The 72,089-nt window shown below is 40.5% G+C and overlaps 3 protein-coding genes, 1 long non-coding RNA gene and 1 pseudogene across 4 annotated transcripts; 4 read left to right on the forward strand and 1 right to left on the reverse strand.

The window, feature by feature from the left end:
* Nucleotides 1-21,356: 21,356 nt before the first annotated feature.
* Nucleotides 21,357-22,403, reverse strand: LOC142661607 (uncharacterized). Its single transcript, XR_012850774.1, has 3 exons — nt 22,283-22,403; nt 21,749-21,881; nt 21,357-21,498 (listed from the first exon to the last, which is right to left on the reverse strand). It is a non-coding gene; the product is annotated as an uncharacterized LOC142661607 (long non-coding RNA).
* A 361-nt stretch (nt 22,404-22,764) lies between these two features.
* Nucleotides 22,765-26,113, forward strand: LOC142662664 (uncharacterized). The gene is made up of 2 exons (XM_075840875.1): nt 22,765-25,662; nt 25,913-26,113. Exons 1-2 carry the CDS (start codon nt 22,765-22,767, stop codon nt 25,967-25,969), a joined length of 2,955 nt encoding a protein of 984 aa, XP_075696990.1. The 3' UTR covers nt 25,970-26,113.
* An 87-nt stretch (nt 26,114-26,200) lies between these two features.
* LOC142661609 (chemerin-like receptor 1) lies at nt 26,201-32,174 on the forward strand (annotated as a pseudogene).
* A 5,808-nt stretch (nt 32,175-37,982) lies between these two features.
* On the forward strand, nt 37,983-39,035 carry LOC142662665 (chemerin-like receptor 1). Its single transcript, XM_075840876.1, has one exon. It carries the CDS (start codon nt 37,983-37,985, stop codon nt 39,033-39,035), a length of 1,053 nt encoding a protein of 350 aa, XP_075696991.1.
* Nucleotides 39,036-43,426: 4,391 nt separating this feature from the next.
* Nucleotides 43,427-44,841, forward strand: LOC142661610 (chemerin-like receptor 1). The gene has a single exon (XM_075839028.1). It carries the CDS (start codon nt 43,495-43,497, stop codon nt 44,506-44,508), a length of 1,014 nt encoding a protein of 337 aa, XP_075695143.1. The 5' UTR covers nt 43,427-43,494; the 3' UTR covers nt 44,509-44,841.
* The last annotated feature ends 27,248 nt before the right edge of the window (nt 44,842-72,089 follow it).

The raw sequence follows: 72,089 nt of genomic DNA on the forward strand, positions 1-72,089 counted from the left end.
TGTATGGGGGCATCTGTGTGGGCATTATACTGTATGGGGCAGCTATGGGGGCATTATGCTGTATGGGGGAGTTTGTTTGGGCATTATACTGTATGGGGCATTATTCTGAAGGGGGGAATTTGTTTAGGCACTATACTGTGTGGGGGCATCTGTGTGGGCATTATATTGTATGGTGGCAGCTGTGGGGGCATCATACTGTGTGGGGCAGCTATTTGGTATTATACTGTGTGGGAGGCACTATGGGGGCATGATACAGTGTGGGCTGGACCGGGTGTGTATGGGCGGGGATTGGGTGGGATTAGAGGCGTGGTTTAAAATTTAAAAAATGACATAGCGCGCTGCATCGGTTGTCCCTCTTTCTGGTACTTGAACGTTGGGAGGTATGGTTATATTTGCCCCTATCTGATTGCGGCAGCCTGTTGAACAACAGTCTGGAACCTATTGCTTTCCAGCTGTCGTAAAACTACAACTCCCAGCATGCCTAGACAACCAAAGTCTATCGAAATGATGGGCTTTGTAGTTTTACAGCAATCACGTCTGTAGGCTGTCAGCAGACAATGCCAATGCTATCCTATGGCGTTTCTATACCCTCGTGTGCCACTATGTAAAAAAAATGGGTGCTGGGAATAATTTGGAATTGAAATGTAAGAATTAGGGAATTGCTTTTTAGCCTTTACTTTTAGGGTAGGAACACACACGGCGTGTTCAGGGCGGATACGCTGCGTCAAGCTGCGCACCCCAGGCAATGCCGCCTGAAAATCCGCTTGCGTTTATTTGGGCGGAATTTCCTCTGCGGAAAGCAGCGGTGGAATAAAAACCAATTCATTCTTCCCCGCTCCCTCTCTTCTGTGCGTGGTTCGGCCTCCTGGGATGACGTTGCAGGCCATGTGACCGTTGATTCGCTGCAGCGGGACTGGAGTAGAAGCAGGGAACTCTGGGTAAGAATAGCTTTTTTTTTTCTCACTTGCAATTTTTGCGGTGGATTTTATACCCACTTTTTTGCGGGTTTAAGCACCCCGATCAATTCAATGGGAAAACCTGCAAAAGAAGAGCAGCGATTCCGCAGCATTAATTGACATATGGCGGCTGAAGTAACCGCACCGCCGGTCAATTTAGGTGCGTTTTTTTCTGCAGCTTTTTTACAGTGTGGGGACGAGATTTGTTGAAATGTCACCCCCGCTGCTGCTACTGTAAAACGGAAAATCCGCAGTGTTTACGCCTGGTGTGTTCCCACCCTTAAGATTCTGGAAACTGCACGGGGCTGAACACAGATTTTTTTTCCTGTCACTGCCCGCACTACATTGTACGCGCCGGACGCTGGTCTTCCATCTCTAGGAGGTGCAGGTCACTCGCTCTGGACTCCCACTGCTTCCCACAAGAAATTGAGAAGTTCATTTTGCATTTTAAGTTGTCACGCAGTCTAGACTGGAGGTAATGAGGATGTTGGTTGAGATTGTTGCATCATTTCTGTATTTGAAGACGTGTCATAATCTGTAGTGAACGGCTTCTTGTTAATGGTCATTCGTCCCCATACATTACCGATGATTGCTGCTTGGGAATGAATCTTAAGAGCGCTGATCGACTTGCTGTGTCGTCGATCGGCTCTCATTTTCACAGCCAGTGTCGGGCCTTCTAAAAAAGGACCTGAAAGGGGTTGTCCTAAGATTAAAAGTTATCAGCTAACCACAGGAGAGGTGATAACAAACTGATCGGTGGGGGTCCGACCGCTGGGACGCCCACCGATCATGAGAACGGGGTTCCCGTTCCTCCAAATGGATGGAGCAGCAGGTCGTGTTTGCATTTATTTTCTATGGCACCTCCGGATATAGCCGAGCGCTGTACTCGGCTAACGCCAGCAATTTGCAGGAACTGAACCCTTGTTCTCAAGATAGAATCCCAGCGGTCGGACCCCCACGATCAGTATGTTATCACCTATCCTGTCGTTAGGTGGTAACATTTCATCTTGGGACAACCCCTTGAATGGCACAAATATTAAAGACCCAACAAGCAATATACGAACACAATAAACCTATTCAACCAAAACTTTTCGGCATCAGACACTTTTTTATTTAACAAAAAACTTCAGAAGGTTTGGGAGACACCTGCCCTCATTTTCACCGCTACTCTCCAGCCCGCCAGCTGACACTCCCATATAGCCATTGATCGCCCCCGTGACTAACTGGGCCCATCTAAATGGGAATTTGCCACACAGCCTATGTTACCCCCCCCTCCCCTGCACTGTCCTCTAGTACCTGCCCTAGGGAAGGGGGGGAGGGGACATAGGGTGTGTGGCAAATTCCCATTTTGATGGCCCCAGGTAGGCTTGGCCATCTAACTTTGTGCCCTGTTCCCTCTCACTCTTCTTCACGCCCTCCTGTTCACTTCTAAATCATCTTAAGATTAATTTTTTTGCACATCCACACTTCAAACCCGACACCGTGTCTCATTGAGTCTCAGAGTCTTTATTTTAGGGGTCCCTGCACGATCAGTAAAGTTACGCAGTAAAATGACATCGCCTTTGTGTGGCTGGAAGATTGAAATCACATCACAAGTTTAATGTTTTCTAATTGGAAAAAAGTTGCAAGCATCCTCATGACCATCACAAAAATGTATGTCAGAAATTTTCAGATAGTCGCATAGGGAAACATTGAAATTGCAACACGATCATGATTTTATCGGGATTTACTACTCCAAAGAAGAGCATTTCAGCTATAGGCATCATCTGCGTCTAATAAAAAAAATGCCTAGTTATTAAATAGTGAGCCCCACGGGGTAAGGAGCCCATATTGTCCTTCACTCTGTGACTTCTTCGCCACTTAACAGCACTCTAGCAATTAGTTCTAACATCCAAAAATTTCGGAACGTTCATGCCTCACAGGCGGAAAAGAAGATGACAGCTGATGAACAGGACGGCATCCAAAGTTGGGTTTCAAGTCGTGCAGCAAAGTCATAGTCGGTTGTAACAGACGTTGAGGAAAGTTGAGCTTGTGCAGTCTGGTAGACAGGAGCTGGCCATGTTTGGTCAAATCAGTTACCAGTCAGAGGTCACAAAGGCACAGCTCAACAAAAGATAAAATCAGGAACAAGCCTATGCTACAGGCGAAATGTAGACACACCGGCAGCTACCAGCAGCTAGTCCCCTAACGATCAACTCACTTTTGGAGGAACTATCAAATGAAAAGGGGATCATCATGACTATCAGCAACCGGACCCCTGACAATCAACTCACTGTTGAAGGAACCACTAAGTGAAAGGGGGTCTTCATGACAATCAGCAGCCGTACCCCTGACGATCAACTCACTGTTGGAGGAACTACTAAATGAAAGAGGGTCTTCATGACTCATAAACCAGATCTTTGACAACCAATTCACTGTTGGAGGAACCACTAAATGAAAGGAGGTCATCATGACAATATGACAGTCAGCAGCCAGACCCCTGACTATCAACTCACTGTTGGAGGAACTACTAAATTAAAAGGGGGTCATCACGACAATCAGCAGCCGAATCCCTTACAATGAGCTCAGTTTTGGAGGAACCACTAAATGAAAAGGGGTCTTCATGACAATCAGTGGCCGGACATCTGACAATCAGCTCACTGTTGGAGGAACCACTAAGGGTAAGTTCACACGGCAGCGTCCGTAACGGCTTAAATTACGGGGCTGTTTTCAGGAGAAAACAGCACCGCAATTTCAGCCGTAATGGCATGTTGAGGCGCTTTTTGCTGCGTCCATTACGGACGTTAAATGGAGCTGGTTTTCCATGGAAAACTACTCCATTTACGTCTGAAGAAGTGACAGGCACTTCTTTGACGCAGGCGTATTTTTTACGCCCCGCCTTTCGACAGTGGGGCGTAAAAAAAATGAGCGTGTGCACAGAACATCGTAAGACCCATTCTAATGAATGGGCAGATGTTTGCCAACGCTATCAAGCCGCATTTTCGGACATCAATCCAGGCGTAAAACGCCCGACCTACGTCTGTAAATAAGCCGTGTGAACATACCCTAAATGAAAGAGGGTCTTCATGACAATCACCAGCTGGACCCCTGATGGTTAAGTAACTATTGCAAAAAAACACTAAATGAAAAGGGGGTCATTACGACTATCAACAGCCGGACCACTGTAAATCCATTCATTTTCAATGGAGCTTCCAAATGAAAGAGGGTCATCATGACTGCCATCAACCAGACCTCTGAAGATCAACCCACCGTTGGAGGAACTATCAAATGAAAAGGGGATCATCATGACTATCAACAACCGGACCCCTGACAATGAACTCACTGTTGAAGGAACCACTAAGTGAAAGGGGGTCTTCATGACAATCAGCAGCCGGACCCCTGACAATCAACTCACTGTTGGAGGAACTACTAAATGAAAGAGGTTCTTCATGACAATCAGCAGCCGGACCCCTGGAATATCCATTCACTTTTTATGACTCATCAACCAGATCTTTGACGACCAATTTACTGTTGGAGGAACCACTAAATGAAAGGAGATCATCATGACAATATGACAGTCAGCAGCCAGACCCCTGGCGATCAACTCACTGTTTGAAGAACTACTAAATTAAAAGGGGGTCATCACGACAATGAGCAGCCGAATCCCTGACAATGAGCTCAGTTTTGGAGGAACCACTAAATGAAAGGTGGTCTTCATGACAATCAGCAGCCGGACGCCTGACAATCAGCTCACTGTTGGAGGAACCACTAAATGAAAGAGGGTCTTCTTGACAATCACCAGCTGGACCCTTGACCATCAACTCACTGTTGGAGGAACCACTAAATGAAAGAGGGTCTTCATGACAATCAGTAGCCGGACCCCTGAGGGTTAAGTAACTATTGCAAAAACCACTAAATTAAAAGGGGGTCATCACGACTATAAACAGCCGGACCACTGTAAATCCATTCACTTTTAATGGAGCTTCCAAATGAAAGAGGGTCTTCATGACTGCCATCAACCAGACCTCTGAAGATAAACCCACTGTTGGAGGAACCACTGAATGAATGGGGGTCATCATGATGGGACAACATATGTAAAAAGACCTGTGAGTGCCCTCATACATTAACACAACCTCCTGTGAGAAGAAATGAAAACATGTGAAGGAGGCACCTACCAAGAACCCAGACAATGTAAAACTCATGACAAACAATAACACTCAACCCCCCAACATAAAAATTTAATATGTAGAGAAATATAACAAAATGGGGATAAAGGAACTAAAATCAGTGCTTCTCTGAGACACGTACCCACATTCTGCCCACTCAAAACCCCAAGTCTGAAGATGTTGAGGAAGTAAAGTGACTCAGGGGATACCCGATATGACTGAGTGAGTCTACAATAGTGCCAGAAAGTCTCTATGTGGTCCTCTAGGCCACCCACATATTGTTCATTTCTCATGCTTGTGCACGGCGCCCTAGGGTCCCTACAGTTCTATAATACGAACCTGTATGGGTCTTTTGGTGAACCTTCTGTCTGCATGGTCTAATTTTGCTGTCAAGTTTAAGACAGTAATAATAAATTTGTACAATGACGACAGCAAAACCTGCTTTGGGTCCTCAGAATGGTTTCCTCTAGTGAACCCTGAGGACCCCAGTCCAAAAACCGCTGGTCATACATTTTCTTCATCTTTTGACCAAGGTCATCACATTTGTAATGGTTCAGCTTAGCACAAATTGCAAATATAAGGTTGCAGTAGTTGAGGGAGGAAACCCTTGGTGTAAACTGTGTTGGTGAAGAAGTTGATCATGCATGTCATATTAGGGGAACACGGAGATCATGCGTGTCGTTGTGTTGAAGAAAAGAGATGTTACTTGAAATGTGATAAGTCCCAGGAGGCTATAATAACTATTCAGTAGAAAACCAAACCAATCGGCCCACGCCTGCACTGAATATAACTCAAATCTTCTTAAATTTTAGGAAACTGCTGCTACAGAGGAAAGTGGGGGTGACATCTGGCCAGACGCCCCTCTGTAGATGAGAAAATAAGAAAAAAAATATTTGGAGCAACCTACAAATACAATATAATACCATGCTATGGTCATCTGCAATGTTTCTGTAGACTCTGTGGCTCTCGACCCCGGCATGGGCAACCCATCTGTTGAGTTGGGTCATCCCGACTATCATTATGATTGGGTCACAGATTAGTGCCACTTGACCACAGCGCCCAATGTGGCACTCAATGGAAAACTACAGAGGCGTCTCAGTTCTCCGGCTTCGATCACCACACTTCAGTATGAAGTTATGTCATTGAGACCTATCCTAACTCTGACCCTTTCAAAGGATGGTTAATCTGAAAGAAATACATCTCAAGTGCTATGAGACAAACCCAAAAACTCACCTCTAAGGAGTACACAGGTAGCAAACCTTCAGCTGTGAGATGTACTAGACCTTATAGGATTTTAGCTTTTAGATGTACATAACAATGTTCCTATTCAATGACAGCAAGCAGAGATCTTAATCATGGTAATTAAAATGCAAAGCATATTAGAAAGGTGCAGAAATGTTCAATATACAATGATGAACGTGCATTTATCACTAGACATAGACCTCGTTGTGAAGCCCCTGGGGGCATATGCACCCACCAATTGGCCCTCTCCCACCCAGCAGAGCAAATGGTTCTCCAATCTAGAAAATTGGGGGTCATAGGTGGGGGTAGATATGTATGAATGCATGGTGTGGATTTATCTTGGTAGGGCATGTCCTAGATTTCCTAACAACAAAAGATCTACCTAGTGACAGACGCTCTTTAGGATCCTCATCTTTCAGCCAGAAAAAAAAGCAGCTACTGTGCGTCTCTCTCTCTCTCTATGGAGGACTCAGGACTTCGGTACGTTACATGGACAGGCCATTGATTATAATGAGAATTGTGTAATGCCTCAGTTTGCCTGTGGGGGAGCTGCAGTTTTATTCAACACTTGCTGGCAGTTTTTTCCCAAGGATTACGACTGATCACTGAAGGTCCCAGCGACAGGTCACGCTATGATCAGCTAAATGTCAAGGAACGATCTAACATAAAAGGTATTATCTAAAGTCGACATCCCCTTTAAGCTTTATTTACATATGACTTGACTATCCTTTTAACCCGTTAACTAGTTAGGATATTCTAGGTACGTCATATCGGGAATTATGACCAATGAAATACCTTGTACTTCAAAATTAGCCAAGAATCAGACCCGATTGTGTGCTCGTGATTGCGCAGCCAGAACCTCCTGATGAAGGTGCAATCCAAGGTTTTTGTTCACTGACCGAAGCCCCTGACCAGAAATAAAAGTGCATTAGGAAACAGCATTAGGAAACAGCATTAGGAAACAGAACACAATGCAGTTCCCTAATATTGCTACAGTATAAGTAGTACAATCATTGTTACAGAAGAAAGAACATGGGGGGAGTTATTCGCAACTTCACTAATGTTATTCTTGACCATGAATAAATTCCTCATTTTTATCAGTAATGCCAAATTAGTTTTCCCATAAAAAATAAATAAAAAAGAGAACATGGATTAAAGGGATTAAGCTGGCATCAATATCAGCCCTGTGCAATATAGATGGGTATTCAACCAATAGTACTCCAGGGTGTGGACATGTAGCCTGTGCAAGGTTTAGGGGTCCTCCTTCATGAAGCGTCAAATCATAGACTTGTTCTTGGAAGATTCTTATGGCAGGCCCAAGCGAATTAACAAACACATTGACATAACACAGTAGGAAGTGGCTGGCTCTAATCATAGAGAGTGGAGCGGCTGTCAAGTGACAGCTGATTTATTTTTTACATTGATCAAAGAGAGTAGGCAAGTCCCTGCAATGAACCAAAAACACTGTATACTAGATATAGACTAACAAACACTAGTTTGGGCGAACCAGATTCCTTGCCCCTTCTCCCAAGCAAATTGTTTCGAAGAAGAAGAAAGAAAATTGTAATAAAAGGAACCTATTAATTACTTACTCCACAGGAGACGCCAGCGCTCACTTTCGCTTCCCTCTGCCGGGTCCCGTGCCCGCTCTTAAAGGGCCAGCGCGCACCTGAGTTAAAGTACAAAATTAGCCCATGAGCACCCTGGACTATAAGAGGGGCCCAGCCCCTTCCTGCCTTGCCTGTGCTTTGTTGTCGTTATCCTATGTTCGTCTATGCAAATGGTCTCCTAAGTGTCTTCCAGTTCCCAGTGCTCCCCGTTCCTGCTACCTGTAACCTGTATCCCGTATTATCCTGGTCTAAAGTGTCGTGTGGTATCGGAGTTGTACTTCACTGAGTCTATGCCTGCTCCGCTACACCAAGCCTGGTGCCTGCCTGCTGCCTAAGTCCCGCCTGAGCCTGTCTGCTACTGTCTGAGAGTTAACACAGGTACACCTATAGAACTCCTCCTGTGTCCTGTTGGCCAGCTGCCATACCGTCAAGGCGGTATGGCCCAGTGGGTCCACGTACCCTACGTGACAAAGTCCATCTAATAGATAACTTCCTTCCTGGTAGAGCACATACGTCTGACTCAAAAGGCTGCTATTAGAGGCTGCTTGTGGTATATATATTTATATTGCCCCCATTGACTACAATAATTAAATCTGTCTGCTACGTGCTCCCTCTAGTGGTGGCCGCAATCAACCAGAATTTACACGCTGGATCTTATGTCTTCCAGAAACTGATTCTTAAAATCCGGCAAGTGTAATACATACCAGTAAGGGACAAGACTTACATAAAGCAGCTCACAGTCACTCTTGAGACATTCTTTGAAAGTTGCCCAATATTCTTCCTCTGTATACTATTTTTTCAAGTGTAAAGTGATATATTGTTAAAATGTCTGATTTTATGTAAATACACAAGACTGCACAGACAAAGAGCCTTTTACATAAGTCTTACGAAACATTATTTTTTCCAGAAATGTAAATTGACCAAAAGTTCCTGTTCTAGATCATTCTATAATTCCCTGTACATGAACTTTCCATTGAGTGTCCATAGGCTCGAAGCATAACTTAGGTTTTCTGTGCCCCACTGTCAAAACTTTACCTATGCCCACCACATGATGACCTGCTGTACCTGTATCCCCCACATGATGATCAGCTGCACCTGTATCCCCCACATGATGATCAGCTGTACCTGTATCCCCCACATGATGATCAGCTGCACCTGTATCCCCCACATGATGATCAGCTGTACCTGTATCCCGCACATGATGATCAGCTGTACCTGTATCCCGCACATGATGATCAGCTGTACCTGTATCCTCCACATGATGATCAGCTGTACCTGTATCCCGCACATGATGATCAGCTGTACCTGTATCCCGCACAAGATGATCAGCTGTACCTGTATCCTCCACATGATGATCAGCTGTACCTGTATCCCGCACATGATGATCAGCTGTACCTGTATCCTCCACATGATGATCAGCTGTACCTGTAACCCCCACATGATTATCAGCTGTACCTGTATCCTCCACATGATAATCACCTGTACTTGTATCCCACACATGATGATCAGCTGTACCTGTATCCTCCACATGATGATCAGCTGTACCTGTGTCCTCCACATGATGATCAGCTGTACCTGTATCCTCCACATGATGATCAGCTGTACTTGTATCCCCCACATGATGATCAGCTGTACCTGTATACCCCACATGATGATCAGCTGTACCTGTATCCCCCACATGATGATCAGCTGTACCTGTATCCTCCACATGATGATCAACTATACCTGTATCCCCCACATGATGATCAGCTGTGCCTGTATCCTCCACATGATGATCAACTATACCTGTATCCCCCACATGATGATCAGCTGTACCTGTATCCTCCACATGATGATCACCTGTACCTGTATCCTCCACATGATGATGAGCTGTACCTGTATCCCCCACATGATGATCAGCTGTACCTGTATCCCCCACATGATGAGCAGATATACCTGTATCCCCCACATGATGAGCAGATATACCTGTATCCCCCACATGATGAGCAGATATACCTGTATCCCCCACATGATGATCAGCTGTACCTGTATCCCCCACATGATGATCAGCTGTGCCTGTATCCTCCACATGATGAGCAGCTGTACCTGTATCCCGCACATGATGATCAGCTGTACCTGTATCCCCCACATGATGATCAGCTGTACCTGTATCCCCCACATGATGATCAGCTGTACCTGTATCCCCCACATGATGATCAGCTGTACCTGTATCCCCCACATGATGAGCAGATATACCTGTATCCCCCACATGATGAGCAGATATACCTGTATCCCCCACATGATGATCAGCTGTACCTGTATCCCCCACATGATGATCAGCTGTGCCTGTATCCTCCACATGATGATCAGCTGTACCTGTATCCCGCACATGATGATCAGCTGTACCTGTATCCCCCACATGATGATCAGCTGTACCTGTATCCCCCACATGATGATCAGCTGTACCTGTATCCCCCACATGATGATCAGCTGTACCTGTATCCCCCACATGATGAGCAGATATACCTGTATCCCCCACATGAGCAGATATACCTGTATCCCCCACATAATGAGCAGATATACCTGTATCCCCCACATGATGATCAGCTGTACCTGTATCCCCCACATGATGATCAGCTGTACCTGTATCCTCCACATGATGATCAGCTGTACCTGTATCCCGCACATGATGATCAGCTGTACCTGTATCCTCCACATGATGATCAGCTGTACCTGTATCCCCCACATGATGATCAGCTGTACCTGTATCCCCCACATGATGATCAGATGTACCTGTATCCCCCACATGATGATCAGCTGTACCTGTATCCCACACATGATGATCAGCTGTACCTGTATCCCCCACATGATGATCAGATGTACCTGTATCCTCCACATGATGATCAGCTGTACCTATATTCTCCACATGATGATCAGCTGAACCTGTATCCCCCACATGATGATCAGCTGTACCTGTATCCTCCACATGATGATCACCTGTACCTGTATCTCCCACATGATGAGCAGATATACCTGTATCCCCCACATGATGATCAACTATACCTGTATCCCCCACATGATGAGCAAATATACCTGTATCCCCCACATGATCAGCTGTACCTGTATCCTCCACATGATGATCAGCTGTATCTGTATACCCCACATGATGATCAGCTGTACCTGTATCCCCCACATGATGATCAGCTGTACCTGTATCCCCCACATGATGATCAGCTGTACCTGTATCCTCCACATGATGATCAGCTGTACCTGTATCCTCCACATGATGATCAGCTGAACCTGTATCCCCCACATGATGAGCAGATATACCCGTATCCCCCACATGATAATCAGCTATACCTGTATTCCCCACATGATGAGCAAATATACCTGTATCCCCCACATGATCAGCTGTACCTGTATCCTCCACATGATGATCAGCTGTATCTGTATCCTCCACATGATGATCAGCTGTACCTGTATCCTCCACATGATGATCAGCTGTACCTGTATCCTCCACATGATGATCAGCTGAACCTGTATCCCCCACATGATGAGCAGATATACCCGTATCCCCCACATGATAATCAGCTATACCTGTATTCCCCACATGATGAGCAAATATACCTGTATCCCCCACATGATCAGCTGTACCTGTATCCTCCACATGATGATCAGCTGTACCTGTATCCCACACATGATGATCACCTGTACCTGTATCCCCCACATGATGATCACCTGTACCTGTATCCCACACATGATGAGCATGATGGAAACGATCTGATGACATTTATTCCAATGTCAACAGTAGTGATTACCGGCAATGCAAATAAGAGTGGTTATATGAACTTTGGCCGCATCTTGCTCTGCTACATCTGTATGGAGAGAGAACTAAGTATCTGGCCTGGTGACTGTAGTCCTGGGAAAGGCTGCACTACTGAGAAGTGTTCGGAGTAGGTGACGGTAGATGACGCCTGAGAGTAGGGTCCTGGTGGGTAGACTACCTGGATCCTAGAGTGACTAGAAGTGTAAGGAAGGAGACCTGGTTTGGATCTGGAGACTGACTAGTAGAAGTGCCTATCGGGTGTGAAATGTAAGGAGTGAACAGTGGTGCCCTGTGGAACATTGCCCTAGAAGGGTGGGATTGAAGCTACGAGGTTGCGTACGTCTCTACGAAAAGAGTCAGAAGGTGTAGAGAGGCGCAGAGCCCGGACAGAGAGGCGACAGACAAAAAGACTGGAAGCTGAGGCGAAGGCGGATAGTGGTGTGGAGTAACACAGCCGGGGATGGTCTCAAAATGATAGACAGAGACCCGTGCAAGGAGAAAGTTTGTTTAAAAAAAATTTCTTTGTTTAACGATTTAGTAACATTTAAGCCACTGCTCGACTTAAAGTTTTGTAACCATAAAGCTCGCCGTGCCTCTTATAGAGAAAGTAACCAAATGCTAGTGTCACTGTAATATCAGTTGTGTATTCGGTCGAGATACTTGTTCAACATTTATTTGGCCTGCGATTTTGTTTCTTTTTAAGCAGGACCACTCAAGTAACCCCACGCTACATGTACAGACTATCATGTGATGATCCCTGGTGTAGCGGGAGCTCAGGGAGTTAAATGCATGGCTGAAGTCTTGGTGTAGAGGAGAAGGATTTGGGTTCCTAGAGCACTGGGCTGACTTTTCATTGGGGTACAAACTGTATTCTGCAGATGATTTGCACCTAAATGGAAGGGGGTCCGCTGTGCTGGGGGAGAGAATTCTAGCTGGGGTGGCGGAGTATTTAAACTAGGGCTGAGGAGGGAGGCCAATGTAGAAAAAAAAGGGGTAGCCAGGTTAGAGAGGGGTCAGACTATATTGGTGGGGGGAGATACAGAATGTGGGGAGAGGACTAGACAACAAGATAAGGAGATCCTTTCGTTACAAAACATCAGTGTAAATAAAAAGGACCGATTAATGTCAAATCACATTTCTGATAATAAAAGTGAAAAACTGACAGGCAAGTTAAAGTGTGTGTTCACAAATGCCAGAAGTCTAGCAAGCAAAATGGGGGAGCTGGAGGCCTTGATACTGGAAGAAAATATAGATATAGTTGGTGTTGCTGAAACATGGCTGGACTCTTCACATGACTGGGCTGTAAATCTACAGGGTTTTACACTTTTTCGTAAAGACAGGACAAATAGGAAAGGTGGTGGTGTATGTCTGTATGTGAGAAGTGATATGAAGGCGAGTGTGAAAGAGACAATAGTGGGTGAAGACTGTGAGGAGGTTGAAACCTTGTGGGTGGAACTAGAAAGGGAGGTAAACACTGAAAAAATTACTTTTGGTGTAATCTATAGACCCCCCAATATAACTGAGGAGATGGAAGGTCAGATATATAAACAGATGGAGCGGGCTGCACAGGCGGGTACTGTAGTGATAATGGGAGATTTTAATTTCCGGGATATTAATTGGTGTCATGGTTCGGCTTCAACTGCAAAGGGGAGACATTTCCTCAACCTGTTGCAGGAAAATTTTATGGGCCAGTTTGTGGAAGACCCGACTAGAGGTGAAGCTCTGTTGGATCTGGTCATTTCTAATAATGCAGATCTTGTTGGGAATGTCAATGTTCGTGAAAACCTCGGTAACAGTGATCACAATATAGTTACATTTTACCTATACTGTAAAAAACAAACGCAGGCTGGGAGGGCAAAAACATTTAATTTTAAGAAAGCCAATTTCCCCAGGATGAGGGCTGCAATTCAGGATATAGACTGGGAAGAACTAATGTCAAATAATGGAACAAATGATAAATGGGAGATTTTCAAATCTACTTTGAGTTATTATAGTGCAAAATTTATTCCTACAGGTAATAAGTATAAACGACTCAAATTAAACCCCACATGGCTTACACCTTCTGTGAAAGGGGCAATACATGACAAAAAAAGGGCATTTAAAAAATACAAATCTGAGGGTACAGCTGTAGCCTTTGTAAAATATAAAGAGCTTAATAAAATCTGTAAAAATGTAATAAAATTAGCAAAAATACAAAATGAAAGGCAGGTGGCCAAGGATAGTAAAACAAATCCTAAAAAATTCTTCAAGCATATAAATGCAAAAAAGCCAAGGTCTGAACATGTAGGACCCCTAGATAATGGTAATGGGGAGTTGATCACAGGGGATCAAGAGAAGGCAGAGTTACTAAATGGGTTCTTTAGCTCTGTATATACAACAGAAGAAAGAGCAGCTGATGTAGCCGGTGCCAGTGCTGTTAATATATCAGTTGATATACTGAATTGGATGAATGTAGAGATGGTCCAAGCTAAATTAAATAAAATAAATGTGCACAAGGCTCCGGGACCAGATGGGTTACACCCTAGAATTCTTAAAGAGCTTAGTTCAGTTATTTCTGTCCCCCTTTTCATAATATTCAGAGAATCTCTAGTGACTGGTATAGTGCCAAGGGACTGGCGCAGGGCAAATGTGGTGCCTATTTTCAAAAAGGGCTCTAGGTCTTCCCCGGGTAATTATAGACCAGTAAGCTTAACATCCATCGTGGGGAAAATGTTTGAGGGGCTATTGAGGGACTATATACAGGATTATGTGACAATAAATAGCATTATAAGTGACAGCCAGCACGGTTTTACTAAGGACAGAAGTTGTCAAACTAACCTAATCTGTTTTTATGAAGAGGTGAGCAGAAGTCTAGACAGAGGGGCCGCTGTGGATTTAGTGTTTTTGGACTTTGCAAAGGCATTTGACACTGTCCCCCATAGACGCCTAATGGGTAAATTAAGGACTATAGGTTTAGAAAATATAGTTTGTAATTGGATTGAGAATTGGCTCAAGGACCGTATCCAGAGGGTTGTGGTCAATGATTCCTTCTCTGAATGGTCCCCGGTTATAAGTGGTGTACCCCAGGGTTCAGTGCTGGGACCACTATTATTCAACTTATTTATTAATGATATAGAGGAAGGGATTAATAGCACTATTTCTATTTTTGCAGATGACACCAAGCTATGTAATATAGTTCAGACTATGGAAGATGTTCATGAATTACAGGCAGATTTAAACAAACTAAGTGTTTGGGCGTCCACTTGGCAAATGAAGTTTAATGTAGATAAATGTAAAGTTATGCATCTTGGTACCAACAACCTGCATGCATCATATGTCCTAGGGGGAGCTACACTGGCGGATTCACTTGTTGAGAAGGATCTGGGTGTTCTTGTAAATCATAAACTCAATAACAGCATGCAGTGTCAATCAGCTGCTTCAAAGGCCAGCAGGATATTGTCGTGTATTAAAAGAGGCATGGACTCGCGGGACAGGGATGTAATAATGCCACTTTACAAAGCATTAGTGAGGCCTCATCTAGAATATGCAGTTCAGTTCTGGGCTCCAGTTCATAGAAAGGATGCCCTGGAGTTGGAAAAAATACAAAGAAGAGCAACGAAGCTAATAAGGGGCATGGAGAATTTAAGTTATGAGGAAAGATTGAAAGAATTAAACCTATTTAGCCTTGAAAAAAGAAGACTAAGGGGGGACATGATTAACTTATATAAATATATTAATGGCACATACAAAAAATATGGTGAAATCCTGTTCCTTGTAAAACCCCCTCAAAAAACAAGGGGGCACTCCCTCCGTCTGGAGAAAAAAAGGTTCAAGCTGCAGAGGCGACAAGGCTTCTTTACAGTGAGAACTGTGAATTTATGGAATAGCCTACCGCAGGAGCTGGTCACAGCAGGGACAGTAGATGGCTTTAAAAAAGGGTTAGATAATTTCCTAGAACAAAAAAATATTAGCTCCTATGTGTAGAAATTTTTCCTTCCCTTTTCCCTTCCCTTGGTTGAACTTGATGGACATGTGTCTTTTTTCAGCCGTACTAACTATGTAACTATGTAACTATGTAACTATATCTTCCTGCAGTGACCACTAGGGGGGGTGTAGAAGTTGAGTGTAGAAACAGTACCACCTGAGCACCCTCTAGTGGTGGCTGCAAGCAGTTTGGATTTTACAGTTATCCTCAGGTGTATTCGGATCTATTTCATTAAATAAAAGGTGTGGACTCTCAATTTAAAGAAATATTGTAAAATGTTTTGTTATATGCAGCTGCTTGGAAATATATATCATAGTATAAAAAATGTGAAAGTGCATTTTTGCTTTTCTAAAAAAAATGGAATAAGGTAATTAGATAAAAAAAAAAAACAGGTGTTAAATTAGATCATTTATACAACCGTGCGCAGCGGATTTACATGTTACCATGTTACAGCAGTCACAACGTGGCCTCAATGATCCAGTTCCAAGATTATTCTCCACTGAGGAATGAGGGCATGCTGCAGTTCTTCCATATTCTGGATTTGCCGTAACTTTTGCAATGCAAAGTGTGAAATCCGTAACAACTTCGTTGCATAAACTCCTGCAAAAGCTTCTGTGTCTGTCACTGTGGCATTCTGGTTTTAGCAAATAAAGGTTGTCCTTTGCATAATGAAAAGGTATCCTGTTTTTCAGTATACTTTCTGAAGCAATTCCTCATGTTTTTTTTAAAATATCTCTGCTTGCTGTCATTGAATGATAACCTTTATTGTTTTCTTCCAAGGGATAAAAATCAGTCCTGGTCATGTGATGGACAGCAGAGGTGAATGGCTTGTTACAGTTATTAGAGCTGTGTCATTTTCTGCCTGGAAACAGGGGCCGCCTCACTGGGACGGGGGTTGGGTGACCTCCATTCTAGAGATAGGCAGACATTTATGGCATATCCACTTGAAAAATCTCTATTTTTGTGGTTGTTTATCTCCTGTTTTATAGTTTAGCAATATGCGGAAGTCACATAGTTTCAAGGAAAGACACATACAGTCAAATTTGTAGATTAGAAATAAGAGATAATTATGTAGTAACATCCTTTTGTCTATTTTTAACAAATGTGATGTTGGAAAATAAGAAAAATTACTATATAGGTCTAAGTTGTCTAGTCCTCCGTATTGTGATTGATCATTGTTATAGATGGGCCAGTATGGGAGTCAAACACTGTATTACAGGATACACAAGACTAGTCGAAAGGGCCAGTACTCGGATACTATTATAATTTTCAGCCGATAACATCAGATACAATGTTCACAATCTCTAATATTCCACCGGATCCATTTACATGTAGAAATAAACGTTATCATTTGTTTCTGAGCATTGTAACAATTACTGCCCGGTGTGAATGCACAAAAAGTTGAACAAGAAACGACGATCATAATTAATAGCGTCAACATAAAAATCATCATTATCAGATCAGTAATTGTTGCTCATCCGACATTTACAGAATATATTCCTCTGTAATGGAACGTGGGGATATGAACAGATGATACTTAGCTAAGGTTGAAAAACGACACAGGTCCATAACGTTTAATTTTTCTCAGATCAATTATACGTCATTCATTGCATAATTATGTATAACCTTTATAGTATCTGCCATTACTACCTCTTGGGTAGGGAATTATATAGCTGGACTACTCTAACTGTAAAGAACCCTTTCCTATACTGATATCTGAACTGCTTTTCCTCACAATACATAATAAATCATCTTGTATTGGCCACACATTCATAAAGAGGTAATATTACATTTGGATCTCAGGTTTTAACTCTTTTTTAATATATGCCAAAATTGCATTTGCTTTTGCAGCTGCTGCTTGACATTGGGTACTGCTGCTTAGCTTACTTGTAACCAGAAGGCCCAGTGAAGTGAATTCAGTTTGGAAAAACCTTAAAAGTGTTTATGAACAAATTATAACAAATGCTCTACTTATTTTTCCATAAACAACGCCCCTCTTCTCTATAGGCAGTGTCTGGTAGTGCAGCTCAGCCCCATTTATTAAAAATTGACAGAGAACTGCGCATCTAGGGCTTCATGAAATGAGTTTCCATGGTTGAGCAGCTGCACATAGCCTAAGATCATCATACACAATGCCAAACGTCGACTGGGGTGGTGTAAATCCGCTGCCACTGGATTCTGGAGAAGCTCTTTCTCTGGAGTTATGAATTATAGCTCACTATTTGGCAGTCTGATGGAGGAATCCGGGTTTAGCGGATTCCAGGAGAACCTTCCCTACCATAATGAATAGTGCCTACTGTAACATATGATGGAGGAGGGGTAATAATCGGGACTGTTTTCAGGGGTTGGCCCCTTATTTCCAGTGAAGAGTAATGTTAATGCTACAGCATACAAATAACTTTTACACAACTGTAGCTTCCAACTTTGTGAGAACAGTTTGGGGTTCAGACCTTTTCTGCTACATCACGACTGCGCCCCAGTGTACAAGGTCCATAAAGAGTTGGTGGGGGGAGTTTGGTGTGGAGGAACTCGGGTGGCAGCACAGATCCTGACCTCAACCCCATCCAACACCTTTGGGATGAATTGGAACGCAGATTGAAAGTCTGACCCTCTCCCCCAACAGGTAATTTATGGAATTGTAAAAGATTTACTGTTCAATGAACATTTAAAAGGATATCCGCAAAGTAGAAACAATCATCGTTATTATCACTTCTTCAATGTTTCCTCCATTATCAAGGTCAAAAATCTAAAATCTTACTGTAAATAATGTATGTTACCTCAAATTTCCTTTGTTTACTAATTACCACAAAGCACTTTGCCATACTAACCATGACTTTCAGGGCACTACCATTTGCTTTACTTCTCTATTGCTGTTGTAACGAATTGCTTGTTCTTAAAGGGATTGATTGTCACACAATTAAATATCATATTTGTTGTATAGATTATAAAAAACGAACAATGTTTGCCATTTACATGCTGCTAACAAAATGCTCCAGTAAAGAGTTTTGACATTTACTACATAGTATGTTGTCACCTGGTGTTCAAAGTCTATAGGTATATAGGTGAGTGCTAGTGAACATGTATGATTACTCCCTTTCCCCATAGCCAGGGTGCATAGTAGCTGGTAATATAGCTAAGAAAACTTCTTCTCAACTTTTCAGGGAAGGGGCAAAGCCACTGCAGTAGCATGGTAGTATAGATAAGTAGACATTGTATTGCCTGCTTGTCAGGGAAGGAGCAGAGCCTCTACAGTAGCATGGTGCTGTGGCTGAGAAGGCATCTTCTTCTCAGCTTGCCAGGGAAGGAACAGAGCATCTGCAAAAGCATAGCAGTATAGCTGAGGAGACTCCTTGTTCCTGCTTGTCAGGGAAGGAACCGAGCCTCTGCAGTAACATGACAGTATAGCTAAGGAGACTCCATCTCAGCTAGTCAGGAAAGGAACAGAGGCTATACAGTAGCATTGCAATATAGTATAGCTTAGGAGAATCCTTCTTCTTAGCTTATCAAGGAGGGAGCAGGGCCTCTGCAAAAGCATAGCTGAAAAGACTCCTACTTGCTTGTCAAGGAAGAGGAGAGCCTCTGAAGTTATATGGCAGTCTATCTAAGGAGACTCCTACTTCTCTGCTTGTCAGGGAAGTAGCAGAGAGTCTACAGTAGCATGGCAGTACAGCTGAGGAGACTACTTATTTTCACCTTGCCAGGGAAGGAGCAGAGTCTCTACAGTAGCATAGTCATTTAGCTGAGAAGACTCATTCTACTCATCTTATCAGTGAAGTCATAGAGCCTCTGCAGTAGCATGGCAGTATGGTTAAGGAGACTCCTTCTGTTCAGCTTATGGAGAAGATGCAGAGCCTCTACAGTAGCATGCAGTATAGCTAAGTAAACTTCTTATTCTCTGCTTGTCAGGGAAGAACAAGACCGATAAAATACCAACACATAGGATGCAATGGAAAATAGTGCTAGAAAGTATCAACAAAATGAACTATGAGACAACATTACTGGCCATAATAGATGCACTATATATTGAATCCTACGAAGTAACCAAGATATACTTGGTGCGTCGATCAGAAATTGACAGAAAACCAACACAAGAAAATATGATCGACTACAGCACAAATGTAGAGAAAAATACAAATGATTCTTTATTGGAATAAAAACATGAGACAGATAAAAATGGAACTAGGGGATGAGTCACACAGTAAAAAAGGACGTCTGATCAGCCAAGCATGCCAGGTATGGATATTGTGTCCACGTATTGTGTAATAGCAAAATAGGAGTAAATGCATGTAGTCATATAAAGAGCCGTGTCTAATGGAAAACAGCACGGATATAATCAAGGTACATCAGATGACAACAGCACAAATCGCAGAGAGGTAAAAAGCAGATGCCGATAGCTGTGGTAATTACAAAATACGTATATACCATCAATACTAATTACAACTAGTTACCAATGTAATGTGCACCAAGTAGTGCCAGAAAGTGCTTGAAAACAGAAGATGACCATAAATGATGAACATAATGGAGCTATGCTTGCTACACAGGACAGAAAAGATAACACTACATACCAGTGGACATGATGGAAACAGGGATGAAACGTCCTGACCCGACGCGCGTTTCGGCGATTGCCTTCGTCCGGGGTTAGGGTCACAACTGCTTGTGCCCACCTATATATAGTATAGAGCCATGTACATGTGTGTAATTAGATGCTGTAAGGAGAGGTATCATGGACCGGATGTGGAGAGTCGGCGTCTGATGCGGGGTACCAAGATGGCGCTGCCCCACTTCCTGTACCACGTCATCAGAGAGGATGTGAGGCGGCGAGGTCTGACCACGCCCCCCACATCCTGCTCCAATCATAGACAGCGGACGGAAGAGGCCAGGGCCACTCCCCCCCCGGGGGAAATCTGTAATTATACAGAATAGCCATACCATCAGCGCACTGCCACAGATCACATGTATGCCAGAAGAGGATTAGACAGGATAGATGTTTAAGCTGAAATAGTACAGCCAGAGTAGATGTTACAGATAATACCATAAAATATCTAAATGTGCCGATGCAAACATAAAAAAAAATCAATCACAAAAGGTGAAGGATAATAAGTGAGAATGTGAATAGGAGTGGAGTGAGACACCTTGTGGTGAAGTGAATGAATGACAAGTAAAGGGAATGAGTGAAATGAAATAGGAGAAAGTTTGTGCCTGGATATTACAGAATAAATGGACCAGTTGGTGAAGTTTGTGCCTGGATATTACAAAATAAATGGACCAGTTGGTGAAACATAAAAAGTGTACGACGGTACCGAAAAATGTAAAATAAAAAGGACCGATAATGTGATGGCATGAAATGTGAATACAAGGTCAACAAGCTGGTAGTTGTTAACTGTGATGCAAACTATACTAAGTGTACATGACAAAATAATGTGTGAAGGAGATTGAATTTTTATGCATATGAGCATATCGTACAATACACCATAAGCATGTGAACATATCGTGCAATACACCATAAATATGCTATATTTAAAGGAAATAGGTCGCCAGTCACAACAAGAGACCATACTTAGGACTATGCGTATAGTATATATGTGACGTAACAGTAAAACGCAATATGTATAAAAATTTATATTAAAATCACATAACAATAAAGTGCATATATGAATGCAGGAAAACATATCAAATAAATTCTCGTTCTTATTTCCTCGTTGTCCTCTATTCGGAACTTTCACTGTGGTCCAATCGATAGCCTCCTCTGATGATCACTGTGAATGATACCATGGCTCTGTATATACAAATGGGCAGAAAGAGGGTAGTTAGTGCTAAAAAGTGACACAGAAAATGAGGAAAGGGTAAAAACCAAGACCCATGACAGGAGTCAATGGCTACAAAAACGGAGCGAAGCTCAGAGATTCATTAAGTCCATGTAGAAACATTGTCCCAAGAGTCCAAATCCAGCGAGTCTCGCATTGTGCAAGCTTTTGTTTAATGGCCCCACCTCTCATGCCACAAATTATATGGTCAATTCCCCTCACCTTTAATTTTGAGGGGTCGCAGGAGTGATGCAATTTAAAATGCCGAGCCACAGGTTTCAAGTTCTCCAAATTCTCTGCCCCTGATGCCCGCTTAATGTCGGCCATATGTTCTCGTACACGGACCTTTAGCTCCCTGGAAGTGAGACCGACATAAATTTTTGGACAAGGACAAACTGCATAGTACACAACAGCTTTGGTGGTACATGTGATGGAGTGAGTTATGTTGAAGGTCTTACTACCTGAGGCATTAGTGAAGGTGCTTGTTTTTTCTACATTGGGGCACGCGACACATTGTCCACAAGGCTTACAACCCCATTTTGGACCCTTGGTCCCAAATGGGTATTTTGATTTTGTTTGATCATAATGACTTTTGACTAGATGATCTTTTAGATTTTTGGATCGTCTAGCTGTAACACTAGGATATTTCGTAATGAACCTATTCAAAGTGGGATCAGATAGTAAGATCGGCCAGTACCTCTTTAGGATTTCTCTCATCTGTTGCCATCGTGAGTGATATCCAGTGATGAATCTCACCTGATGGAGTTTATCTGTCTTTTGCTTAGGAAACAGCAGGTCATCTCTCGGTGTGCGCTTTGCCCTTTGGTAGGCTTTTTTAATGGATCTCTTGCTGTAACCCCGTTCCAAAAATCGATCTTTGAGATCATCTGCCTGTCTTTCAAATACTGTGTGACTCATCCCCTAGTTCCATTTTTATCTGTCTCATGTTTTTATTCCAATAAAGAATCATTTGTATTTTTCTCTACATTTGTGCTGTAGTCGATCATATTTTCTTGGGTTGGTTTTCTGTCAATTTCTGATCGACGCACCAAGTATATCTTGGTTACTTCGTAGGATTCAATATATAGTGCATCTATTATGGCCAGTAATGTTGTCTCATAGTTCATTTTGTTGATACTTTCTAGCACTATTTTCCATTGCATCCTATGTGTTGGTATTTTATCGGTCTTGTACTTAATTTTGTCTGTGTTCTCACAGAGCTCAATACCACGGGCCTCATGGATTATAAAGCCAGGGAATGTGCCTGGCGATCCCAGATGGAACAGGTTTTCAAGGATGAGTCCCCAGTATTTGGTTTTAATGTTTGCAAAAATGTCAGCGAGCTTCAGAGTAAATACACAAATCTGTTACACCGCCGCATGAAAGTGTGGTGGAACAAAACCTTCCTGGAAAATTACATCCAGAGAAACCTTGTCCCAAGGGGTCTGAGAATTCAAATCTTCCCTTCCTTCCCCATTATTGAGGAAGAGTTTACGTCTAAATGGGAAGAGGTGTGTAACCAGAGCTCGAGGAAATTCATGGAGCTTCTGGTTGACCTCAACCAGAAAATGATAGTGTCGATGGACGAAGAAATAGAAAATGTCCAGGCTCAATTTTTTCCACTCATGTCCACAGACAGTATGGTCAAGTTTAAACATAACCTTGATGCACAATTTGTTGAATGGGAAAAAGACATTCAAGACACTAAATCTAAGAAATTCTCTAGAGACATCGGAGACTTCCAAAATAATAAGGTATATAGATGGAGAAGAAATCATGCCCCAGGAGGCCGTAGCCGTACTCCCTCCATTTCCTCTGTGTCCTCCCAGAGTGAAACAGAGCACATGTCCCTTAGACCCAACTTCAACACTCGCCCTAAAAGGAAAATGGCACAGAGACAAGTGGCCAATAGAAAGCGGCTAGATGTACGGGATCAGAGCAGCAGTTTGAAGGTAATTAATTTGTCAACACATGTATTTTCTAATATCGATCTAGAACTAATAACCAAAGGCTTGACGTTTTCACCAAGTGCTGGTTTTGATATATTCTCTGCAGTGAAAGACCTACACATCTTCGGCCGTTCACTCATCTTTAAAAAATGGTTTGATAAACCAGTGGACAGGGAACATTTTCCAACTATAGAGGAACAACAGGCACTTAAAGTTTTAGAGGATCTATTGGATGAGCACAAGACTGACGATGCTACAGGTAATATTCCAGTGTGCATCCGCACTAAATCCAAGAAGTTCCCTGCTCTTAGCTTATGCCCCGCTGTTGATCTGTTTATCAAAACAGTGACCCAGGAATTTTGGAACATTCCAAGGCACATTAAAAATGATAACCTAACTCCCTCAGAGAGAAGCAGCCTCAAACAATTACAAAAAATCAACGATGTGGTATTCAAGGCGGCGGATAAGGGGGGAAATGTGGTGGTCTGGCCATGTGTCATGTATGAGGCAGAGGTGAATCGACAGTTGAGGAATAAACAATGTTACAAGAAATTAACTTTTAACCCCTTGCTGTCCTTTAGATCAGAGTTACAGGGCAGACTTCTGCAGGCAGTAGAAGATAACACCATCTCCAAAGAACTACATACGGCACTTTCAATGGATGAGCCAACCGTACCAACCCTATATCTACTACCCAAGATCCACAAAAATGAAAAGATCCCACCAGGAAGGCCCATTATTTCAGGTAGGGGCAGCCTCACGGAGGGGATTTGTAAATTCATTGATTTCCATCTCAAAAACCTTGTAATTAATTTACCATCATACATTCGTGATACGGCCGACTTGCTGCAGAAGATCAGCGGTGTCAGCATTGACAATGATATGCTCCTTGTGACCATTGATGTGGAATCCCTATACACATGCATTAAGCATGAAGACGGGATAAGGGCAGTCAAATATTTTCTATCTATGTCAGAATTGGACAAATCACTCTGCTCATTCATCATTCAGATGCTTGAGTTTGTCCTAACACACAACTTTTTTGTATTCAATGGTTGTTTCTACCTACAGCTCCAGGGAACAGCCATGGGGGCAGCATGTGCACCATCGTATGCAAACCTGTTCCTGGGGCTGTGGGAAAGAGATCTCTTTTCAGATGACGGGAATGACTCAATGGCACGGGTCCTTCTTTGGACCCGTTACATTGATGACATTCTGGTCATCTGGAAGGGCACACATGTGGATCTTGACTCATTTATGATTGGGTTGAATACAAACGATGTAAATTTAAAATTTACGTATAAAGCACATCCCAGTTGTCTGGATTTCTTGGATGTCAAAATTTTCACGGATGAACAGGGTTTCCTGCATAGCGATGTTTTTCGCAAGGAAACTTCTGTGAATGCATTACTACATTCTTCTTCATCTCATCCCCCGCAGACCATCCAAGCGGTTCCCATCGGGCAATTTTTGCGAATAAGGAGAATATGCTCCTCTGATCCATTATTTGAAAGACAGGCAGATGATCTCAAAGATCGATTTTTGGAACGGGGTTACAGCAAGAGATCCATTAAAAAAGCCTACCAAAGGGCAAAGCGCACACCGAGAGATGACCTGCTGTTTCCTAAGCAAAAGACAGATAAACTCCATCAGGTGAGATTCATCACTGGATATCACTCACGATGGCAACAGATGAGAGAAATCCTAAAGAGGTACTGGCCGATCTTACTATCTGATCCCACTTTGGATAGGTTCATTACGAAATATCCTAGTGTTACAGCTAGACGATCCAAAAATCTAAAAGATCATCTAGTCAAAAGTCATTATGATCAAACAAAATCAAAATACCCATTTGGGACCAAGGGTCCAAAATGGGGTTGTAAGCCTTGTGGACAATGTGTCGCGTGCCCCAATGTAGAAAAAACAAGCACCTTCACTAATGCCTCAGGTAGTAAGACCTTCAACATAACTCACTCCATCACATGTACCACCAAAGCTGTTGTGTACTATGCAGTTTGTCCTTGTCCAAAAATTTATGTCGGTCTCACTTCCAGGGAGCTAAAGGTCCGTGTACGAGAACATATGGCCGACATTAAGCGGGCATCAGGGGCAGAGAATTTGGAGAACTTGAAACCTGTGGCTCGGCATTTTAAATTGCATCACTCCTGCGACCCCTCAAAATTAAAGGTGAGGGGAATTGACCATATAATTTGTGGCATGAGAGGTGGGGCCATTAAACAAAAGCTTGCACAATGCGAGACTCGCTGGATTTGGACTCTTGGGACAATGTTTCCACATGGACTTAATGAATCTCTGAGCTTCGCTCCGTTTTTGTAGCCATTGACTCCTGTCATGGGTCTTGGTTTTTACCCTTTCCTCATTTTCTGTGTCACTTTTTAGCACTAACTACCCTCTTTCTGCCCATTTGTATATACAGAGCCATGGTATCATTCACAGTGATCATCAGAGGAGGCTATCGATTGGACCACAGTGAAAGTTCCGAATAGAGGACAACGAGGAAATAAGAACGAGAATTTATTTGATATGTTTTCCTGCATTCATATATGCACTTTATTGTTATGTGATTTTAATATTAATTTTTATACATATTGCGTTTTACTGTTACGTCACATATATACTATACGCATAGTCCTAAGTATGGTCTCTTGTTGTGACTGGCGACCTATTTCCTTTAAATATAGCATATTTATGGTGTATTGCACGATATGTTCACATGCTTATGGTGTATTGTACGATATGCTCATATGCATAAAAATTCAATCTCCTTCACACATTATTTTGTCATGTACACTTAGTATAGTTTGCATCACAGTTAACAACTACCAGCTTGTTGACCTTGTATTCACATTTCATGCCATCACATTATCGGTCCTTTTTATTTTACATTTTTCGGTACCGTCGTACACTTTTTATGTTTCACCAACTGGTCCATTTATTTTGTAATATCCAGGCACAAACTTCACCAACTGGTCCATTTATTTTGTAATATCCAGGCACAAACTTCACCAACTGGTCCATTTATTCTGTAATATCCAGGCACAAACTTTCTCCTATTTCATTTCACTCATTCCCTTTACTTGTCATTCATTCACTTCACCACAAGGTGTCTCACTCCACTCCTATTCACATTCTCACTTATTATCCTTCACCTTTTGTGATTGATTTTTTTTTATGTTTGCATCGGCACATTTAGATATTTTATGGTATTATCTGTAACATCTACTCTGGCTGTACTATTTCAGCTTAAACATCTATCCTGTCTAATCCTCTTCTGGCATACATGTGATCTGTGGCAGTGCGCTGATGGTATGGCTATTCTGTATAATTACAGATTTCCCCCGGGGGGGGGAGTGGCCCTGGCCTCTTCCGTCCGCTGTCTATGATTGGAGCAGGATGTGGGGGGCGTGGTCAGACCTCGCCGCCTCACATCCTCTCTGATGACGTGGTACAGGAAGTGGGGCAGCGCCATCTTGGTACCCCGCATCAGACGCCGACTCTCCACATCCGGTCCATGATACCTCTCCTTACAGCATCTAATTACACACATGTACATGGCTCTATACTATATATAGGTGGGCACAAGCAGTTGTGACCCTAACCCCGGACGAAGGCAATCGCCGAAACGCGCGTCGGGTCAGGACGTTTCATCCCTGTTTCCATCATGTCCACTGGTATGTAGTGTTATCTTTTCTGTCCTGTGTAGCAAGCATAGCTCCATTATGTTCATCATTTATGGTCATCTTCTGATTTCAAGCACTTTCTGGCACTACTTGGTGCACATTACATTGGTAACTAGTTGTAATTAGTATTGATGGTATATACGTATTCTGTAATTACCACAGCTATCGGCATCTGCTTTTTACCTCTCTGCGATTTGTGCTGTTGTCATCTGATGTACCTTGATTATATCCGTGCTGTTTTCCATTAGACACGGCTCTTTATATGACTACATGCATTTACTCCTATTTTGCTATTACACAATACGTGGACACAATATCCATACCTGGCATGCTTGGCTGATCAGACGTCCTTTTTTACTGTGTGACTCATCCCCTAGTTCCATTTTTATCTGTCTCATGTTTTTATTCCAATAAAGAATCATTTGTATTTTTCTCTACATTTGTGCTGTAGTCGATCATATTTTCTTGGGTTGGTTTTTTGTCAGGGAAGAAGCATAGCCTCTGCAGTAGCATGGTAGTATACCTGAGGAGACTCCTACTTCTCTGCTTGTCAGGGAAGGAGCAGAACCTATATAGTAGCATGGTGGTATGGCTGAGAAGGCACCTTCTTCTCAGCTTAACTGGGAAATAGCAGAGCCTCTGAAAAAGCCTAGCAGTATAGCTATAGCTGCTTGTCAGGGAAGGAGCCGAGCCTCTGCAGTTATATGGCAGCATAGCTAAGGAGACTTCATCTCAGATTGTTGGGGAAGAAACAGAGCCTCTATAGTAGCATGGCAGAGTATAGTTGAGGAGACTCCTTCTCAGCTTGTCAGGTAAGGAGCACAGCCTTTACAGTAGCATGGCAGAGTATAGCTCAGAAGACTTTTTCTCAGCTTGTCAGGTAAGGAGCAGAACCTCTGCAGTAGCATGGCAGAGTATAGTTGAGGAGACTCCTTCTCAGCTTGTCAGGTAAGGAGCAGAACCTCTGCAGTAGCATGGCAGTATAGCTAAGTAGACTTCTTGTTCTTTGCCGGTCAGGGAAGGAGCATAGCCTCTACAGTAACATGGCAGTATAATTGAGGAGTCTTCTTCTTCTCAAGTTGTCAGGGAAGGAGCAGAGCCTCTGTAGTAGCATGCCGGTGTGTGTCATACATCATTGATTTACAGTGGGGTCCATTGAGTTCCGCTATGTCCATCATTATGACTGAAAAAGTAGCATTGCATGCAGCTTTACATGCTATTTTCATGCTATTTTCGCTGGAGATGTGAACAGAGCCTATGATAAAGATGAAAAATGATGCTATCTGTGTGGTACGGAAATTGTTTTAGGTGTCACTTTAATACTAAAAAGGAAGTTTTAAATGAAACTGAGTGATTACAATTTTGCAAAACACTTTTAAGAGATTCTTAAATATTTCAAAGACAGAAAGTGTTTATAAATAAATAATCTCATGATGTCACTATCTCTATAAATGTGGTAGCAGAAATTCTCCACGCTGAAGAAGTCAGAACTCACATGAAGATACCCAGTAGCCAGAAAGTGATAGGTAAGTACAGATACATGATTCACTAATTTGATACATTTTGAAGAAGCATCAATAGATTTTGTGATGTGGATGAAATAATTCTCGAAGTACAATATATCACACAATGCCTTAACTTAGTGACTCTTATAATAAGAATTAAGCTCAGGTGGAATTGATCACATAAGCGTTTAGACATCCAATAATATTTATTACCGAAAAGATCTAAAATATTTTTTTAAAATTACACTTTATGTCAATTTATAGTCCTGATTTCAAGATATGTCTGGGATATAAGGCATACAGGACCTATGATTAAGAAGGTAGACATTGTGTTTAGCTCTACCTACCAATGCAATAGAATAGTCATTACTATAAACCTTTCATTTTTTTTCCAAAAAGTTTTTTTTGCTAAAACCACAAACTAGTCTAGTCCGTAATATGTATTTACTTATAGCTTTGCCCTTCAGTATAAGAATTACAAACAATCCCAGCCCCACCAGCTTTCTTTATTTAATTTACAAGGCTAAATGCAACCCCAAAAGAAATAGCATAACAAAGTGTTTCTGTAGACATTGGGGTGTGCTATGTATCACGGAGATGCAGTCTGTCTGTAAATGTTGAGAATGCTCATTTCTATCAAACAGTAAATAGTAGATGCGGAGAAAGGGGGAGGAGGGGGATGCAGCTTCTCTATTGTACTGTGTGTGAGTTTGCATGCTGTGAGAGGGGGAGAGGGAGCTGCAAGGGGTAAAATCTAGTCACTCCACACAGCATAGCTCTAACATCAAACCCGGAAGAGCCTATCCACTCAGCACAGTTAGAGAGAAAATGTAAATTTAAAGCAATATTTCGATCTCCGACATTATCCACAAGATATGTTATAAATGTCTTATATCATCTTGAGATTAGGGCTTCCGAGCTACGCTATTTCCGTAACTCCCTTTGAAATTAATCTAAGTTACGGAAGCAGCGTAGCACAACAATATATGATTTACAGAAACTACATAGCTTGCTGAGCTAAGCTACTTCTGTAAATCCCATTCACTCCTAATAAAGTTACAGAAATAGCTCAGCTCAGTGAGCTCGGCTGTTTCTGGAAGCCCGACCACCTCTGCACTGATTACCCACCTGGATACAGTGGCGAGTGGCTGCCTCAGGTGGAGGTGTGATAGATCGACCCACGATCTCAAGAAAGGTGCGGGTCCCAAAGCTGGGACCCACATTTAATAGACAATTATGGCATATGGCATATATATGCAATAGGCCTTGGATAAATTACTAAAGATTTCAAGCTTTAAGATATAGAGCGGTTTTAGGTATAGATTGGTTCTCATCGTGATCTAGACATTCCTTACCTTTTTTTCTCTCTACTCTGTTTTATTCTTATGTCGCTTCCAGATTTTTATCCTCTTATCTCCACTTAAAGGGGTATTTCCATCTTGGAATGTTATGGCAGATTTATAGAATATGCCATAACATTTTGATTGGTGGGGGTTCAACCTTTTGGAACCCATCCGATCCTGAGAATGATGGGACAGAGCTGTGCAGGGAGCACAGCCCTACTCAACTGAATGGGTTCTGCTCAAGTTCCCTGCATAGTGGGCTACCCAGGAACACGGATGTGCAGAAGAAATCCCAATAAATAAATAAATTCCTTATAAGGCCACATCTTGAATATGGAATTCAGTTTTAGGCTCCACATTGTAAAAAGGATATAGGAAAACTGGAGAGGCGTCAAAGGCGGGCAACTAGATTATTAGATGGGATGGGAGTTGTCGCTTATAATGAAAGGCTAGAAAAATTGAGCTTCCTCAGCTTGGAAAAAAGACAAATTAGAGGTGATCTTATTAATATGTGTAAGTATATCTGTGGTCAATACAGAGAACTAGCACATGATCTGTTCCTTCCAAGGACTCTACAAAGGAGACATTTATTGCGTGTGGTAGAAAGACGTTTCAGACATCAATATAGGAAAGGGTTCTTTACAGTTAGAGTAGTCAAATTATGTAATGCCCAACCCCAAGAGGTAGTGATGGCAGATACTATGTCAGCATTTAAAAAATGGCCTACATAATTATTTACGGACAAATGGCATTAAGCGTTATTACTAATCCAGCAATGAATGATGGGTAATTGATTGAGAAAGGTTGATCTTGATGGACCTGTGTCTTTTTTCTATCTATGTAACATTGAAAATCAGTTAAGGAGCAGTATCGCTTAACTAGTGCTTCAGCCCATTCCTAGCAGACCTTCACTAATCAGTAAGTGATGGCGTTTCCTAGTGATATGCCATTATTTAGTAGGGATACCCCTTTAAGGAGATCTCTTGAGGATTAGGTCCGACACTATAATGACGCACTCTAAAGCGTCCACTTTTGTTTAGGGATTATTTTATAATAGTTTGTTAAATGAGTGTTGACCCTAATAGAACCATTAGACATCTATATTTCCCAATATTAATCCTCAGTTATATAATATGTGAAATATCATTTGATTTTTAATATTATTAGATAAATTTTTCTAACACATTTTTTTTCCCCTTTCAGACATATAATACACCTGGATCTACAATGATGGTGAATGGAACCATTAGTAACTCCTCGATTAATGACTATGAAGTCTATAATGCTAATGATACTTTGGTAAAAGGCTCTCTTAAATACAGCATAAACGCCTTACGAATATATAAAATAGTGGTCTACTCAGTGGTCTGTTTACTGGGAGTCCCAGGAAATGGTCTGGTCATCTGGTTTACCACCTTCAGGATGGAGAAGACAGTCAACGTGGTGTGGTTCCTCAACCTAGCCATATCTGATTTTACCTTAGCACTTTCTCTACCTTTGGTCATTACGAACCTAGCACTTGACTATCATTGGCCTTTTGGAAATTTTTTGTGTAAGTTCAACTGGTTTGTTTTCTTCTTCAATATATCCCTAAGTGTCCTCCAGCTCATGGTCATCAGTGTAGATCGTTGTATCTGTGCCGTGTTCCCGGTTTGGTGTCACAACTACCGCACAAAAAGATTGGCTTTGATCGTAGTCGTTATCATTTGGGTTATTTCTATTGCTTTGACTTTACCTTCTTTCATCTTCAGAAAAACAATTGTTGCAAAAAACATCTATTGCTTGGTCAACACTGATATCATTTGGGTACCAACTGTGAGATTTGTCGTCTTCTTCCTCGTTCCTCTCATTGTTATCCTCTCATGTTACACGTGATTGTCTTGCGTATTAAAGAAAAAAGCTTCATTAAATCTTCCAAACCTTTTAAAATCATTGTAGTCATCGTCATTGCATTTTTTGTTTGTTGGTTCCCGTATTATTTGTTTGTCCTTCTTAGAATATTTGGACCTAACATTAAGAACAATTAAAAATTTTTTATCGGAAGTGAAATTGCTTCAGGCCTGATGCTTTGTAATAGTTGCATTAATCCCATTCTCTACGTCGTCATTGGTCGGGATTTCAAACAAACCTTTTGTGGCTCTTTCCAGTAGACGTTTCAGAAGGTCTTCATAGAAGACATGGATAAGATGAATTTTAAGAAACACGAACAGCACAGCTCATCTGGGCTTGTGGTAGCAGATACATCTGACTCATTAAAGGGGTTGTCTCATCAAGATAAAGCTTGTTAATATGCTCTATTAGGGTTTATGGACATCAAAGAGGGGGTCCCCTGCTTTAGATCCCACTCTATGAGGGTTTATCTATCCTCTGCTTTAGACCACACTCTATTAGCCAGAGTGGGGAGCTGCTAAGTAAGAGTAACTCCCACTTTGGCTGACATAGCCCAGCCATGTATTACATGGCCGTCCATTTTTTTCCACCCAAAAACAACACCACCCTATTCCATGGGATGTGTCTGGTATTACAGCTCAGAATCCTTTAGCCTGAGTCTCGTTATTCCTGAAAGACAGAAGCAATGATTTTCAAAACACAGATTATCCCTTTAGACGTGTTGTCGCTCAACCTTATGTGAAGAAAGACCACACATGTTCACGATGAGTTGGACGATTTGGCCTTTAATGAAACCTGGACTATAGATATAGCACACAGGCCAGGTAGGGGCTCTATACCACATATAGCAGAGCTGAATTTATCATCTGTCAGTCCACCGAACCCGTGAAGTCTGCACCACACTTTGAGGAAAAGAGGAAATAAAAAGAAAGCATGCAACGCATATCAGGGACCAAATCAAAAAAATTAGGGAAGCATCGAGAAAAAAAAGTTAAAAACAAAATTTTTGGGAAACAATTAGGACAATTTTTCTTGACTGTAATATGGTTGTATTTTAGTAACTTCAAAAATGTAGTTTAGCACAACCATGGGGGTCCACGTGTTGCGGCTGTGAGACTGATGCTAAAATGACGATTGTCTTTCAGCCCTGTGAAACAAGCCTTGTATAGAGGAATAATGCTGTGATATAATGCTGTAGTTTCAGTTACTTATACACTTGGAAATATTAATCAATAGTAGAGGCAGGAATGTAGGAAAAAAAAAGTACAAAAATGGAACAAATTGAGCCAAAAGATGACTCAAATTATTCCAGTCAGTCAGTCTGTAGGATCTTCTGAACGTTCCTGAAACAGTCTTGTTGAAATCCTGCAGAGAACTCAGGGTTCAATTTTCTGCAGATCTGTTCCATTTTTGGCTAGTGAACTGCTGAGGGGGTGGTCTGTGTTGGTTCAGAGCGCACAAGATTGAAAGAGGTGCACGAATAGGGTCCCAACCCAATTGTATATAGAAAAGTATCCGGCACACAAATGTGGTTCAATTTTGCGATTTTATTAAATTCGAAGCCATGGGCAATGTGCGTGCAACGTTTCGGTTCAACGACCTTCGTCAGGCACTAGATCCCACTTGGCATACTGACTGCAGCACGATATAATTCAAGAATCATACGCCAAGTGGGATCTAGTGCCTGACGAAGGTCGTTGAACCGAAACGTTGCACGCACATTGCCCATGGCTTCGAATTTAATAAAATCGCAAAATTGAACCACATTTGTGTGCCGGATACTTTTCTATATGCTGAGGGGGTGGTGTTTAGCAAGGGGACAGGGCTTAAAGAACCTTGCGTCCTACTGTAGACAGGGCAGAGAGGGAGGCTCCTGCTGCAGCCAGTTGTCACACAGGGTTGTAAGAAGAAGAAGGAGGGGGAAATGGAACACAGAGATAATTCCAATATATATATTCTCAGTTTCAATCGCGATATGACACAAAATAGGATCAAACGATAGGAGGAGATTAGGGGAGAAATTGCTGGAATATATTTATTTTTTTGTGCATTTTGTACAGATGTTGCCGGATTTATCTTGACTTTGAATGCATTAAATACACAGTGTCAAGATCCTTTATCTTGACTTTTTCAATGACTTTTCAATGGCCTTTGTTATGTTATATCACGCTGCAGCAAGTTATCAGAGTCAAGCTAAAGATGGCTACTTCCGTATGCTTTATGTTGCTTAAAGATTTGATTAGATTTAAAGCAAACTTATTATATATATTTTTTTCATTATTCAATAATACCATATTATGTAAATATATGAAACTTTGTTTAATAGCTTTTTAGGAGACAGTGCCATTTTCTTCACCTCCCAACAGTCTATAGTTCCCCTTTCACTGCCCACAGACTCCCTGAATTTTAAGAAACTTCCTCAGTCACCAAAAAAGTAAGTCTAATATAAACAGCAATTAAAAAACTTTAAGGAGGGAGAAGAGGGGAATGTAGCTGCAATTTCTCAGGGGTTGTCAAACAAATTCTATCCCTAGCTACAGAGCAGAGTTGACGAACAGCAGAAAGTGGGAGTGTGTCTCTTCACTGCCAGCCAATAGAAGTCTACGAAGAGGGGAGAGGAAGCAGGAGGAGGCAGCAAGTAGGGAGACACACAGACACGCTGCACATACAAGTCTTTAGAGAGGGGTGGGACAAGCAGGGGGATGGAGCAGAGAAAGAAAAAGACACATACACGCTGCCAATACAAGTCTATGGAGAGGGGAGGGAGAGCAGGAGCAGAATTAAAAAAGACACAGGCAGATGTACTGCAGCTTCCTGTTAAGAGTTATATGTCACCACAGTGTTGAATTCTCAGCTATGCCACTCAATAGTGATGTGTAATCTCCTCTATGTTGTTGCAGCTTCCATATATGTGATAGATAGATAGATAGATAGATATAGATAGATAGATAGATAGATAGATAGATAGATAGATAGATAGATAGATAGATAGATAGATAGATAGATAGATAGAGGAGAGCAGGAATCTCCTCTTCTATGTGTGCTGTACATAGAAGACATGATAGCTGTTAGGCTCCGCATACTAGCTCAGAGATAACTAAGAATTAGAGATAGGGCATGCAGAAGAACTGCTAAATAATGTTGAGTACAAGTCATATAATGACCAGAAATAGTGAGTTTCTCTATCACTGGATGACACCACCAGTCTGGCGCTTTGTGAAGCCTCGCAGAAGAACTCCATATGTCACATTCTCAGTGACTTTACTTGTACTTTCTGTGAATTAAGTAGCAAATTCCATATATTGGAGACTGCTGTACTAATTTTATTATAATGGGCTCTTAAGGTTATATTGTATTAAATTGTGGTCTTTGGATATTTGAAGACGAAGAAAAAATATGTATTAAACTATTTGGAGAATGTTTACATTCTTTGAGTTTTTGGTGCACTATATTTCGATTCCATTTTATTCTTTGGTCTATGAAAAATAAATAAATATTTAATTATATAACTATTAGACTTCACATGGAAGTATTTTTGACAGTATTTTCCGGCAGTATTTGTAAGGCAAGACTAGCAATAGATCCAAAACATGGAAGAGATGCAGCACAAATCTTTACATTATACTTTTTCTCTTTTTATGTTTCACTTTGAGTTTTGGCTTACAAATACTGACGCAAAGTATTGACCAAGATACTTAAATAAATGTGAGTGGATTTTATTCCTTTTTCTTTAAATTCACTTTTGCTTAAAAGAAAATTTGATCTGGAGACAGCCAGTGGTGTCACTGTCGGACTAGAAGACTTCGGTAAAAACAAATGACGGCAGATACTACACAAGTGTGATAAGAAATATAGATTTAAAAGCAAGGCATGAGAAAGTATTTCTAAATAAGGAGCGTTCTCATTAAAGTTTAAGAATCTGAATTTCATATAATATATATGATAGTAGAAAGTCTCCAGATTTACAGAGACGGAGAAGCCACCAATACAACCAGAAGCAGGAAAGCAACTGGTAGGTACATAGACGACTAAACATTTAGTATCATGTTGTAGTTATGTTTATACAATGATTCTATGTTATACATGACTATACGACATAGAGGCTGCAATAAAGATAATAATGTTCATAGGAACTGTAAATATTAGACACACGGTAAAAAGGGACTAATAAACTAGTACAGGTGGCATTTACTAGCTAGAACAAGGGTGGTAATAAAAATCTTTTGGCTTTTATTAGTTCCTAACTTTGGAGCCATTTACTTGCCACTAGGGTCTACTAGACCTTATTGATGAATTGCCCTGTCAGGGTTGCCAACCTGATTTTTTTTTTCCTTCCTAGGATGATTTATCCAAAAGTCACAGTCAACATTTTTTTTTCAGAAAAATTGGAAAACCATAATAAATCATAAATATTATAAGTAATAGAGGTTTATAGATTAGAATACTGATATAAACGCATGAGACCTCTAATAGGATGATAATTACAATCTTAATAATCTGTACAAGCTCCTGCCACTTGGGCACATCATTTTTTTTTCTACGGACACTAGAAAAAAGTCCCTTAATTTTACAGCCTGTTCAGGAATTTAGAGACGAGTGGCAACCCTGTGTGTTCAATGATAACAACGAAGATTATGATGTGATCATTGTACGTGATCCTACAGTACCAACATGGACAGAACATTAGAGGAGATTTATCAATGCAGTAATGCACTCCTTTATCACATCTATGTGGTATCAGGACAGTCCTTGTCCTAATTTGTCAACCCCTTTTATTTCAATCATTTTTATGGGTCCATAACCCATTTAGGTCCAGGGTATTTTGGGTCTTTACCAGACACAGTTTAGCCATTTTTAGTACATGTAAAGCCCTTTGTACACAACTTTTTTTTTTTTTTTAGTATATTGTTAAATTATTTTTATGCATATATTTTTTTATTATATTATGAAATACTTTTTATTTGTTTAAAAAATTATTCAAATGTAAATATAAAGTATCCCATTGTTTGTTTATGTGGCCGATGTATACCAAAGTGTGTCACTTTACACAAAAAAAATAATACATTCTTTTTTAATAACGGAAGTCAATGCAAAACGTATTCAAAAGCAGGGGTAGACATTTGCACAGTATACTATTAGATCTAGTGTATCGAAGAAATAAAAAAAAATTAACTTCCAGTTTGTTTAAAAAAGATGGATCTGTTATACAGATACCAATAGCATGCCAAAAAGAATACATGACCCCAAAGTACAATAAGGGTTAATCTGACTAAAGCCAGCATTTGCTTTCCATTTTTTTTCCTAACTAGAATGTTTTGCCAACCAATGAGAAACGCTGCACCATTTTCAGCACAGTGACTTTTAACTGATGTTACTATTGACTGATAATGTAATCTGATGTTACTTTTAGATAATCGAGAGGAACTGATGATTTAGATCTGGTGTTGGCTTCTATCAGATAAAGTCCAAATCTGAACTTCTAAGAAACTAAAGGGGGTTTTACACTGGGCGATTATCAGGCAGACGAGAATTCGCTCATTGACAATAATTGCCCAGTGTAAACAGGGCAACTATTAGTAGATGAATGAGCAATCGCTAAATAATCTGCTGATTGTATCGTTTTCAAAAAGTAACATATTATCGTTGTGGGCAGCACGTCTTCCTGTATAAACAGCGAGATGCTCAGCCGACATGATAATAATGTATGGAGACGAGCGATTGGAGTAACCGCTCATCCCCATCCATAGCTGCTTCTGACAGGAGGAACCGAGCGCCGATCAACGATGTCTCGTTTATTGGCGCTCGCTGCACCGGCCAATTATCGGCCGGTCTAATAGGGCCTTAATTTGGACACAATTGCACTAATAATTTCAACATCAGTCCCCAAGCACCGTGCACGGGCAATGACCCTTTTCTTTGATGCGGTCAGTAGCATATAGGGCCCGTAAGACTAAATAAATGTTGTAAAGTTATACAGTAAAACATGTAAATCTAGTTTTCTTTTTATATATATTTTATTTTCCAGAAGAAAAAAAAAACGAGAAAATATTCCACGGAATCCGAAAATAATGGAGAATATAACAGTTTTTATTACGTTGGTAAATGATAGCCGTTCAAAATATCCAGATTATTGCGACAACTATTCAGTAATTAAAAACAATGTACGAGGCGACAATCATCAATCTCAGACATATGAAGGTCTATGCATCATGGTGATCTATTCAGCGTTTTGTTTACTGGGAACCATTGGAAATGGACTTGTCATCTGGTTCGGCATCTTCAGGATGAAGAAGACGGTCAATGTGGTGTGGTTTCTGAGTTTAGCCATAGCCGATTTCTCCTTTGCATTTATCCTTCCGTTGCCCATCTCACAAATTCTATTAGGATATTGGCCATTTGAAAAATATATGTGCAAATTAACCTATCTGCTATTGTCTCTTAATATGTGCGTCAGTATCCTCCAGCTCACGGTCATCAGCTTAGATCGATGTATCTGTGTCGTGTTCCCGGTATGGTGCCACAACCACCGGAGATCAAGATTGGCCTTGATCATTGTCCTCATCATTTGGATTATTTCCTTTGCTCTGGTTCTACCCTCAGTAATGTTCATTGACATGTCTAAGATTTATAATAGATCAATATGCACTTTCGCGATAGATAAATCTAGATTGATTGGGAAGATAATTCTGGAATTTGTTATATTGTTCCTTCTGCCTTTTGTCATCATTGTCTCCTGTTACATCGTGATTGTCTTGAACCTCAGAAGGAAACACATCTTCAGATCTTCTAGGCCTTTGAAAACCATTGTGGCCGTCATCGCTGCCTTCTTTATCTGTTGGTTTCCTAGCCACGTGTTTTCCCTTCTTTTGATATTCGGAAGTAATTTTGATCACGATGCAATTTATTACGGTTCTTTAATTGCCATGGTCTTGATAATCATGAATACTTGCATTAATCCCATCCTCTACGTGTTCATTGGTCGAGATTTTAAGGAAAAAATTTGTGGCTCATTCCAGGCTATGTTTGAGAAGGCAATATTAGAAGACGAGGACAAGGCTGACTTTGAGAAACAAGAAAGGTGCATGCCGCTTTCAAATCATGTAATGAACCGCACGGAATAAATATATATTTCCTGGATTGTTTTTGGACCAATACATATCTTTCTTGCTATATCTGCAGGTTTTTTTTTTTAGTTTTTTACTATTAATAATTTAGCAAAAATAAAGATCCTTTAGCCAAATATCCCCAATGATAAAGGTAAAGAAGTAACTAAGACGACTTAAGAAGACCGCAGTATAAAATGTCGCTTATCAATATGTGAGGATTGATTATATTTACATTAAATATTCATTGTCGTTTTTCTATTAGTCGGTATTCATAAGTTATTTTTAAAGTCTGATAGTTTCCTGGTTATACTGTAGTTGTGATAAAGAAAAACTTACAAGAGAAAAGTTTCCTCAGAAGAACACAAGCAAACAAAACAAATCTGAAAAAGACCATAAAACAACGTAATATAATGTATTTTCTTTAGTAGGTTTATTCGGAAGACCTGTCTACCACCTTAATGGCTGATGTAGTCCTAGTCCCATTGTTATAACATTTCTGATGGGTAAGGTTCTTATTAGAGATGAGCAAACCGATTTGGCACAAATTCTGTCAAATTTCCCAAAGGTTTTGGGCTTCCCGATCACCATTTTGCCCGAATAAACATACTCATCACCTCCCCCTGGTCTCCTGACGCACATCACAAGTGCGTTTTCGAGAACCTATGTCTAATGCATTAAAACGGTCACGACATTCCCGGTGGGGAGTATATTGGATTTCCAGTCATATGCTTTAGCAACTTTCCCTGTATCTAGCATGCGGGAGAAGACTGATCTACATTTTTATTAGGACCCCATCAATCCCGATAAACACTTAGGCTCTTTTTACATGGCCCGATGTGGGCTGTGTAAACGAGCACCGATCAACGAGGCAGCTCATTGATCGGCGCTCGTTTGCTCCTATCACAAGGAGCTATGATTGCACGAGCTCTCGTCCCCATACATTTTCATCATGTCATTTACACAGGGGGATATGCTGCCGACAACAGTGATTTTTAGTGCTGCATAAAAGAGCAGATCATCCGATGAACAAGTGTTTGCTCGTTCATCGGCTGATTGGTGCCCTGTTTACACAGGGCAATGATTGGGAACGAACATTCATATGAACTCTAGTTTGGCCAATCATTGGCCCATGAAATATGTCCTTAAAGGGGTATTTCGGTTACAACAAGTTACCCCCTACCCATAGGGTAAAGGGTAACTTGCTGATCTGCTTGGACCCCCACCGTTTACGAGAATGGGGAGCTTGAATTTGCCCGAACCCCAAGTTTGAACCAAGCAGCAGGTCGTTCATGCGCACTGACGCTCCATTCATTCTCTATGGGAGCGCCGGAGCTAGCCAAGTGCAGTGTTCGGCTATTTCCGGCACTGCTATAGAGAATGAATGGAGCGTCAGTGGGCATGAGCGACCTGCCACTTGGTTCAAACTTGGGGTTCAGGCAACTTCAGGCTCCCCGTTCTCGTAAACGTTGGGGTTCCGAGCTGAAGGACACCCACCCATCAGCAAGTTACCCCTTACCCTATGTATAGGGGGTAACTTGTTCTAACCAGAATACCCCTTTAAGGCTAGTATTAGGAAAGCTGGGGTCATTTTCCCTATATTTTTTACAAGAGTTTTTATTTTACATTTTTGGAATTATGTCTTTCGAAATTGATAGAATTTTGGTCGAGACCGAAAGATATGCAGGTGTACACCTTCCACTACAATTGTTATGTAAATGAAAATGAATATAATACTACAGTATCTGAGAAGGATATTTTGTTGCTTTCACAAAAATGTGTAGACTTTAGGTCTTGTTTAAAAGTCATCAGCCATTGTTGTATCCATTCCCATCGATATATCCTAGTGAAGAAACTGTTCATTCTCATTAACTCATTTATAGAAAACATATTCCGTCCGCCGTATTTGTCTTATTGGACTGTACCGCTCATTGAGTGAGTGATATATCTGTCTTTTAAGAGATTCCGTATTTGCATGAATTTATAGAAACCCTTAGGCTGGGTTCACACGACCTATTTTCAGACGTAAACGAGGCGTATTATGCCTCGATTTACGCCTGAAAATAGGGCTACAATACGTCGGCAAACATCTGCCCATTCATTTGAATGGGTTTGCCGACGTACTGTGCAGACGACCTGTAATTTACGGGTCGTCGTTTGACAGCTGTCAAACGACGACGCGTAAATTGACTGCCTCGGCAAAGAAGTGCAGGACACTTCTTTGCAACGTCATTTGAGCCGTTCTTCATTGAACTCAATGAAGAGCAGCTCAAGATTTACGAGCGTCATAGACGCCTCGTAAATTACGAGGAGCATTTACGGCTGAAACGAGGCAGCTGTTTTCTCCTGAAAACAGTCTGTCTTTTCAGACGTAAATGCCTGCTATCGTGTGAACATACCTTCATGTGGAAACTTATAATTGTTGTAGAACTTCTATATAGCCCTATAATGGGGTTAATCCTATTATCTGCAGGGAAGGGATTAAAGGGAAGTGTCAATAGAGGTAAAATTGTTTGGAATAGTTAGAATCTAAAGTTTAGTAAGGTCCGTAGACATTTCCAGGCTACTATTAAAGGCAATTATATTTAGGGAGAATGCCTTTTGAATGATGTAGCCCAGTTTTAGAGCCATTAGGAATGGTTAGTAGGTTCCCAGGGGGACATCCATATGTAACCATTTTTTTAATCTAAATATACGGTACCACCAGTATTTGAACTGATTCGACAGTCTTGCAGAATGGTAGGCAAAATGGTTGGGAAGGTCCAAGCCTCCTAAAACTTTACTCCTCATCATTGAAGGTCTATTAATTTATATTACCAAATTAAATTATTCTAAGAAAAAAAATTATATCTATCTACAATATTTATCTACAGTATATATCTATAATATCTGTCTATCTACCTATAGTATCTATCTAAAATAGTTACAATATCTATCTATCTATCTATCTATCTATCTATCTATCTATCTATCTATCTATCTATCTATCTATCTATCTATCTATCTATCTATCTATCTATCTATCTATCTATCCCATATCTATCCCATATCTATCTATCTATCTATCTATCTATCTATCTATCTATCTATCTATCTATCTATCTATCTATCTATCTATCTATCTATCTATCTATCTATCTATCTATCTCATATCTATCTATCTATCTATCTATCTATCTATCTATCTATCTATCTATCTATCTATCTATCTATCTATCTATCTATCTATCTATCTATCTATCTATCTATCTATCATCGATTTTGCTTTGCCTTGGTAGATTATTATGAACATGAATGTTGTACTTCTGAAATGGAAATAGCTAGAGGTTTCTAAATTTCACTAGCAAGACATAACTAAAAAAAAAAAAACAATGAACATAACAAACCACAAAACGGAAATAAAACAGATGTGATGAGAAACATAGATTTAAAAAGACCGTTAGTCATGAGAAAACAATTTTCAATAAAGGAAGATCTCATTAAAGATTAAAGAAATTACATTTCAGATATGATATATATGATAGCAGAAAGTATTTGGACTAACAAAGACGGAGAAGCCACCAAAACAACCAGAAGCCAAAAAGCAAGTGGTAGGTACATAGACGACTAATGATATAGTATAAGTTGTAATTATGTTTAGAATGATTCTATGTTATACATGACTATACGACATAGAGGCTACAATAGATATTGTAATGTTCATAGGAACTGTAAATATTAGACACATGGTAAAAACAGGCCGCATAAAGTAGTACAAATGGCATTTACTTGCCAGAACAATGGATACTAATGTATGTTTGGCCTCTCCTGAAATTTTTGGGATTTTTCTACCTTACTACAATCCCTCAAACCATAGTTAAAGGGCTCTAGTCAACTCAGTGCTCTGCTGCTATTTCTCGGTTCCTTGTACTAAAGAACTAATTATTCTGCCCCTGATCCTTCAGTACTAATATAAATGGACCATTACGAGAAATTTAACAGTTCAATAATGTACTCCTCTATCACATCTGTTTGACCTAATAGGTTACTTAGGGGGCAGGGGTTGTCCTAATAAATCAACCACTTTAATTTGGATCATTTTTATGTCTTAGGGCTCATTCAGATGAGCGTGTATCACGTCCGTGTGACGGCTGTTAAAACAACGGCCGTCACACGGACTCATGTATTTCAATGGGGCTGTTCACATCACCGTTGTTTCAATGGAGCGTGTTAAGTTTCCATGAAAAAAATAGGACATGGCCTGTTTTACTGTGTGACACGCATCGCTCCATAGACTCTAGACACAAAAATTGCCTTAAATCAGTCGCAGAATTTTTTCATTATACTGTGGTTAAATTGATAATGAGGCTTAACAGTACAATAAATGTATATTTTATACTTTTTTTCCAGAAAAAAAGGAAGAAATAAAGATAAAAAGGTGAAACTAAGCAAAACAAGAAAAATATTCCTGGTATAAATGACATAAAATACAAATACTATGGAGAATATAACACTTTTTTCTTCCTTAGTAAATATCAACTATTCAGACTATTATAATACTAATCGTTCAGTAACTGAAAATGTGTCCGGAACAAACTTTTTAGGTATATGCATCAACGGGATATTGTCATTGGCTTGTTTACTGGGAACCATGGGAAATGGACTCGTCATCTGGTTCGGCATCTTCAGGATGAAGAAGACAGTCAACGTGGTGTGGTTCCTCAGTTTGGCCGTAGCGGATTTCTCTTACGCTTTTTTTATCCCTTTGGAAATTACGCAACTTATATTGGGATATTGGCAATTTGGAAGTTTTATGTGCAAGTTTATCCACTTTGTACTGTCTCTTAGTATGATTGTAAGTGTCCTTCAGCTCACGGTCATCAGTGTAGATCGATGTATCTGTGTCCTATTCCCTGTATGGTGTCACAACTACCGGATACCAAGATTGGCTTTCCTTGTAGCCCCGATTATTTGGATGGTTTCTTTAGCTCTAGCTATACCCTCAGTAATATCCGCCAATGTTAATAATAGAGAAATATGCGTACTGGATGACACGGACATCCCATTAGAGACATTGTTGGGTTTTATTTTCTTCTTCCTTTTACCTCTGATCATCATTGTCTCCTGTCACATTATGATTGCCTTGCACGTGAAAAGGAAACGTCCCTTCAGATCTTCAAAGTCTTTTAAAACCATTGTGGCCGTCAACATTGCCTTCTTTATCTCCTGGTTTCCTTATCATTTGTTTTCCCTTCTTTTTGTGTTTGTAGTGTTCATTAAGACCTATCACATTGCAGTTTATTATGGATATTTAATTACCTTGTTCTTGATAATCGTGAATACTTCTATCAAACCTATACTCTACGTCTTCATTGGTCGAGATTTCGAGGAAAAATTCTGTGGCTCGTTCCAGGCTACGTTTGAGAAGGCGTTTACAGAAGACGAGGGAAGGGCAGACTTCGAGATACAAGAAAGGTGTATAGCTCTTCCCAGATTACCAAAAAAGTCATAGAATGAACGCCACCGGATAATATTATACTTTCTGTATTGTTTTTTGACCAAAATGTAGATTTTGCTATTCAAGCAGATTTTTTTTTATTTAGCAAAAATATAGGGAGCTTAGCCAAATATTCGAAATCATAGATATTACTAATTCAATACATGGGTAACCAAGACAATTAGATAAGATTTTTAAAAATATTTTTTTCTACTTTTACTTTTTCAGTACTGAATGTGTTCGCTTGAATTACAACCATTGCTCAAGTACGGGACCCTGTGTGCATTTGTTGTAACAGTTTTTTATTTTTTATTTTTATGAAGGGAGATTTCATTATAAATTAAGAAAGGTTGCAAAGGTTGAAGTCTTATATCAAGATATACTATGCTTGGATGATTATATACTATATAAGGTTGTATGTACTTTATGGGAGTCATTATGCACTGTATTATGATATATTATATGTGAGTCGTTAGATATTACAATATGTTATACTAGGTGTGAGTTATTAGATATTACTGTATATTATACTAAATATGAGTCTTTAGATAGTACTGTATATTATACTATATGCAAGTCTTAATATACTATATTATGTTATCCTATTTATGTGTCATTATATACTATATTATATGTGAGTCATTACATATTACAATATGTTATACTAGGTGTAAGCCATTAGATATTGCTGTATATTACACTATATGTGAGTCTTTAGATAGTACTGTATATTATAATATATGCGAGTCTTAAACTATATGTGAGTTATTAGATATTATATTATACTATATGTGGGTCATTATTACACTATATTATGCCATACTATATATTAATCATTATATTATATGTGAGTTTTAGATACCATATAATGTTATACTATATGTGATTCTTCGGATACTATATTATATAATACTATGCATGAGTCACTATATTATGTTATAGCATAATATAGTCTATAATGACCCACATATAGTACAACATAATATAATGTATAATGACTCATACATAGTATTACATAATATAGTATCTGAAGAATCACATATATTATAACATTACATAGTATCTAATAACTCACATATAAAATAACATAATATAATGACTAATATATAGTCACATATAGTATAACAATATATAGTATCTAATAATCCAATAACTCACATATAGTTTCATATACAGCAATATATAATGACTCATACCTAGTATAACATAATATAGTGTATAATGACTTACATATAGTATAACATTATATAGTATCTAATAACTTACCCATACTATAACATCATTTAATATCTAATGACTAATATACAGTATAGCATAATATTGTATATAATGACCCACATATAGTATACTATATATTAGTCATTAAATATTATATTGTTATATTATACGTGTGTTGTTAAATATTATATTATTATATTATATGTGTGTTATTAGATCTATTATGTTATACTATATATTAGTCATTAGATATTATATTATGTTATATTATATGTGAGTCATTAGATATTATATTATGTTATATATTAGTCATTATATATTATATTATGTTATATATTAGTCATTATATAGTATGCTATACTCTATATTAGTCATTAGATATTATATTATATGTCAATCATTCGATATTATAGTGTATTGTTATATTATATGTGGGTCATTATATACAATATTATGTTATATTATATGAGAGTAATTAGATATTATATTATGTTATGCTATATATTAGTCATTAAATATTATATTGTTATATTATATGTGTGCTATTAGATATTATATTGTTATACTATATATTAGTCATTAGATATTATATTATGTTATGCTAAAATATTAGTCATATATTATGCTATATTAGTCATTAGATATATTATATTATATTATATGTGAGTCATTAGATATTATATTATGTTATACTATATGTGGGTCATTATATACAATATTATGTAATGCTATATATTAGTCATTAGATATGATATTATGTTACACTATATGTGAGTCATTAGATACTATCAGGTGCCTGTGAGTTTTTCACTGATAGCCACTAATACGTTGGAATACAGAGGAATTTGAATTCATTATTGGTTACAATTCAATTTTACAAGTAAAAGTTTTCTAGTAAAATAAAGAAATCAAGGAAAAACAGCTGTAAAACTTGTATGAAAAAGACAAATAAAATAAAGAATAAACACATTTTTTTTGGTCCCCATATAATAGCATGAATGTTAGTGATAAAACTTATTGTACAATCAAAAATAAAAAGTTGTGGCAGTCGGAGCGCAGTGATTCAAAATGAAAAAAATGTCCTGCCTAGGGGACCTAGTATAATATTGGCTGCGTCCTTAACCCCTTCGCGCTCAGGTCAGTACTATTACGTCCTGCTGAGCGCATCGTTCGCGCTCAGCTCAGTAATAGTACTGACCTGAGTTAACACGGCGCCATCTTTCCCCGGCTCGTGTCTGAGCTGTGATACCTGCTGTTTCCGACAGCAGGCTATCACAGCTTAGTGTGCAGGGACCGATCGCGGTGGTCCCCGCCGATTAACCCCTTAGAAGCCGCGTTCAATAGCGATCGCGGCTTCTTAGGGGTTAAGCTGCCATCGCCGGCCTGCTACACAATAGCGGGCCGCGATGGCTACTATGGCAACCAGAATCCTAATAATGGACTCTGGCTACGCCATCGACGGAAGCCTAGTGGGTCCTGACAAAGTCAGGACCCACTATGCTTGCTGTCAGCGAACAGCTGACAGCTCTAATACACTGCACTACGTATGTAGTGCAGTGTATTAGAATAGCGATCAGAGCCTCCTGCCCTCATGTCCCCTAGTGGGACAAAGTAAAAAAAGTGTAAAAAAGTAAAAAAAAGTTGTGTAAAAATAAGAAAATAAAAGATTTAAAAGTAATAAAAGTAAAAGTCCCCCTTTTTCCCTTATCAGTTCTTTATTATTAATAAAAATATATAAATAAACAAATAAACTATACATAATTGGTATCGCCGCGTCCGTAATGGCCTGAAATACAAAACGATGTCGTTATTTATCCCGCGCGGTGAACGCCGTAAGAGAAAATAATAATAAACCGTACCACAATCACAATTCTTTGGTCACTTCATCTCCCAAAAAATGGAATAAAAAGAGATCAAAAAGTCGCATGTACCTAAAAATGGTACTGATCGAAACTACAGTTCGTTACGCAAAAAATAAGTCCTCGCACGACTTTCCTGATGGAAAAATAAAACAGTTATGGCTCTTGGAATAAGGTAACACAAAAAATAAATTATATTTTACAAAACGTATTTTATTGTGCAAACGCCACAAGACATAAAATAAAACTATAAACATCTGGTATAGCCGTAATCGTATCGCCCCGCAGAATAAAGTGAATGTGTCATTTATAGCGCACGGTGAACGCTGTAAAAAAAATAGAATAAAAAACAATAGTAAAATTGCTGTTTTTTTAGTCACCACACCACTTAAAAATAGAATAAAAACTGATCAAAAAGTCGCATGCACCCCAAGAAAACTACAATGAATTCCTCAAGGTCTCTAGTTTCCAAAAAGGGGTCACTTTTGGGGGGTTTCCACTGTTTTAGCACCACAAGACCTCTTCAAACCGGACATGGTGCCTAATAAATTAAATTAAATTAATTAAATGTCACCTCTACTTTGCTCTAAATTCCTGTGAAACACCTAAAGGGTTCATAAACTTTCTATATGCTGTTGTGAATACTTTGAGGGGTCTAGTTTCTGAAATGGGGTGTTTGATAAGGGTGTCTAATATATGGGCCCCTCAAAGCAACTTCAGAACTGAACTGGAAACTAAAAAATAAAATAAAAATGAGGCAATACTTCGCTTCTTACATTATACTGATAATGAGCCGTGCCCACCCCGAGATGACCCCAGTTTTGACCGTTTGTATAAACGGAAACCCCTATTAGACCGTTTCAGTGCCCGGTTTTCCCAATCATACACCCCCGAGAAGTGTATTTCTGTTGATGAGTCCCTGGTACATTTTAAAGGGAGGCTTCAATTCCGCCAGTACCTGCCAGGTAAGAGGGCAAGGTATGGCGTGAAGATGTATAAGCTGTGCGAGAGTGCATCCGGGTATACCTGCAAATTTAGGATATATGAAGGGAAGGACACCAGTATTCAGCCCCCAGAATGCCCCCCCCCCTTACTGGGAGTTAATACAAAAATTGTGTGGGATTTGGTGCACCCACTGCTGGACCAGGGTTACCACCTCGACCTGGATAAATTTTATACCAGCGTCCCACTCTTCAACTGCCTCGCTTCCAGAAGTCCTGCGGCATGAGGCACTGCTAGAAGAAACCTGAGAGGCCTCCCTAAGACTCTGCTTGGGCAAACAAGAAGGGGTGAGAGCAGGGCACATTCTAGCAGCAACATATTGTGTGTCAAGTACAAGACCAGGGAGATGCCACACCAGTACCCATGAACCTGTACGAGGTACCAGTACAGAGACCCCCAAACCAGACTGCATCCTGGACTACAATAGGTACATGGGAGGGGTGGACTTGTCAGATCAAGTCCTGAAGCCCTACAGTACTTCTGGAAGCGGGGCCACAGGCATCGTACCAGGGCAACACTTTTTAGGAGAAGTTCCCCAAACTGGCAAGAAGGGAAAAAGTCAAAAGAGGTGCAGAGTCTGCTATAAGAGGGGGATAAGGAAGGACACAATATATCAATGTGACGCGTGTCCCGAAAAACCAGAGCTCTGTATGAAAGAGTGTTTTAACATTTATCATCCATCCCTTTATTTTTAATTTTACCCCAGTTTTACTCGCTCTGATCCACTTCGCACAGCTTATCCCCCCTCGTCTTTCCCCTCTGAGCCCTGCTGCGTGCCCAGGCAGGTGATAACAGCCACATGTAGGGTATTGCCGTACCCGGGAGAACCAACATTGGGTCTTTCATTGTATACTGAATGTCTGCATAGGGGACAGTAGCATTGTTTTACACCCAGCGCTAGTAGTTCCGGTGGTTTGTTCACGGACACTGGTGCACTTTGGGGATTGTACTACTGTTGTGCCCAGGTCAAATGCTGTTGTCAGTGAAACATTGTTACAAACACTGAGATATATTTATCATAATGACTCAGTGTTTTCTGTTTAATACGTTTTTAAACTATCACGGTGGGGCTTATTTCACAGTGGTGTGTTACCCCTGTTTTTAAAATGAGTTACTAATAAAAGGTATATTTTACTCAATTGTCACTTCAGCGAACCTTCTAATTTTCTCATATTGTGGGAGCACAATTATATTTATATCAATTTATACAGTGAATGCACAATATATCGGACACTGAATTGACATATATGTATAGAAAATTGCAAATTTCACTCTGCACCAACTGCTGCACATTATCTTTTACACAATACCTGTGGGGTCAAAATGCTCACTACACCTCTAGATGAATGCCTTAAGGGGTGTAGATTTTAAAACAGGGTCACTTCTCGGGGGTTTCATCTGTACCGGTACCTTAGGGGCTTCTGCGTACAAGACTTAGCACCAGAAAAGCTTCAGTAGGCCAAATGGTGGTCCTTTCCTTCTGAGCCCTGCCGCGTGCCCATGCAGCTAATAACAGCCACATGTAGGGTACTGCCGTACCCGGGAGAACCCACATTACAGTTTATGGGGTGTATGTCTCCGGTGGCACATGCTGGGCACAATATATCGGACACTGACATGGCATATATATAGAAAATTGCAAATCTCACTCTGCACCATCTGCTGCGCATTATCTTTTACACAATACCTGTGGGGTCAAAATGCTCACTACACCTCTAGATGAATTCCTTAAGGGGTGTCGTTTTTAAAATGGGGTCACTTCTCGGGGGTTTCAACTGTACTGATACCTCAGGGGCTTCTGCACACATGACTTAGCACCAGAAAATTCCCAGTAGGCCACATGGTGGTCCTTTCCTTCTGAGCCCTCCCATGTGCCCAAACGGCAGTTTATCACCACAAATAGGGTATTGCCACACTCAGGACAAATTGGGCAATAAAATGGGGTATTTTATTCCTTGTGAAAATAAGAAATTTTGAGCCAAAACGACCTCTTATTGGAAAAAATATTTTTTTTTTTAATTCACAGCCCAATTCAAATAAATTCTGTGAAAAAACTGTGGGGTCTAAATGGTCACAACACCCATAAATAAATTCTTTGAGGGGTGTAGTTTCCAAAATGGGGTGACTTCTGGTGGGTTTCCATTGCTTTGATACCTCTGGGGCTCTGCAAATGCAACATGGCACCCGAAAACCAATCCAGCAAAATCTGGGCTCCAAAGAACACATAGCGCTCTTTTCCTTCTGAGTTCTCCCATGGGCCCAAACGGCAGTTTATCACCACAAATGGGGTATTGCCGAACTCAGGACAAATTGGGCAACAGATTGGGGTATTTTATTCCTTGTCAAAATAAGAAATTTTTAGCCAAAACTACCTCTTATTGGAAAAAATTACATTTTTTTAAATTCACAGCCCAATTCAAATAAATTCTGTGAAAAAACTGTGGAGTCTAAATGGTCACAACACCCATAAATGAATTCCTTGAGGGGTGTAGTTTCCAAAATGGGGTCACTTCTGGTGGGTTTCCATTGCTTTGATACCTTTGGGGCTCTGCAAATGCGACATGGCAACCGAAAACCAATCCAGCAAAATCTGGGCTCCAAAGAACACATAGCGCTCTTTTCCTTCTGAGTTCTCCCATGGGCCCAAACGGCAGTTTATCACCACAAATGGGGTATTGCCGAACTCAGGACAAATTGGGCAACAGATTGGGGTATTTTATTCCTTGTCAAAATAAGAAATTTTTAGCCAAAACTACCTCTTATTGGAAAAAATTACATTTTTTTAAATTCACAGCCCAATTCAAATAAATTCTGTGAAAAAACTGTGGAGTCTAAATGGTCACAACACCCATAAATGAATTCCTTGAGGGGTGTAGTTTCCAAAATGGGGTCACTTCTGGTGGGTTTCCATTGCTTTGATACCTTTGGGGCTCTGCAAATGCGACATGGCAACCGAAAACCAATCCAGCAAAATCTGGGCTCCAAAGAACACATAGCGCTCCTTTCCTTCTAATACCTCCCATGGGCCCAAACGGCAGTTTATCACCACAAATAGGGTATTGCCGCACTCAGAACAAATTTGGAAACAAAATGGGGTATTTTATTCGTTGTGAAAATAAGAAATTTTGAGCCAAAACGACATCTTATTGGAAAAAAGTTTTTTTTTTTTTAATTCACAGCCCAATTCAAATAAGTTCTGTGAAAAAACTGTGGGGTCTAAATGGTCACAACACCCATAAATAAATTCATTGAGGGGTTTTGTTTCCAAAATGGGGTCAATTTTGGTGGGTTTCCATTGCTTTGATACCTCTGAGGCTCTGCAAATGCGACATGGCACCCGAAAACCAATCCAGCAAAATCTGGACTCCTAAGAACACATAGCGCTCCTTTCCTTCTGAGTCCTCCCATGGGCCCAAACGGCCGTTTATCACCACAAATGGGGCATTGCCGCAATCAGGACAAATTGGGCAACAAAATGGGGCATTTTGTTCCCTGTGAAAATAAGAAATTCTGATCAAAAATGACATCTTATTGGAAAAATTGTCATTCTTTTAATTTCACAGCCCAATTCAAATACGCGCTTTGAAAAAACTACGGGGTCAAAATGGTAACAATAACCATAAATGAATTCCTTGAGGGGTGCAGTTTCCAAAATGGGGTCAGTTTTGGGGGATTCCTACTGTTTTGGCACCTCAACACCTCTCCAAACCTGGCCTTAAAAAAAAGGCTTTTGAAATTTTCTTAAAAATATGAGAAATTGCTGTTCATGTTCTAAGCCTTGTAACGTCCAAGAAAAATAAAATAATGCTCTAAAAACTATGCAGATCTAAAGTAGACTTATGGGAAATGTGAACTAGTAACTATTTTGGCTGGTATAACCATTTGTTTTACAAGCACATGAATTTAAATTCGGAAAAATGCTATTTTTTCAAATTTTTCTCTACATTTTGCAATTTTTCACAAATAAACACTGAATATATCGACCAAATTTTACCACTAACATAAAGCCCAATGTCTCACGAGAAAAAATTCTCAGAATCGCTTGGATAGGTTTAAGCATTCCGACGTTATTACCACATAAAGTGAAATATGTCAGATTTAAAAAATAGGCTCTGAGCCTTAAGGCCCAAACTAGGCTGCGTCCTTAAGGGGTTAATGGGTTAATATACATAAAATAATTGTGTGGCTTTGTAAGACATTACTTGACTTAATGATCTTCTTCTGACCCGGAGTCACAGCCTCTATTAAAGTCCAGAGCTACATTCACAATTCTTAGAAGGCTTCGTTCACACCTGCGTCAGGGTCCCGTTCTGATGTTCCATCGGAGCTTCCCGTCAGAAGGGAACCCTGACTGAAACAAACGGAAACCGTAGGGTTTGCATCACCATTGATTTCAATGGTGACGGATCTGTTGCCAATGGTTTCCGTTGGTCTCAGTTGTGCAGGGGTTCCGACGTTTTGACTAAATGAATAGCGCAGTCGACTACGTTATCGATTCCGTCAGAATGGACGGTAGCCTTGCACAACTGAGATGAACAGTAAACCCATGGTTTCCATTTGTTTCAGTCAGGGTCCTGTTCTGAGGGGAAGCTCCGATGGAACGTCAGAACGGGACCCTGACGCATATGTGAACGAAGCCTTAGGGTATGTTCACACGCTAAAGTAAAAACGGCTGTAAAATACGGAGCTGTTTTTAAGGGAAAACAGCCTCCGATTTTCAGCCGTTTCTTAAAACATCAAACGTTTTTTGATGTGTTTTTTGGAGCCGTTATTTTATTGACACAATGAAAAACAGCTTCAAAAAGTGACATGCACTTCTATTTTACGGTGCATTGTTTTACAAACGGCCGCGTAAAAAAAGTGACTTCAGAAAAAAATGCAGTTTTTCCCATTGAAATCAACGGGCAGATGATTGGAGGCGTTTAGCTTCCGTTTTTCAGGCGTTTTTCCGAAGCGTTTACTCCCTGAAAAACACCTGAAAACACTGCGTGTGAACATACACATTAGATTAAGGTTGGCTAAACCTGATAATGTGTATGGGGGCTCCCCGACTCTCCCCTGATTGCAGATGTTGGGGGAAGAGAAGAATTGGCAATTGGATTTAAACATGCCCGTTCCTTTTGTTCTCAGGGGAGATAAGCAGCTGCCAGAGGTGTCTGGTAGCGTCTTACTCCCCTCTCCCCATTCAGAATACATGTCACTTGGCCGAGCGTGCATCTGTATGGGGGAATCAGATGATATAGCTGTCGGCCGAAAGAGCATTTTGCCAACAGGTATCTAATGTGTATGACCAAACGTAGAAGGACACTGAGCCATAAAATGTGACTTTTTAATTGATAAATTCTTAAACATTCTTACATTGCCTTTTTGTTAGAAAGGCCCCATGAAAATGAGCTGATCCAGCAATCAGCTGTGGGGGGATCCCGGCCGTAAATGTTTAATTCCTCTGCAGCGCCACCACAGGGAAAATCAAGCATTACATGAAATTGATGGGCTGTCTGTATTATGCTCCGATGTTCTAGATCCTCCAGAGAGAGAGAGAGAGGCGCTCTCTCTGATCAGGTTAACAGATGAGGGTCCTGAATGGGGGAAATTCCTCTATTAACTCATTAGTCCTTAGTAGCGTATTCTAAAATTGGACAATACCCTTAAATCTAATCGTTCTCTTGCTATACTTGAGATGGAGAAGTAATGAGGAGATTAAAAAAAAAATCCCTTAAAAGAACATAAAAAGAAAGATAACACGAATCCATACATATTTAGCCGACTGGAATGAAGAGGCTGGATTTCCATATCTCTGTGTTCTGTTGAGGTTCTCCCCTTAACCCCTTAAAGACCGGGCCTGAAAAAATCTTAATGACCAGCTCCATTTTTCAGTTTTTAACTCTCTGCATTTCAGCAGCCATAACTTTTTTATTTTGTTCATCGACGTGGCCGTATGTGGCCTTGTTTAATGCGGGAGAAATTATTTTCACAGTTTGGAAGTAGAAAAAGATTATTTTTACTGCGTGTATATAGAAAAAAGTCTTAATGGTTGGTAGGGGATCAAATACTTATTTCTCTGTGCACAATGCAAATAAATATACAGTGCAGGAAATAAGTATTTGATCCCTTGCTGATTTTGTAAGTTTGCCCACTGTCAAAGACATGAACAGTCTAGAATTTTTAGGCTAGGTTAATTTTACCAGTGAGAGATAAATTATCTAAAAAAAAAAAACAGAAAATCACATTGTCAAAATTATATATATTTATTTGCATTGTGCACAGAGAAATAAGTATTTGATCCCTTTGGCAAACAAGACTTAATACTTGGTGGCAAAACCCTTGTTGGCAAGCACAGCAGTCAGACGTTTTTTGTAGTTGATGATGAGGTTTGCACACATGTTAGATGGAATTTTGGCCCACTCCTCTTTGCAGATCATCTGTAAATCATTAAGATTTCGAGGCTGTCGCTTGGCAACTCGGATCTTCAGCTCCCTCCATAACTTTTCGATGGGATTAAGGTCTGGAGACTGGCTAGGCCACTCCATGACCTTAATGTGCTTCTTTTTGAGCCACTCCTTTGTTGCCTTGGCTGTATGTTTCGGGTCATTGTCATGCTGGAAGACCCAGCCACGAGCCATTTTTAATGTCCTGGTGGAGGGAAGGACGTTGTCACTCAGGATTTGACGGTACATGGCTCCATCCATTCTCCCATTGATGCGGTGAAGTAGTCCTGTGTCCTTAGCAGAGAAACACCCCCAAAACATAATGTTTCCACCTCCATGCTTGACAGTGGGGACGGTTTTCTTTGGGTCATAGGGAAGCATTTCTCTTCCTCCAAACACGGCGAGTTGAGTTAATGCCAAAGAGCTCAATTTTAGTCTCATCTGACCACAGCACCTTCTCCCAATCACTCTCAGAATCATCCAGATGTTCATTTGCAAACTTCAGATGGGCCTGTACATGTGCCTTCTTGAGCAGGGGGACCTTGCGGGCACTGCAGGATTTTAATGCATTACGGCGTAAAGTGTTACCAATGGTTTTCCTGGTGACTGTGGTCCCAGCTGCCTTGAGATCATTAACAAGTTCCCCCCGTGTAGTTTTCGGCTGAGCTCTCACCTTCCTCAGGATCAAGGATACCCCACGAGGTGAGATTTTGCATGGAGCCCAAGATCGATGTCGATTGACAGTCATTTTGTATGTCTTACATTTTCTTACTATTGCACCAACAGTTGTCTCCTTCTCACCCAGCGTCTTACTTATGGTTTTGTAGCCCATTCCAGCCTTGTCCAGGTCTATGATCTTGTCCCTGACATCCTTAGAAAGCTCTTTGGTCTTGCCCATGTTGTAGAGGTTAGAGTCAGACTGATCATTGAGTCTGTGGACAGGAGTCTTTTATACAGGTGACCATGTAAGAGCTGTCTATAATGCAGGCACCAAGTTGATTTGGAGCGTGTAACTGGTCTGGAGGAGGCTGAACTCTTAATGGTTGGTCGGGGATCAAATACTTATTTCTCTGTGCACAATGCAAATAAATATATATCATTTTGACTATGTGATTTTCTGTTTTTTTTTATATAATCTATCTCTCACTGGTAAAATTAACCTAGCCTAAAAATTCTAGACTGTTCATGACTTTGACAGTGGGCAAACTTACAAAATTAGCAAGGGATCAAATACTTATTTTCTTCACTGTATCTATCTATCATCTATCTATCTATCTATCTATCTATCTATCTATCTATCTATCTATCTATCTATCTATCTATCTATCTATCTATCTATCTATCTATCTATCTATCTATCTATCTATCTATCTATCTACAGAGATCCAAAAATAGGCAGCACACCATAGAGTTAGTGAAAAAAGAGGGTACTTTATTGGCCCCAAGTGCGACGTTTCAGCTTTATCCACTGAGAAAGGCTCTAGTGGATAGAGCTGAAACGTCGCTCTTGGGGCCAATAAAGTACCCTCTTTTTTCACTAACTCTATGGTGTGCTGCCTATTTTTGGATCTCTGTGGATATTGAGAGCTTGGTCTGCTCTCTGAGGCTTGCACCCACATCTTCCCACATCTTTCCACCGGTGCTGCTGGATCTTTTTTGTTTCTATCTATCTATCTATCTATCTATCTATCTATCTATCTATCTATCTATCTATCTATCTATCTATCTATCTATCTATCTATCTATCTATCTATCTATCCCATATCTATCTATCTATCTATCTATCTATCTATCTATCTATCTATCTATCTATCTATCTATCTATCTATCTATCTATCTATCTATCTATCTATCTATCTATCTATCTATCTATCTATCTATCTATCTATTCATACATTTCTAGGAAGGAAGACAGAGGAACGGCACAATGAAGAAAAGATGCCGCAGAATTATTATTTCATAAGGAATATAATTATTTATTAAAACAGACAAGTCAGGAGAGGGGACAGGTTCGCTTTAAACGTTGTGCTCTTCTCCCCGTCATTTATTTGTAATCTTGCCTGATGAAGGGGCCTCTGTGCTCTATAAGATTAAATATAATTCCTTTGTTTAGGCAATACAGGTATCTGTCCATTACACATTTGTCTTTTTTTATACGATATTTTACATCGCATTGTCACATATTACACAGCCATTGCCTTACGTATCAGAGGAAGACGCTTAAAAACATCTTCTAAGCTTTCAAAATCCTTGTGGTCGTGATCATTTCTTTCTTTGGCTGTCGGGTTCCTCATTATGTGACATTTATTGCAGCCCAGCCCCATTCCCTTAGCTGTATTTGTAGACACAGCTTACACATAAGAGTGGCGCTATTTAAAAAAAAAAAAAAAGCAGATACATATTTCAGTCATGATTACACGCAGACTCCATGTCCTACATATCAAACAACACACACTGACAAACACATGCAGATATACTCAAAACACAACGCACACTGACCAACACATGCAGATATACCCATAAAACACAACATACATTGACAAACACATGCAGATATACCCATAAAACATAACATACATTGACAAACACATGCAGATATACTCATAAAACACAACATACACTGACAAACACATGCAGATATACCCATAAAACACAACACACACTGACAAACACATGCAGATATACTCATAAAACACAACATACATTGACAAACACATGCAGATATACACATAAAATACAACATACACTGACAAACACATGCAGATATACTCATAAAACACAACATACACTGACAAACACATGCAGATATACACATAAAATACAATACACACTGACAAACACATGCAGATATACTCATAAAATACAACATACATTGACAAACACATGCAAATATACTCATAAAATACAACATACATTGACAAACACATGCAAATATACTCATAAAATACAACATACATTGACAAACACATGCAGATATACACATAAAATACAACACACACTGACAAACACATGCAGATATACTCATAAAATACAACACACACTGACAAACACATGCAGATATACTCATAAAACACAACATACATTGACAAACACATGCAGATATACACATAAAATACAACCCACACTGACAAACACATCCAGATATACTCATAAAACACAACACACACTGACAAACACATGCAAATATACACATAAAATACAACATACATTGACAAACACATGCAGATATACACATAAAAAACAACACACACTGACAAACACATGCAGATATACACATAAAACACAACATACATTGACAAACACATGCAAATATACACATAAAATACAACATACATTGACAAACACATGCAGATATACACATAAAAAACAACACACACTGACAAACACATGCAGATATACTCATAAAACACAACACACACTGACAAACACATGCAAATATACACATAAAATACAACACACACTGACAAACACATGCAGATATACTCATAAAACACAACATACATTGACAAACACATGCAGATATACACATAAAATACAACCCACACTGACAAACACATCCAGATATACTCATAAAACACAACACACACTGACAAACACATGCAAATATACACATAAAATACAACATACATTGACAAACACATGCAGATATACACATAAAAAACAACACACACTGACAAACACATGCAGATATACTCATAAAACACAACATACATTGACAAACACATGCAAATATACACATAAAATACAACATACATTGACAAACACATGCAGATATACTCATTAAACACAACATACTTTGAGAAACACATGCAGATATACTCATAAAACACAACACACACTGACAAACACATGCAGACATACAGATAAAAAACAACACACACTGACAAACACATGCAGATATACTCATAAAACACAACATACATTGACAAACACATGCAAATATACACATAAAATACAACATACATTGACAAACACATGCAGATATACACATAAAATACAACACACACTGACAAACACATGCAGATATACACATAAAATACAACACACACTGACAAACACATGCAGATATACACATAAAATACAACACACACTGACAAACACATGCAGATATACTCATAAAACACACCATACATTGATAAATACATGCAAATATACTCATAAAATACAACATACATTGACAAACACATGCAGATATACACATAAAATACAACACACACTGACAAACACATGCAGATATACACATAAAATACAACACACACTGACAAACACATGCAGATATACACATAAAATACAACACACACTGACAAACACATGCAGATATACTCATAAAACACAACATACATTGACAAACACATGCAGATATACACATAAAACACAACATACATTGACAAACACATGCAGATATACACATAAAATACAACACACACTGACAAACACATGCAGATATACTCATAAAATACAACACGCTCTGACAAACATGCAGATATACACATAAAAGACAACATACATTGACAAACACATGCAGATATACACATAAAATACAACACACACTGACAAACACATGCAGATATACACATAAAACACAACATACATTGAGAAATACATGCAGATATACACATAAAATACAACAAACTCTGACAAACACATGCAGATATACACATAAAATACAACACACACTGACAAACACATGCAGATATACACATAAAACACAACATACATTGAGAAATACATGCAGATATACTCATAAAATACAACACACACTGACAAACACATGCAGATATACTCATAAAACACAACACACACACACTGACAAACACATACAGATATAAACATAAAACACAACATACATTGAGAAATACATGCAGATATACTCATAAAACACAACACACACACTGACAAACACATACAGATATACACATAAAACACAACATACATTGAGAAATACATGCAGATATACTCATAAAACACAACACACACACTGACAAACACATACAGATATACTCATAAAATACAACACACACTGACAAACACATGCAGATATACTCATAAAACACAACACACACACTGACAAACACATACAGATATACTCATAAAATACAACACGCTCTGACAAACATGCAGATATACACATAAAACACACCACACACTGACAAACACATGCAGATATACACATAAAATACAACACACACTGACAAACACATGCAGATATACTCATAAAATACAACACACACACTGACAAACACATACAGATATACTCATAAAATATAACACGCTCTGACAAACACAGATATACTCATAAAACACAACACACACTGACAAACACATGCAGATATACTCATAAAACACAACACACACTGACAAACACATGCAGATATACACATAAAACACAACATACATTGAGAAATACATGCAGATATACACATAAAATACAACACGCACTGACAAACACATGCAGATATACTCATAAAACACAACACACACACTGACAAACACATACAGATATACTCATAAAATACAACACGCTCTGACAAACACATGCAGATATACACATAAAACACAACACACACTGACAAACACATGCAGATATACACATAAAACACAACATACATTGAGAAATACATGCAGATATACACATAAAATACAACACGCACTGACAAACACATGCAGATATACTCATAAAACACAACACACACACTGACAAACACATACAGATATACTCATAAAATACAACACGCTCTGACAAACACATGCAGATATACACATAAAACACAACACACACTGACAAACACATGCAGATATACACATAAAACACAACATACATTGAGAAATACATGCAGATATACACATAAAATACAACACGCACTGACAAACACATGCAGATATACACATAAAAAACAACACACACTGACAAACACATGCAGATATACACATAAAACACAACACACTGACAAACACATGCAGATATACACATAAAACACAACACACACTGACAAACACATGCAGATATACTCATAAAACACAACACACACTGACAAACACATGCAGATATACACATAAAATACAACACACACGGACAAACACATGCAGATATACTCATAAAACACAACACACACTGACAAACACATGCAGATATACACATAAAATACAACACACACGGACAAACACATGCAGATATACTCATAAAACACAACACACACTGACAAACACATGCAGATATACACATAAAATACAACACACACGGACAAACACATGCAGATATACTCATAAAACACAACACACACTGACAAACACATGCAGATATACACATAAAATACAACACACACGGACAAACACATGCAGATATACTCATAAAACACAACACACACTGACAAACACATGCAGATATACACATAAAATACAACACACACGGACAAACACATGCAGATATACTCATAAAACACAACACACACTGACAAACACATGCAGATATACACATAAAATACAACACACACGGACAAACACATGCAGATATACTCATAAAACACAACATACACTGACAAACACATATTTAATCCCTTGCGTCCTACCAGCAGCACAATACTGGGGGATTTCTGACTCTCAATACGGGGGGATTTCTGACTCTCAATACTGGTAGGACATTTTTTATTAATCAACACTTATTAACTGGAGCCCTTAGAACAGATGATCTAGTTCATTCCACGTGTTTTTGTCTGTCCTGTGTGGACTTGGACACGTGATTTTATTTGCTTATTTGATTTCTATAATTTTTTCTGATTTGATTTATTATGTTGGATTTCCTGGATTGAACTGAGTATTTATTAACCCCATGCTATCTGGGAAGTGGCTGCTGCAGCCGGGTGTTGCTTTAATGCACCTTAACCTTTCTTCGCCCTCAGTCTGAGTTAGCGTCCCTTAGGACCCTCTGTGTGTTTGACGCTTAGTTTTCAGCGTATCTCAGAAAAATTATATTTATATAAAGAGGAATTTTCTTCTATTTCTTGACTGCATCCGGTCCTTAACAATATTTTTGTTTGGGAACTACGTTCCTTTAGTTGGGGGTAGATGAAGTAGATGAAGCTTCGCCTCTCTTTAACTCCAGTTTCCACTTATTAAACTGGGGATAATGATGCCCGGACTCATTGAGCTTGGTTTTATACTTATTTACTAGGAAACCAATTTATTTTTCTTTCTCTGCATACATTTTGAATTAATTTTTTTTTTTTAGGTGTCTTCAGCAGGTTCTGGGGACAGAAATTTAGAGGAAGAGAAGCAACTGTATCTGCAGGGGTTGTGAAATCCCTGTGAGCAATGAATTTTCTAGATGCAAAGGTTGTCGCCTTCATGATCTTGCTGGTGAACCGTTCCTGCAAGATGGGCTGATATAAGTTCAGGGCTATATCCAATAATCCATGATGAGATAGAATAGACCATACAGATGAGTAAAAACCTACTCTGGGGCCCCAAAAGTCAATACCGAGGCAGATAGAGGCTCCGGAGAAGAGGATTTAGATGCCCCAACATAGGCGAGCAGTCTATAGGTATGTTCACACGGCTTATTTTCAGATGTTTTTCGGGCCGTAAATTCCGCAAAAAACTGCTGAAAATACAGAAGCTGAAGACCTCCAAACATCTGCCCATTGGTTTCAATGGGAGCAACGGCGTTTCGACGAGACTTTTTTTATGCGGTCGTTTGAAAAAACGGTGCATAAAAAAACGGGCCGTAAAAAAGAAGTGCATGTCCCTTCTTGAGACATTTTTGGAGCCGTTTTGGATTTCTGCATTGATTTCCAATAATTCTCTCTTGGACAGAGGTTCACTTACTTTTTCTTCCTGCACTATAGATATTTACTCAATGTGCTCAATAAAAGACATGAACGGTACAACTGTTTGTGCGTTGTTACTTTAGTTACATTGTGTTGGTCTAGAATTGTGACTTAGATAACAATTAGACCACATTTTATTAGTCATCAATGCAGAAATCCAGGTTCACTTACTTTTTCTTGCCACTGTAGATAAAACAAACATTCATGCAAACCCACACACAGATGTGACAGATCCAAATTCGTATCATCATTTTGAAAAATATCATTTTGTATCATCATTTCCTTAAAAATGCAGGTAAACCCAGTGTATTATCTTAAAGGTACATACACTAATATGTGTCCCGGAGGATTAGTCATCTGCTTCTCTACTTGTCATAAAACTCTGAACTGTCTCCGACTGTAAGACAACAGCACTGACGGCCAACGTGCTAACCCCTCCCATTGAGTAAACTCCGCCTCCTCAGCGAGTCGTCAGACAAAAATGCAAGATATCCGATTGCTTCTAGTTAAAATAGTATGACCCAATAAGGGTCCAGCGTGCTGTATGGGAAGCTTCCAATCCCCAATAGTGACAGGACAATTCAATGTAATAAAGCAGGTTGCAACTTTTGTATCTTTTGCAAAACTTTGTTTATTTATCAGAATATTCAATTGATAATAAATACAGGAAAGTTCTCCGCAGAGAACCATAACCCACCGGGAAAAAGTTAATCAGTTTTATGGGCTTTTCGGCACTACGGGTGATACCAAAATGTGAATATCCCTCATGTATTTGTTGTCAATTGAATATTTTGATAAAGAAACAAAGTGTTTGCAAAAGAGGCAAAAGTTGTTACATTGAATCAGATATTTCTATCATTCATTTCTAGGTTTAGAGTTCCTTTAACTCAGAGTTATAATAGTATAGAAAAGAATTAGTGGAAAGTGGCACACAGACAACAAACACATAAAAACATACAGTACTCTCATATATGATAGTTTACATGCACAACATACACACACACATATATATATATATATATATATATACAAACACACACACACACACACACACACACTATATATACACACACATACGTATAATAATGCACACGCACAACAAATATATACACAAATATACTCTCACATACATTAATTTACACAAATAAATAAACGCACACATTTTCACGTATAATAATGAACATGTAGAATACACACACACACGCACACGCGCGCACACACACACACACACACACACACACACACACACACGCACACACACACACGCACACACACACGCACGCACACACACACACACACACGCACACACACACACACACACACGCACACACGCACACACACACACACACGCACACACACACACGCACGCACGCACGCACACACACACACACACACACACACACGCACACACACACACGCACGCACACACACACACACACACACGCACGCACGCACACACACACACACACACACATATATATATACATCTACACTCCTCAACATTGAAATTGTAACACCAAGAAGGAAAAGTTTTAGAATTGTGGGAATCACAGGATTGGTAGACATGTTAATGATATAAAAATGATTAAAAAAAATGGAAACAAAATATTCCAAACATCTTGACTTATTCAGTATTGAGTTTGAGCGCCACACGCAGAAATCCACGCACCTCCACGCCTTGGCATGCTACCAGTGGGGTTATTAATGGTTGTCGGATGAATGTTATTCCGCGCTGAATGCACTTGGGCACGCAAATATTCAAGATTGGCTGCTGGCAGCTCCCCTTGTTATTGGCGACGGACGACGTCCCAGATGTGCTCGATGAGAGATAAGTCTGGAGACGCTGCAGGCCATGGTGGCACGTTTAGGCCACGCAGGCCGCTCACAGTAGCACGAGCAACATGCAGGCTGGGATTGTCCTGTTGAAAAATGGCTTCTGGGACACTTTGAAGCAATGGCTGTACTGCTGGTTCCACGCCGAGATGTTAGTGTACCTGAAATGAAGACTAGAGGGGTCCGGCTACATTATGCCACACCACACCATAAGTCTGGGAGTAGGACCGGCAATGAACAGGAGGCATCGCACAGTCATCACACAACACTACATTCGATTTTTGAGATTTTATGTGGCTAAAAAAAACTTTGCTTTCAATCTGGCTTTTATCCACAAGCCAGAGATTGGAGCGAGGTGATAGAAAATGTGATCATTTGCAGATTAAAGCGACACCTGCTCAATATACATAATCACACATACAGTTCTCTTACATATCCTGCACGTACACATGCAGCAAATATACACACATACATAGACTGATATACCCTCACACAGAACAATATGCATACACAAATATTCATATGTACACACACACACACACACACACACACACACGCGCGCACGCGCATACAATATTGTCACGTATGTTAATGGAGACACATACACGCACCAACTTTACACACATACACATACTATATACATAATCACACATACAGTTCTCTTACATATCCTGCATGTACACAATTATATACATATACATAGACTGATATACTCTCACACAGAACAAATAAAAATACAAAAATATTCATATATACACACACACACACACATGCGCGCGCATACAGTATTGTCACATATATTAATGGACACACACACACACACACACACACACACACACACCAACTATACACACATACACATACTATATACATTAATACCCACATAACCAACATACGTATAATAACACACACAGGCACATATATAAATAGACACATACTCTTACTTACACACATACACACACATACAGACACATACACATACTCTCACATACTCACATACACACATACTCTCAGAAACACACATGCATACACAGCACATACACACAATCTCACATACGCACATACACACAATCTCACATGCACACAGACAAAGCACATACAAATATAATCTCACATACACACAATCTCACATACACACATACTCTTACATACATACATACATACATACACATGCTTTCACATAATATACAAAGCACAAACACACTTAATCTCACATACACATAGCACATACACACATACATTCACATACACATACATAGCTCATACACATACATTAACATACATAGCACATACACACATACACATACTTTCACATATACATACATACATAGCACATACACACACACATGCTTTCACATACACATACATAGCACATACACACATACATTCACATACACATACATAGCACATACACATACATTAACATACATAGCACATACACACATACACATACTTTCACATGTAAATACATACATACATACATAGCACATACACACATGCTTTCACATACACATACATAGCACATACACAAATACACATACACATACATTCACATACACATACATAGCACACATACACATACTTTCACATATACATACAGAGCACATACATACATACATACATACATACATACATACATACACACACATGCTTTCACATACACATACATAACACATACACACATACATTCACATACGTAGCACATACACACATACACATACGTAGCACATACAAACATACACATACATTCACATACACATACTTTGACATACACATACACCACTCACACAATATCCATTATTTCAATAGCCGATTTGGAAAGTGTAGATACAGTATATTCAGCTGCTGACTCTCCTTAGGACCCTGGGTTGATACAGCGCTCATAATGAGGATGTATTACTTCCTCTTGCACAATGATCTTCCACATGAGATGGATAATAACTGCATAACGTGCAGATTGTGCGATCCTTACAGCAGGACAACCCTCAGAACAGAGTCTCCTGCCTCGTTATTGTGAGTGGATACAGTATATACAGCCAATGGATAAATAGCAGGAGCAACTGGATGATCTTCTTCTTATGGAAAATTGATAAAACCACAAAGGTAACATTCCTTCTCCTTTATATATATCAATGTATTGTAGTATCAGTGCCAGGTTTATTGCATGTGGTCTGTGCTGTTACATAGTAGCAAGTTATAACTCCTAGTTACTGTATCTAGAGTTCTGATATTCCCAGGGGCAGACACAGACAGCAGGGGGCCCCTGGGCGAGGTCAGTATATGGGCCCTTTTGTTCTTGAATATGTCAGCATAGTGCACCCTCCTTATGTTTTACATACACCAGTAATTGTGAGAATGAAATTCATTAGCTTGGTCCCTTACATACAATCCTATAGCAAGTAGGACAGTAGGACCTGCTTTTAGAGTAGCAGTGGACCCCCTTACCTACTGGGCCTCAGTGCATATAGTATGTCCACCCCTCCCCCCTTACCTCCCAGATCCAAAATATTCTCCATTCCACATTCCAGACTCGAACACAGGAGTATTAGAAATGAATTCCCATTCCTATGTCACTGGGTAATGGACCATATTTTGTATAAGACATAACAGTTTTTAAGAACACATATAGACACTTATAAATATGAGCGTTGTGTCTTGAGGTAGAACTTAAAATATCTGTGTAATGACAGGGTAGGGAGACAGACAGGTGAACGAGCCGAGTCAAACCAGGAGAGAACGAGGTAGAATACGCTGAGCAGGAGAGTGGTCAGAAAGCCAAGGTCAATAACAAGCAGAGGTTCAGGAGTACAGGCAGCAGCAGCAAGCCAGGAAACAAGCATAGAAGAATCACAGGCAAAGGAGGAACAGGAAAGGCAGGAATAAATAGACAGTGGGCGGGAGCTAGCTCCGTCTGGCCAGGCTGTGATAGCCTCTCCCACTCCTAAGCCTGCCACCCTGAGTGGTGGAAGATGGAGTCAGTCTCACAGACATGCGAGCAGGTGCAGACTGTTTTTCCCACGGGCGTCGACACAGAAGCTGTGTCTGGCAAATCCTTTACAGTACCCCGCCTTTTATGAGGGGCCACCGGACCTGGTTTATTGGGGAAACGAAGGTGGAACCTCCTGAGCAATACCCCAGCGTGAACATCCCGGGCGGGTACCCAAGTCCTCTCCTCAGGCCTGTATCCTCTCCAATGGACCAGGTACTGGAGGGAGCCTTGGACCATCCTGCTGTCCACAATCTTGGCCACCTCGAATTCTACCCCCTCAGGGGTGAGAACAGGGACCGGAGGTTTCCTCGAGGGAGCCAAGGACTGGGAGCAGCGTTTAAGGAGGGAGGCATGAAAGACGTCGTGCACTCGAAAAGACGGGGGCAACTCCAGTCGAAAGGAGACAGGGTTAAGGACTTCAATGACCTTGTACGGCAAGCAAACTTCTTGGACGGGACTTTAAGGCGCAAATTTTTAGAAGATAGCCACACCAGATCCCCGACCATAAACAAGGGGTTAGCAGAACGTCTTCTATCTGCCTGAGTCTTTTATATCCTCTGGGACGCCTCTAGGTTCTTCTGAACCTGGGCCCAGACTGTGCACAGTTCCTGATGAACGACATCTACCTCGGGATTGTTGGAACTACCAGGTGAAATGGAGGAGAACCGTGGATTAAACCCAAAATTACAGAAAAAGGGGGAGACCCCTGACGAGTTACTGACCCGGTTATTAAGGGAAAATTCGGCGAGGGGAATGAATGAGACCCAATCATATTGACAGTCAGAGATAAAACACCTTAAATATTGTTCTAGAGACTGATTAGTCCTCTCAGTTTGGCCATTAGTTTCAGGATGGAAGGCAGAGGAGAAGGACAGATCAATCTCCAACTTTTTACAGAAGGCTCTCCAAAACAATGAAACAAATTGTACCCCTCTGTCAGAAACAATATTGACAGGAACCCCATTTAGACGCAGGATGTGTTTGACAAACAAGGTAGCTAACGTCTTAGCATTGGGTAGTTTCTTGAGGGGCACAAAGTGGCACATCTTACTGAAGCGGTCTACTACAATCCACACCACCGACTTGCCTTGAGATGGAGGCGAATCGGTGATAAAGTCCATGGAGATATGGGTCCAAGGTCTCTGGGGAATGGGCAAAGAACATAGTAAGCCCGCTGGTCGGGACCTGGGAGTCTTGGACCCAGCACAAACCTCACAAGCGGCGACGTAGGCCTTAACGTCTTTAAGCAACCCAGGCCACCAGTAGTTTCTGGCAATGAGGTGCTTGGTACCCAGGATGCCTGGATGGCCAGATAGTGCAGAGTCATGATTTTCCCTAAGTACCCTTACCTGGAGTTGCAGGGGAACAAACAGCTTGTTCTCAGGAAGGTTCCCGGGAGCTGAACCTTGATCAGCCGCAATTTCGGAGACTAAATCAGAATCAATAGAGATAATGATTATACCTGGAGGCAAAATACAAGCAGGATCTTCCTCCGAAGGAGGGCTGGCCATGAAGCTATGCGACAGTGCGTCAGCCTTAATATTTTTAGACCCAGCCCTATAGGTGACCAAAAAGTTGAATCTGGTAAAAAATAACGCCCATCGAGCTTGTCTCGGGTTTAGCCTCCGGGCAGATTCTAAGAAAACCAGATTCTTGTGGTCGGTAAGGACCGTTACCTGGTGCCTAGCCCCCTCCAGGAAGTGGCGCCACTCTTCAAATGCCCATTTAATGGCTAAGAGTTTGCGGTTGCCGATATCATAGTTACTCTCAGTGGGCGAAAACTTCCTGGAGAAGTAGGCACAGGGACGGAGATGGGTGAGGGACCTGGTACCCTGGGACAAGACAGCCCCCACTCCCACCTCGGAGGCGTCAACCTCCACGATGAATGGCTCCATTTGGTTGGGCTGAACCAGCACTGGGGCCGAGATAAAGCACTTCTTAAGGACCTCAAAAGCCTGGATAGCCTCAGGAGGCCAGTGGAGGAGATCAGCACCTTTGCGAGTGAGATCCATAAAAGGCTTAGCGATGACCGAGAAGTTAGCAATAAATCTCCTGTAATAATTAGCGAGACCCAGGAAGCACTGTAACGCCTTCAGGGAGGCAGGTTGGACCCATTCCGCCACAGCCTGGACCTTGGCGGGGTCCATGCGGAATTCATGAGGAGTGAGGATTTGACCCAAAAATGGTATCTCTTGCACCCCAAACACACATTTTTCGGTCTTAGCAAACAGTTTGTTTTCCCAAAGGACCTGGAGCACCTTCCTTATATGCTCAATGTGGGAGGACCAGTCCTTGGAAAACACAAGTATGTCATCAAGGTACAGTACAAGAAATACCCCCAGGTAGTCTCTTAAAATCTCATTTATGAAATTCTGGAAGACCGCGGGAGCATTACACAAACCAAAGGGCATGACGAGGTATTCGAAATGACATTGGGGCGTGTTAAACGCAGTCTTCCACTCATCCCCCTCTTTGATGCGGATAAGGTTATAAGCAACCCGTAGATCAAACTTAGAGAACTATTGGGCCCCCTGAAACTGATTGAAGAGATCAGGAATCAAAGGAAGGGGGTACTGGTTCCTTACAGTGACCTTATTCAAGTTCCGGTAGTCGATGCACGGCCTGAGACCACCATCCTTCTTCCCTATGAAGAAGAAGCCAACACCTACCGGAGAAGTAGAGGGACGAATGTAACCCTTGGTCAGGCATTCCTGGATATACTCTCTCAAGACTTCACGTTCGGGACAAGAGAGATTTAATATCTTACCCTTAGGGAGCTTAGCTCCTGGTACCAAATCGATTGCGCAATCGTATTCCCTATGAGGAGGTAACACTTCGGAGGCCTCTTTAGAAAAAACATCAGCAAAGTCCTGAACAAACTCAGGTAGAATGTTCACCTCCTCAGGGAGAGAAATAGAATTAACAGAAAAACATGAATTCATGCATTCATTACCCCATTTGGTAAGATCCCCAGTATTCCAGTCAAACGTGGGATTATGCAACTGCAACCAGGGAAGGCCTAAAACCAAATCGGACGATAATCCCTGTATCACCAGTACAGAGCACTGCTTCAAATGCATGGAGCCAACAAAGAGTTAAAATACCGGGGTATGCTGTGTAAAATAACCATTAGCAAGAGGAGTGGAGTCGATACCCACTACCGGGACAGGTTTAGGCAAATCAATCAACGGCATAGCAAGAGACATAGCAAATTCCACAGACATAATATTAGTAGAAGACCCTGAATCCACGAAGGCACTGCCGGTAGCAGACCTACCACCAAATGAGACCTGAAAGGGAAGCAAGATTTATTAGGGTTCATCTTTACAGGAAATACCTGTGCGCCCAAGTGACCTCCTCGATGATCACTTAGGCGCGGAAGTTTTCCGGCTGCTTATTCTTACGCCTAGGACAATTGTTCACTTGTTGCTTGTCATCCCCACAGTAGAAGCAGAGACCATTCTTCCTGCGGAACTTTCTACGTTGTTGAGGGGACACGGAGGCCCCGAGTTGCATAGGTACATCCGAGTCTTCCGTGGAAGAACGAAGCAACGGAACATCGGGAGGCATCAAGGGGGAGTCAGAGGAGAAGGCACAAAAACGTTCAAGTCGTCGTTCCCTGAGACGTTGGTCAAGTCGTACCGCTAAAGCCATAACCTGATCTAGGGAGTCAGCAGAGGGATAGCTAACTAGCAGGTCTTTCAGGGCGTTCGACAGACCCAATCTAAACTGGCACCTCAAGGCAGGGTCATTCCACCGAGAAGCTACACACCACTTCCTAAAGTCAGAACAATATTCCTGTACAGGTCTCCTACCCTGACGTAAGGTCACCAGCTGGCTCTCGGCAAAGGCAGTCTTGTCAGTCTCGTCATAAATGAGCCTGAGAGCAGAAAAAAAAAGATCAATGGAGGAAAGTTCAGGGGCGTCAGGAGCCAAGGAGAAGGCCCATTCTTGGGGCCCGTCCTGGAGCCGGGACATAATTATACCCACCCGCTGGCTTTCAGAACCTGAGGAGTGGGGCTTTAAGCGAAAATAGAGCCTACAACTCTCCCGAAAGGAGAAAAAAGTCTTCCGGTCCCCTGAGAACCGGTCAGGCAACTTGAGGTGGGGTTCAAGAGGTGAGGTGGGGGGCACTACCAGGGAAGCATCACGCAGGTTGTCCCTCTGAGCCAGGGCCTGGACCTGTAGGGAGAGGCCCTGCATCTGCTGAGCCAGGGTCTCAAGGGGGTCCATAGATGTGTCAGGGACCAGGGTAGAATAGGTATATGGGCCTGTGATTATGTAATGACAGGGTAGGGAGACAGACAGGTGAGCACTAATCTACCCGCCACTCAGTCCCTGCCTACTTGCAACGACCCGTCCTAAGCGACGGGGTACAACTGGGCGACGGTCCCTACGCTCAGTAAGTGCAAGACAGACAAACAGGCAAGGGTACACAGAAGCT

This window comes from Rhinoderma darwinii, chromosome 10, assembly GCF_050947455.1.
Source record: "Rhinoderma darwinii isolate aRhiDar2 chromosome 10, aRhiDar2.hap1, whole genome shotgun sequence".
In the NCBI taxonomy this organism is placed as follows: Eukaryota; Metazoa; Chordata; class Amphibia; order Anura; family Rhinodermatidae; genus Rhinoderma; species Rhinoderma darwinii.

Excerpts from the sequence above, each read along its gene's own strand:
- LOC142662664 (XM_075840875.1), top strand. The coding sequence starts at position 22,765 with ATGGATTATAAAGCCAGGGAATGTGCCTGGCGATCCCAGATGGAACAG. Across the intron at positions 25,663-25,912 it reads GCGACCCCTCAAAATTAAAG|AGCCATGGTATCATTCACAG; the intron begins GTGAGGGGAATT and ends TTGTATATACAG.
- LOC142662665 (XM_075840876.1), top strand. The coding sequence starts at position 37,983 with ATGGAGAATATAACAGTTTTTATTACGTTGGTAAATGATAGCCGTTCA.
- LOC142661610 (XM_075839028.1), top strand. The coding sequence starts at position 43,495 with ATGGAGAATATAACACTTTTTTCTTCCTTAGTAAATATCAACTATTCA.